General features: G+C 42.8%; 1 protein-coding gene across 1 annotated transcript; it reads left to right on the top strand.

Moving 5' to 3' along the window:
- The first annotated feature begins 26,937 nt into the window (after positions 1–26,937).
- grifin (galectin-related inter-fiber protein) lies at positions 26,938–55,206 on the top strand. Its single transcript, XM_020532896.2, has 4 exons — positions 26,938–27,194; positions 35,173–35,252; positions 47,300–47,462; positions 54,783–55,206. The coding sequence occupies exons 1-4, from the start codon at positions 27,183–27,185 to the stop codon at positions 54,945–54,947; spliced, it is 420 nt and encodes a 139-aa protein (XP_020388485.1). The 5' UTR covers positions 26,938–27,182; the 3' UTR covers positions 54,948–55,206.
- The last annotated feature ends 16,883 nt before the right edge of the window (positions 55,207–72,089 follow it).

Here is a 72,089-nt window from a genome sequence, read left to right on the forward strand (position 1 = left end):
TGTCTGAGACACTCACTAAGTTGTCTCAAATCATCAGTGAGTCCAACGTTACCTGAGCTATGCTGGCTCTGGCTTACCATCCATCTGGATGTCTCCACAGACTTGACCACCATGGAGAGCTAGGCCCAGCACTCTCAGTGTCTGGGGGAATATATGCACAATCCTGCACTCCATCACTCTGCTTGGCATCAATGGCAAAGTGACGTTTGTGGAGGGATACAAGACAGTCCAACATAGTGCCCCTTCCTCTCAGGGAGACAGCATCCACAGACAGGGAACAGGAGCCACACACAGAACTCCCAGAACCTTCTCAGGAGTCTGTAGAGATGCCTGACTCCCCCATCTCTCCCAGCCTGTGATCAGCAGGCCTACAGAAATTCAAAACAGGGACAGTGAGCCTGTGTCTGGGCACCACACTGTCTGTAGGTCCAAGCGTCACAACTGGGGGCATTTTCACAAGTCTTCCAGGCTAACTAGAGCCTATTGTACTGGCTCCCTACATCCCAGCTACAGAAACTGGGACTGTAGTTAGATGTACTGAGAGGCACATGAAGAAAAAAAAACTTACTCAGGTACATAAGGCTGACACATGACTGTAATGAAGCTTTCAGTTTTATAAATATATGTTCACCAGTTCTATGTGCTCTCTTGTAATCTTTGCTGTCAGGCCTGGTTAATTCCTACCCATGTGAGTAGCCTCTTTAGATATTTGATGAATGAAAGAGGCTGTAATAGCGAAGCATAGCTCATCTGGTTGCTTGACTGTAGACTGAGCTGCCTGTAATCACTGGGCTAGTTACATTTAACTTTCAGAACTGACTGACCACATGGCAAATATCCCTAGACTCTTGTAGGACCATGCTCTTGACTGACCACGGTCAACCTCTTGTACTGTAATCGGGCAAGCCCCTTGGCTGACAGTCCCTGGATGACTGTAGTTTGACTTGACCCCACTACAGGGGAGGTAATGACCTGGTAGTATTATCACTGGACTGTCAATCCAGAGACCCAGAAAATGTTCTGGGGACCCGGATTCAAATCCCACCACAGAGAAGATGGAATTTGAATTCAATAAATATCTGTAATTAAGAGTCCAGTGATGACTGTGAATCCATTGTCGATTGATGGGAAAAACCCCTCTGGTTCACTAATGTCCTTAAGAGAAGGAAACTGCCATCCTTACCTGGTCTGGCCTACATGTGACTCTAGACCCACAGCAATATGGTTTACTCTCAATTGCCCTCTGGGCAATAAAGGCTACCTAGCTGACAACAACCTTGACCGATGAATGAATAAAAAAAACTAAGCACTGGTCTCATTTGACTTTCAGGCATGGTCAGTTGCTTGACACACATGCAGTAAGTTTTCCATAGAAGCTGCTGACTCACACCATATGAGGCTGGATGAAAACAGCAGGCCAGGCAGCATCAGAGGAGCAGGAAAGCTGATGTTTTGCGTCGGGACTCTTCTTCAGAAATGGGGGAGGGGGAAGGGGGCTCTGAAATAAAGGGGGGGTGTGGTCGGGCTGGGGAAGTAGGTGGGATGGTGATAGGTGAGTGCAGGTAGGCAGTGCCGGGGATTGGTCAGTGAGGTGGGAGGAGCGGATAGGTGGAAGAGAAGACAGACAGGTCAAGGAGGCGGGGATGAGAGGGAGGATTGGTCATGGGATGAGGCCAGGGGTGGGGAGATTTTGAAGCTAGTAAAGTCCACAGCCAGGGCTGTAGGGTTTGGAGAACCCAGGCCTGCTAGGAATGCCCTTCCCAGATACAGGCTCATCGTCCTCCACTTGGACGTCTGCAGCCTTTGGCATCACGGGTAGGGGGCATGTGGAGTCCGGGCATCTCTGGAATGTCCTAAGACGAAGTTGCTGGGTTCCTATGTGTGGTTCTTCCTCCCTTTGAATGCCTGCTAGCGCCATTCTGTGTCCTTGAAAGGAAGGGTGATCTAGAGTCAGGGCGAGGTCCCTTGTCCTCTTGTTCCCTTGTTATTGATATTCTGAACTCATGGCTAGAGTGAAGGACTGCAGGTATTCCCTGTCATTTTGGATGTTGGACCTAGGTCTCTTTGGCAGCTGCCATACTGTCCATGGAGACATCCAGGTGTGTGTACTTCAGAGCCAGCCGGGAACTACCAATGTTGATATGAACATCCCATCATTGATTCAGCCTCTACCAAGCCTGCCTGCTGTTCCTGATCCTCTCTGTGCATTTCAACCAAGTTATTAATGGCTACATAGGAGCGTCGCCTGCCTAGATCTCTGACAGTGCTAACTCCCCAGGGCATTTCATCCTCTGCCAGCCGCAGAGAAGTGATAGCGATATGGTCGCCAAATTCTGTTCCCGAGTCTAATCTGGGAAAACAACCCATTGAAGTGAAAGGCTCTGAGGTGGTGGAAACAGAACTGTCCCACTGTCAACCCCCAACCACCAGAACCTCCAGGTCCCTGTCAGTGAACTGAGAGGTTAGTTTGCTTTTCTGTGCAATATCTTCAGTGATCACAGTCAAACAGCAAACTGAGAAGCAGTTCCTGGCCTGCAACACTTGAAAAGCTGTAGGACTGAGGTTTGAAAATGGCACTAAGTGGCATGAGGTGCCACAAGGTCCCAGCAGCAGGCGCACATTTTCCTCTCCTCTCCTGTGACATGATTCTTTAAGCCGGGCAAAAAAGAACTTGGTTCCATAATTACAAGCAGACAACTGTGTGATAAAAGTCAACATGACCCATGGTTGATCACTTGCCATGATCTCACTGATCAAACAAAAAACCCCAACACTCAGTGCTCCCTGTATAATCTCAAATATTTCACCATTGTTCAAGCCACACCAGAAAGGATATTTCTCTCATATTATTATCCACATGGAATGTGAATGTCACTAGTAGGGCCAGCATTTGGTGCCCATCCCTAACTGCCCTTGGAACGAATGTCTTGTTAGGCTATCTCAGTGGACATTTAAAAGTCAGCCACAGCACTGTGGATCTTTCTTTGTCTTCACTGGGCATCGCTGGCTGGGCCAGCATTTACTGCCCAATCCTAATTGTCTTTTTGAGAAAGTGGTTGTGAGCTGCCTTCTTGAACTGCTGGAGTCCATGTGCTATAGGTAGACCCACAATGTCCGTTAGGGAGGGAATTCCAGGATTTTGATTGAGCGAAAATGAAGGAACAGTGATATATTTCCATGCCTGAATGGTGAGTGGCTTGGAGGGGGACTTGCAAGTGGTGTTATCTGCTGCCTTTTTCCTTTTAGATGGAATTGGGTTTGGAAGGTGCTATCTAAGGATATCTGGTGAATTTCTGCAGTGCACCTTGTAGATTGTACACATTGTTGCTACTGAGTATTGGTGCTGGGGGGAGTGGCTGCTTATAGATGTAGTGCCAATCAATCGGTCTGCTTTGTCCTGGATGGTCTCAAGCTTCTTGAGTGTTGTTAGGGTGCATTATTCCAGGCAAATGGTAAGTATTCTATCATATTCCTGTCTTGTGCCTTGTAGATGGTGGACAGGCTTTGGGGAGTTAGGAGGTGAGCTACTCGCTGCAGTATTCCTAACCTCTGATTTGCTCTTATAGTCACATGTAGTAATATGGCTAGTCCAGTTCTGTTTCAGGTCAATAATAACTGGAGTCACATATGGATTGGACCAGGTAAGGACAGCAGATTTCCTTCCTTGAAGAACATGAGTTAGCCAGATGGGTTTTTACAACAATTGCTGATTGTCCTGTGGTCACCATCACTGAGACTAATTTTGTCTGCCAGATTTATTCATTAATATCAACCCTACAGATGCTGCCTTGGGTTTGATCCCAGATCCCTCAGGTCATGAAGGCAGACCACTGGTTTCCAAGCCCAGTAACATTACCGTGACACCACCATCTGTTCCAACTGTACTGCCTGTTGACAAAGAGACTTTGATTTGTTCTGAGTTCTCTCAGCACGCTCTGGTGTCAGCATTGTTTAATGCACCACATACACAAAGTAAGAAGTTTCTCATTTGAATCAGTCACTGGAACTGAAGCAAATCTTAGTGACTTAACTTACTCAGCCATTTGAAATCATGCTCCAAAAATCTACGGTAACAGTTCTGGCTGCTGTAAATTTCTATGGGATTTGTTCATTGCCAAGAGCTCAGCAGAAACTTGGTTTATACATCATTACTGCTTTCCAGACATAGAGCAATGGGGTTTTACATTTTTATATAAAAACAATTTTCTAAGGAGTAGAGTCTGTATCAAGCCAACACAAAACTGTGCCCTTGAATGGCTATTGTACTCAGAATGTAATACTTTAAAAGATAGATTATCTATTTACCAGTTCAACTTGAACATATTCAAACTATTGGAGTATAATAATTTTCTAGTGATTTAATTTTGTGATGAAACCGTTAGATGGGATGGAAATCAATTCTGAAGAAGATACATTGTTAACTGTTTCTGCCTCCGCAGGTGTGGCCAGACCTACTGAGTTTTTCCAGCACTTTCTGTTTCTACTTCATCAGAAATTTGCTGCCATTGTTTTTGTATAAAAATGTAAAACTCCATGGGTGAATGTGTTTTTTCTTTAAAAAAAGCCTAAAGGTGCAGTAACATTAAGACCTGTATTACAGTTATCAAGGCTGTCAACAAAAAGGTCATGGATTGAAATCCCGATTGTCATTCAGCCTTGTTCACTTTCATTAGAAGTGTTGGCCAGCTAAGGTGACAGTTGAAACACTGCATTGCAGCAAAACATTCTATCTTGGGAAGGTCAGAAAGAGCGAGTATGAATGGGAAACAGCCCCAGCCCACATGAAAAAAATCCAGCTCTTGAGAAATCCGTGTCATATTTCCAAGCAGAAACCCAGGCGCTAAGAATTACCATTTAAGAAGGCAAAAGCAATAAATGTGCAGAAATAATACACATTTCAATATCAATTTCTCTTTATTTCCAAAGCAATTTGCATGACATGGAAAGTACACCTAAGTAGGGAATTTGAACATGTGCTGTGAGGAGAAGGGAGATGGGAGAACATGGGGATGTGTGAGGCTAGGTGGGAGCAGGAGTCATATCTGGGAGCTCTCTAGTATGTGGGGTACCTGAAATTGTCCCCATGCTGGGGTGACTAACGTGTGTACCATCTGTCTAATAATACCCCTGCCTGGAAGACAAGCTGACTGGCAGTGGAGTGAGGTGTAGTCTGCAAGAGGCCACAGGGTCAGGTTTGTCTGTTCCCTGATCCTGGAGATAGGTGTGGAGGATCTAAGCCTGAGCGAATCATACTGTGGAAACATACGGTGTGGTGTGATCCTAGGATGGCTGAGTGATCTGATGGTCAAAGAGCTTACTGAACCTAGAGAAAATGTTCATACTCCTTTCAGTCCAGGAGATGTGTTGTGAAGCTATGTACCATCCTGCTGAGGCTGTCCTTGCCTCCCTTTTGTTGTTGGGTTTCAGAGGACCAGGCAGCCATGTTTAACCTGCAAAGTAGCTTCAATCCAAAGCTTCCAGCTTTTTAACCTGTACTTTGTATATCAAACCATCCTCCAAGAGCTGACTGACGGCATCAGTACTTCTACACCTGAGTAAAACCCAAAGGTCAGCAGGGTTTCCTGACACCCTTTCATCTTTTTGCCCATGAAACCATCAACCATAATCACTCACAGCCATGCATCCCTTTTAAAATTCCCTGTGGGTGAACACACCTTTCCTGTCAAATGGATTGCAAGTCAGAAGGAATGTGCCATACCCGCAGCACTCCCACTTGTGTCATTTTCCCAGATGATCACTGCTGTTATTCCAATTGACAGGGATGGCAAACACAGTGTCACTGGGTCAAAGGTATTTGAGGACTTTCATTGCCACAAATCCTCCTTTGTCTTGGGCCCATGTAATGATTAATAATAGAGGATACGCCACTATAGAGTATCCATAGAAGAGTCACTGTTCTTAGGTAATAAGAAGGTTTATTGTTGAGTACAACTATATTTGATCAGGGATAATGACCAGAGCAGGAGGGAGCTGGTGGAAATCTACCTGCTCCTTCTGAAAACTAAAAGAGATCACTTTCTTTCTACCCATACATCTGTGTATAACATTGATTGAATGCAGGGGAGCCAACATAATATGAACGTTAACCCCTTCTGATCCTTATACCCTAAGCAACATTGCCCTTTCACTCTGCAATGAGCTTTCTCCCATCTTTAACCCATTTTACAGTCATGTATATAATTTGATTTATCTGACCACTATTCCTGACATCAAAAGAAATATTTCACATTTTTCTCAGAAGGCTCTATCTTCAGACTGGGAAGGATGGTAGGTCTTTTACTTGAGAATAGTTGACCCTGGTTGTGATCTGTGGATGATTTCTCCATTGGGAGATTTTTAACATTTTGGATATCTTTTGTGGAGGAGACATTGTTGTTGTTTCCTTACCTTATCTGGAGGACATTTAATTTCCTGAATGTTCTTCCTGTAGAACAATCGATCTGTGAAATAAGGACTTTGTTCCTTGTTGTATCTTGGATTGCTGAACTGAGCAATTGCTTTCTATTTGAAAGAGGTCGTCTCTTTTCTGTCATATCCTGGATGGTTACAGCAGGCAGTTCCTTCTTCTTGATCATATCTGGAATCTGTGGACATTGGCCAATTCCCCATGGAGTCATTCCCTCCAGCTCTTGATCAGCCTGTTGAATTTCAGATGCCCATTCTGCTTGTTTGATGGTGAAGGAAACTTTTTCAGACTCTCGGTCGTGTTATTCAAAGATCACTGCTCACTCAGCACCGTCTCTGGCATTGACTGTTCTGTTTTAGAAAACTGAAGATTGAACATATCCACCATCCTGTGGAGTCTGTGACCTCCTCTTTGTTGACAATGTTAAACGGATCTGTCAATGTGCAATCAGTGATTGCACTGGATCCTCTCTCATTACAACACCACAGATCCCATTGGATTCTTTCTCATTGCAACATCAGTGATCTCACTGAATTTTCTCATTGCCTCATGAGTGATCTCACTGAATTGTTTTTCAGTTGGGTTCCATTAGGAGTCTGGCAAGTGCAATGAAATTCGTCCATTGATTTCCTCTTGACTGATTGGTCAATAATGGCTTTATCAAGCACCAGTTGTTCTCTTGGTCAGTGTGAGACTCCCCCGACATCTTCAGAGGGTTGATGCAGGTTGGATCAAACTGAAGAGTATTGATTGTGTATTTTCAGCTCTCTTATGTTTCTTGTGTTGCATTGTAACTTGTGCCATTACTTTGCTCTTGACCAATGTTCCCTCTAAGTTGTGTGGCCAGACAGTTGCTGGAAGGTTTGGCTCATATCGATGGGCATTGCCTTCTACCTGTGGAAGCTACTATTGATGTTTATCCCACCTACACTACTCAGTCTTATCTCTGTAGACTGTCGCTTCAGCTTCTAAGTCATGGTAACTGATCTGGTAGATTAGTAACCTCAGCACTAGGATCCAGCCTAAACTTAACAGGATGCACATTGATGTAAACGACATCTGTGAGTCCTGACAAAGGGTTTTGGCCTGAAATGTTGACCTTCCTGCTCCTTGGGTGCTGTCTCACTGCCTGTGCTTTTCCAGCTCCACATTTATTGACTCTGTGAGTCCTACAATCTTTGCTATCATTATATTTCCCTGTAAATGCCTTGGTTATCTTTTCTAAAGGAAACTGTTATACCATATCAAAGTCATAAGGATTCCACACTATTTCCATAACTTCTTATGCGATCAAAAAATGATCTACTTCCACCTCAAATATACACAAAGACTGAAATTCCACAGCCCTCTCTTTGATTTAATTCCATGCTGTATCTTAGGACTTGTAGCCCCTATGAATTCTAAACTTGTAATCCATCTCCAACCTTAAATCTGCCAATGAAATGTGAACATTAACGCTTCAAGACCATTACCTTATTCCCTACTTGAGTCAAACTCTCAAATTAGTATCTAATTACACACTAAGACACCCACATTCACAACTAAAGCTATCATCTTGTTGCTAATTCATTGCAATTTGTTTCATTCTCTGGACTACTGATTTGTATCCCTAATAAGCTAGGAAGAAACTATTAGGCTCATATTACTTGGCAACCTTAAATGCAGTAAAAATAATTTTACCCCACCAGAATGATTGGACTTGAGTTCATATTTCAAATATGGATGGAATGTATAATTGTACCATTCAGCAGAATGGAAATTTTCAAGCTGCTTCTATTCATTTCTCCTCATTGCACTGCCTCGTAGTATTGCATCATTGTATTCCAAAATGGCGGCAGAGTAGGACTCCTAAGCTGGAGCTTGTCTTCTCCATCTGTTTTTTTTTCTTTTTTCTCTCTCTCTTTTCACATTTTTTCTTTCCTGTTTTACCTACCATCCGCGGGTGGTATTGTCAGCGATGTCCGGGCTGAAAGCTAACGCAGACTCCCGGCCTCAGCCTGGATTCGGACTCCCAGGCTCACCATGGACTTTGACTCTTGGCCTCAGCATTGTCTCAAACTCCTAGCCTCAGCGTGGATTCAAACTCCTAGCCTCAGTGTGGACTTGACTCCCAGCCTCAGCATGGACCTGAACTTCTGGCCTCAGCATGGATTTGAACTGCCATCCTTGGCATGGATGCAAACTCCTGGCCTCAGTGTGGACTCGGACTCCCAGCCTCAAGGTAAAGTCTGGCACGGGTCAGGGTTGGAAGAACTGTTATTCTAAACTCTTATTTCTCTATTTTCCTAATTTATTGCCGGACATTTTTTTTACTTTTCTAATTTTTTTCCCCTAAAAATTTGTACTTAAGAATCTGTACCTATGTACTTTGATACCTAAGATGGCACTGTAAGTGGCGACTTGTGAGGTTTTCACTCTCTGCTGGTGAGTACATGTGACAATAAAGCTAATTCAATTAACAAGATCAGGAGTAGCTTTGAACAAGCAATTCTTTATCAACCATGGATTCTGTGACACATGGAACATAGAACATAGAACAGTACAGCACAGTACAGGCCCTTCGGCTCACGATGTTGTGCTGAACTTGTGCATGAAGTGTTTCTAAATCCATAGATTATATTCCTGGAAATGAAGAAATTGCTTGGCTGAAAGAAACAGAGGAGTGGGAGTAAAGTAGAAAGAGAAAGTGTGGGAGAAACTCATCGTGTCTGGCAGCACCCTTGGAACCAGGAACAGAGTTAATGTTTGGGGTCTAGTTTGACTCTTCTTTGGAACAAAAATGAACTGGAAATTGTTGGTTTTTATGGTATTGATAGAAAAGGAGGAGAAGCAAGTGAAACAAATGTTAAGGGTGCCCAGAGCAAAGGACAAAGGAATGAAGGACAATGTGGTAAAGGATGGAGATGTAAATTGGGAGGAAATGATAGGTATGAGAAAAGGAAAATGTGTCCTCACTTGTGTACACATCTTTCATTTACATTAATTTTCACTTACTCCTCATCTGTCAACAGCATAAGAAAACATTATTTTCAGCCTCATTCACTTCCAAAAAAGAGCCATATTGGACTCAAAATATTAACTCTGTTCCTCTTTCCTTGATGCTGCCAGATCTGCTGAGTTTCTCTATCACTTTTTTTTTAGATTTCAGCATCTTCTATATTTTGCTTTTATATGAGAAAGGAAGAGACTACTTGGATAACTCTGACAATTGGCATGGGTATAACAGATCAAATGGCCATCTTCTGTAAGATTCCATGATTCTAGGTCAGATGAGGATACAGTGTGCAGCTTTCATCTTCCATGTTGGCCCAGCACAATTTCAGTTACACCACTTAAAAGGCAGAAACTGCATCCAAGCTGCTGTCACCACAATAACGAGGAATTTCACAGGATATCTCTGAAAGATATTTAATACTTTGATCCAATGTGACAGTTCTGGGCTGCTGTTTATATAAATAGACTTTTAAGGGGTATCAGCATGCTCTGACACTGCAACATTTTGACAAAACATCTTGTGAGAATGAAATCAATCAGCAGAAAATACTATTGAGCCAAGGAATTTGTAGTTGTCAACTGTTAAAAATTTTAAGCGTCAATAAGAATTTGACTTTCAAAGCAATGGCATTATAGTAATCCACTTGTGTGTGGCACTCAGCAAAGCCAAATCTACAGAGTGGAAAATGTGAATAGACATTAGGACAATAAAATATCTCTGAGGGACAAGCTTGACAGCGACGTGTCAGGCAAAAACAGCTCACACAGCATGTTTGCAGCTTTGATTAAATTCAGACACACAGTGTTATTAAAGGATACACACCTATTCTGTGCTCAGAGCACAGCATCACTGACCAATCAATCATTGTTAATGCATACAGGAAGACATTAGTTTAAAAAGATGACAAGCCTCCACTCATGGTTCAATTGACGAAGTACTATCTACAGCCAAATTGTATTCTGCAAACCACATAGCTCTTGGCTTTATTTCCCTTATCCATGCTGAGTGAGCTGATCTCAGTGCTGGGGAGTGTGGTAGATAAGACAGCCTCTAGGCTGCAGGATCATGTTCCTGACCACTATTTGAATGAATGTCACAAATATCTGTCTATGATGGGATATTCAGCATTCACTGGCTCAATATTTATCTGCTGAAAGCAGTAGACTTACATTTATATAGCCTCTTTCATAATTTCAGGACATCCCAAAAAGTGCTTTCCAGTCAATGAGGTCCTTTTGTAATGTCATCATTGCTGTAGTCAATTTGCGCACAGCAATGTTCCAGAACTCAACAATTAATGAGCAGAATTTAATGATTTCTTTTATGTATGCTTTAGGATGCCAAGTGTTACCAGCTTGTGATTAGGGTAATTTGCTGCCACCAAGTAAGTCATAATAAGAAGAGGCTCTTGTCTTAAACAAGATGCAGTTTATTGCATGATAGCATTATGCACAAGTTACATCAGTAAGATGGATATTATTAAGGCTATGAGGATCCCCATGATATGGGTCTTCACTCTATGAGATCCTAAATTGTTCTGTTTTTCCCTTATCCAAGTCTGTTGGCATCATTTGATTGGGTGGAGCCAAATGCAGTCTCCAATGTTACGCTTTTACGACAACTTTCTTGTACAACGTCTCCCCCCATGCCTTCTTTCCATGATTAATGTGTAAGCATTCATGCGTACAATTACATTTATATTACACTGACTTCCTCAAAATCTCTGCCTTTACAAAGTCAAACAATCTGGAGGTTCCATGATACTTATAGAATATGTTTTTTTCAGTCTTGGAAGATTGGTTGGTATTTGGCTTAAAGACTGTTGATCTTGATCATGTCAAGTATTTTGACACTGGGTGACCTTTAACCTCTTGGATCTCCTCTGCTGAGTATATCACTCCTGCTAAACTGGAATTTGGTCCATGAACTTCCCTGAAAGATCCTTAATCTCCTGAAATGTCCTTTGCAGTGTAACTGCTGTCTGTTGACTTGAATAATTGCTCACGCAACTGTGGGATTTTTAATCTCAAGTAACTGCTTCATGGAAGACAGTTTGCAAAATCCCAGATTTTGCAGTATCCCAGATTTCAGAATCAGCCAGTCTTTTCTTAAAAATATCCTCACTCTGCGGAAGTTGATCATTCCACTTCAGTATTGGCTCCCATGGAGTTGTATGCAGCCCATCTTCAATCTGTGTAAGCAATACCTTATTCTCAATCTGCTGTTGAATCATGGGAACTGTTGACTTCAACTTCCAGATTTAATTGAAAATCTTCACTTACTCTCTATGGTTGTCATGATGGTGAACGAAGCGTCCTCAGTCATACAACCTGAGGATTGCTGCTTCAGGATAGCTCCATCATTGGTCCTGGCCATTCATCCTTGGAAGACAAAGAGTTGAAATAATCCTCTTAAACTTGTGCCATGTCATCACCTAACATCAAACTCGAATCTGCACATTGTTCTCCAGGCTGCATCGGGGCCTGAACAATCTCAGTTAAAGATTCAACAATGGGCTCAAGTGACTTGCAATGCCCATTCTTTTTAACCTGTTAAGTATTGTTTTTACTTTTCATGGTTTGTCTGAAAGCTGTTTGATTGTTCAGTTCCTGATACTGACAACTCTCTGTATGAATAGTTCTTAAAACTGCAGAGACTTTCAAGCCATAAGTCTTCAATATTGCTCTTGGATCCACAGGAGTGCTTTGCTTTTGGGACCACTGGAATTTTCACTAGTACTACTTTGTGATATGAAGCGATAATGCCCACTGCTGCTATCATGATAACACACACTACCAGCTTGTAGCTGGGGTAGTTTGCTGCCACCAAGTGGGTCTTAACAAGAAGGGAATCCTAATCCAAAACAAAACATGATTTATTACATGATAACAAGCAGGTACAAGCTCAATCAATAAAATGCTGGGCTAGATTTTCCATTGGCCAGATAATCAGTATTCCAGTAGAGATGGGAATTGTGCACAGAATCCCCACTGGAGCAGATGCTGAAGGAATTATCAGGGAAATTGAGGATTCCGCTGGGCAATTTGTCTACTCCTGGAACTCTCTGAAAGTCTACATTTAAATCAGAGACTTAAATCAGAAGTTTCCACTGCAGTTAAGTAAATAACTACTCAGGAAAAGTTTGACAATTAAAAACTTAGTATGTCTCCCAAGGAAACATTCAACTCACTTCACACACCCTCCCAACAACACCCAGAACCTGAATATCCCACCTCAACCATTGTGATGTGGCACGTCCCTTAACACTGGAACTGACTCTTGCACTAACCCACCAGCAGACCCGATATCCACATCCCCGTGCCTAGAACGTGACACACCCAGGGACCTGATCCCTTATCCTGACACCAGATCCAACTCTTTCAACCAACATTAAACCTAACCCCTGCTGTCCTGCCTCAGACAGAACAATCCCCCTATCGCCACCTTGGCTTCAGGCCTGATACCTCCTTCTACTGCCTGCCACAAGGAAAAAGACTCTTATATTATCATTTTCTGTTTCCTGTGTGTCAACTAATTCTCAATCCATGCCAATATATTACATCCAACATATGTTCATTAACTTTGCCTACTAAAAAAAGACTCTGATAACCCAAATAGATTACATCCACTGGCTCTCCCTTACCTATTCTACCGGTTACATACTCAAAAAGTCTAGCCATTTTGTTAAACACAATATTCCTTTCATAAGCCGGTGCTGGTTTTGTCTAATCTTGTTAATGTTTTGCAAATGTTCTGTTATCTCATCACAAGCATTTTCCCCACTACTGATGTTAGACTGACTGGAATGTAACTTCTTTTTTCTCTTCCTCTTTTTTTTTAAACAGTGGGGTTACATTTGCCACCCTTCAATCAGTAGGACCTGCTCCATAGAATGTTTAGAAAAGAATAGCCTGTAGAATTTTAGAAAGTGACTACCAACATATCCAATATTTTGAGTGCCACTTAATTTAGTACTCTGGGATTTCTGGGCCCTGGTAATTTGATGGCCTTTAATCTCATTAATTGCCCCAGCAATATTTTATTAATACTGATTTCCTTCAATTCCACCTTCTCATTAGACCCTTGGTTCCCAAGCATTTCCATAAGGTCATTTGTAACCTCTTTTGTGCTGACATAACCAAAGTATGTCTTCTGTTCTTCTGCCATTTCTTGCTTCCCCATTGTGATTTCCACCTCCCACCCCAACTTTCTTACTGTAAAGGTTTTCCTATCTTTACTAAGCTTTTTCTCTTCACATTTCTGTAGCAACTTTTACAGTCAATTTCTATATTCTGTGCAGCTTTACTCTCATACTCTATTTTCCTCCTCTTGATCAATCTATTTGCCTTTTTTGTTGAATTCTGAAATTCTCCCAATCTTTAGGCTTTTTCTGACAATTTATATATGTCTCCTCTTTGGAAGTAATATGATCCCTAATTTCGTTTGTAGGCTATAATTGAGCTAAATTTCCCCTTTTGGTTTTGTGCCAGGCAGCAACAGATGAATTGTTGCACTCTTTAAATATGAACCATTGTCAATTCACCATCAACCCTTTCACATGATTCCCACTAGTGCCTTCTGGTAAATATTTGACTTTAGTGCTCACTTTTGAGAGTTTTTGTTTGGGACAAATGTCCTCATACTGACCATCAGAACTGATCTGTTCATTAGAACACAACCTGTCAAATGCAATAGTTTGATTATCATAAAATCCTACAGTGTTGATGCAAGCCATTTGGCCCATTACATCTGCACTGACCTTCTGAAGAGCACCCCACCCAGATGCCGCCCCCCCAACCAATCCCTGTAAACCTGCATTACCCATGGCTAATCCACCTACCCTGCATATCCTTGCACTGTGGGAGAAAACCAGAGCACCCAGAGGAAACCCACGCAGACACAGGATGAACACGCAAACTCCACACAGCGCAAGGCTGGAATTGAACCTAGGTCCCGTGCGCTGTGAGGCAGCAGTACTACCCACTGAGTCACCGTGTTACCCATAACTGTGTGTAACATGTGAGTCCAAAAAAAAGTTGGCTCCTCATTAATTCCCGTAACTCCTTCAGAATTTGCAAATTTGTAATCCACTCCTAGCATATCTGAAGAGGATTGCTGAACAATTATTTTTCTGTCTTTACCAATAACCTTCCACAGGCCTCTCATTTTAAACCCCTTACTCTTATAATAAACCATGTCTCCCAGCTTGAAACCAGTTTCCGATGGTCTAACCTTATATCTTAAAGCTCACCTACTTCTTTCTCGGATGTGGGCTTTAATTAAAGCCTTTCTGTCTGCATGTTCAAGTGCTCCAGAAAACTAAAACTAATTGTAGCCCCTTCCCAAGCTGGGGCTAATTATTTATTACTGATGGAACTTTAGGATTTCTACTAAAAACAATTGATATGGACCATACCCCCAAAAACCTACAACGAATTTTTAGCATGTACAGCCCACACTAGTACAGACAATAATCTACAGTTTGGCTGATCTGCTGCTTTCATGAACTATTTTGTCTATTACTGCATAGTTCTTTTCAAATATGCCATTGCTAAAAGGATTTTCTGTCGCTGTATTCATAATTATTCACACCATATCTCTAGATTTGTCATTACCCAAACTTGTGATTCCCATATGGTCCCTCTCCGCAATCATTTTCTTGGCAATAATGTACTATACATATATTAGAATTTGTCTATACTATATTAGAATTTGTCTCTTCTAAATACATATTGTTTATTACTTATTTATCCCTATTACTCCATTCTTCCCTAAAGTGTTTAACTTTTGAAGGATTAATAGGCAATTAACACAATCATGTTTTGTCTTCTAATTTTCTACCCTTGATGTCAATAACACTTCTTTAATGTCTTTAGTGGCGAGGTTATGCTTCCTTACAGGAATACAATAGTGTCCTCAAAAAATAATTTTCCTCAAATCCCCTCTAAACCTCCTGACTTTCATTTTAAAGGTTTGTCCCCTTGTTACTTACCCTTCAACTAAGAGAAACAGCTGCTTTGTATTCATCCTGTCCATGCCCCTCATAATCTCATACCCCTGTAACAGGTGCCCCCTCAACCTTCCCTGCTCCAAAGAAAACAACCTGGGCTTATCCAGCCTCTCTTCATAGCTAAAGTGCTCCATCGCAGGCAACATCCTGGTGAATCTCCTCTGTATGCCCTAAGGTGCAATAGCATCCTTCCTGTAGTATAGCAACCAGAACTGCACACAGTGCGCCAGCTGTGCGCCCTTGCCAATGCTGCCTGAAAGAATAAACAGGAGTAGAGACATAACCCCAGCATCCTGGTCAACATTTATCTGTCATCAACATCACAAAAAACACACTTGGGGGAATTAAATGCCCTCACCCTGTGGGATGTTTAAGAGATGGAGGGGCATTTAATTAAATGGGAAGTAAATATGTGGGTACCTCATCAGCCTTTATTAACTGATGGCAATGCTCACAATGACATTTCCCACTCCATAGCAATTAAAGACTGCTGAGTTTGCCTTTCCTAATCATGTTTAAGAATGGGGACTTCTTGTTTGAAGGCATTCAATGCCTGGTTTAGGGACCAGGCATTGAGAGGGGGGTACCTGCAGCCACCTACCGCACCCCCCCAAAACCCTTGCTCACTGCATTCTCCTCCCTGCAATTCTTCTCTTGCTATCACTCACCCGTGACTGGTTTTTTGGTCCGTTGAGTGGACACAGTATTGACACCAGCCATCGGCTCCCGATGGCACAGCTGAGCAGTGAAAACTGCTAGTCTCTGTTGCTGGGTGGGTCTTTGAAAGTCTGACCCCCATCCCAGCATTCATCTAATTTCGGCCGAAGGGATGTGTGAGATTTAATGGGCCGAGGGAACAGTTGACGGATATATTAATTAAGGATTAATTGTATGAGAATTGGATGCATAAATATGCGAACTAATGAGGTGAGAGTTTTATGGAGTGTGGTTAACTGAAATTAAGCTCAAATAAAATTATGGACCTCACTTCTATTTAAATACCGTTATAACATTGGTAGCAGAGGCTGGTTGAAATGTAAAGTTTTGGGATATGATTGTCACCCCCAATCTCCCCTCATAACTGAGGATATTCCATTCCAGGCAACATTCTGGTGAATCTCCTCTGCACCCTCTTCAATGCAATCAGATCCTTCCAATAGAGTTGCGACCAGAACTGCAGATAGTATACCATCTATGGCCTAACCAATATTTTATAAAGTTGCAACAAGATTTCCTTGCTCCCGCACTCGATATCCCAGCTAATACAAACATAGAAACATGGAAGATAGGAGCAGGAGGAGGCCATTCGATCCTTTGAGCCTGCTCCACCATTCGTCACGATCATGGCTGATTGTCCAACTCAATAGGCTAATCCTGCTTTCTCCCCATAACCTTCGATCCCATTTGCCACAAGTGCTATATCGAGTCGCCTCTTGAATGCATTCAATGTTTTGGAATCAACTACTTCCTGTGGTAATGAATTCCACAAGCTCACCACTCTTTGGTTGAAGAAATGTCTCCTCATCTCTATCCTAAATCGTCTATCCTGAATCCTCAGACTGTGACCCCTGGTTCTGGACACACCCATCATCAGGAACATCCTCCCTGCATCTACCCTGCCTAACCCTGTCAGGATTTCATAAGTCTCTATGAGATCCACCTCATTCATCTGAACTCCAGCAAAAACAATCCCAACCTAGTCAATCCCTCCTCAAACATCAAACCTGACATCCCTGAAATCAGCCGGGTAAACCTTCACTGCACTCCCTTGAGAGCAAGAGCATCCTTCCCCAGAAAAGGAGAGCAAATCTGCACACAATATTCCAGGTGTGGTCTCACCAAGGCCCTGTATAACTGCAACTACACATCCCTGCTCCTGTACTCAAAACGTCTCGCAATGAAGGCCAACATACCATTTGCCTTCTTTACTGCCTGCTGCACCTGCATGCTTACCTTCAGCAACTGGTGCATAAGGACACCCAGGTTCCATAGCACACTCCCCTCTCCCAATTTACAGTCATTCAGGTAGCAATCCACCTTCCTGTTTTTGCTTCTAAAGTGAATAACCTTGTATTTATGTAAATTATATTGCATTTGCCATTGATTTGCCCTCTCACCCAACCTGTCCAGATCATGCTGAAGGATCTCTGCATCCTCGTCACAGTTCATCCTCCCACCCAACTTGGTATCATCTGCAAACTTTGAGATTTTACATTTTGTTCCCTCATCCAAATCATTAATACAAATTGTGAATAGCTGGGGTCCCAGCACAGGTCCATGTGGCACCCTACTAGTTACTGCCTGCCAATTTGAAAAGGACCCATTAATTCCTACTCTTTGTTTCCTCTCTGCCAACCAGTTTTCTATCCATCTCAAAACACTTCCCCCAATTCCATGCTTTAATCTTGCACAATAATCTCTTACGTGGGATTTTGTCAAACGCTTTCTGAAGGTTCAAATATACCACATCCACTGGCTCCCCATTGTCATCTCTACTAGTTACATCTTCATAGAATTCCAACAGATTTGTCAAGCATGATTTCCCTTTCATAAATCAATGCTGACTCTGTCTGATCCTGCCACTGTTTTCTAAATGTTCTGCTATAAATTCCTTGATAATGGATTTGAGAATTTTCCCCACTATTGATGTTTTCTCTCTACTTCTCTTTTTGAATATTGGAGTGACATTCGCCACCGTCAAATCTGCAGGGGCTGTTCTGGAGTCTATGTAATCCTGGAAGATGACCACCAATGCATCCAATATTTCCAGAGCCACTTCATAGAACATAGAACATAGAACAGTACAGCACAGTACAGGCCCTTCGGCCCACGATGTTCTGCCATAATTTTACCCTAAACCTAAGGTCTATCTAACCTCCACCGCTACCTTATACTATCAACCATATGCCTATCTATAGCTGCTTAAATGCCCCTAATGAGGCCGATTCCTCTACCCTCTCTGGCAATGCATTCCACACCCCTACCACTCTCTGAGTAAAGAACCTACCTCTGACGTCTCCCCAATATCTACCTCCTTTCACTTTAAAACTATGTCCCCTCGTAAAAGCTACCTCCACCCTAGGAAAAAGTCTCTGGCTGTCTACCCTATCTATACCTCTGATCATTTTGTACACCTCTATCAAGTCACCTCTCATCCTTCGTCGTTCTAAAGAGAAAAGCCCTAGGTCTCTCAACCTTTCCTCGTAAGACCTTCCCTCCATTCCAGGAAACATCCTGGTAAATCTCCTCTGCACCTTTTCTAATGCTTCCACATCTTTCCTGTAATGAGGTGACCAGAACTGGACACAATGCTCCAGATGTGGCCGAACCAGGCTTTTGTATAGCTGGAGCATAACTTCACGGCTCTTGAACTCAATCCCTCTATTAATGAAAACTAACACACCATACGCCTCCTTAACAACTCTATCTACCTGTGTGGCAGCTCTCAGGGAACTGTGAACGTGAAACCCAAGATCCCTCTGCTCCTCCACACTGCCAAGAATCTTTCCGTTAATCCAGTATTCTGCTTTCAAGTTTATCCTTCCAAAATGAATCACCTCACACTTTTCAGGGTTAAACTCCTTACTTAAGTAATCTGGGATGTAGATTATCAGGCCCTGGGGATTTATCCACCTTCAATTCCATCAATTTTCCCAGCACCATTTCTCTAATATTGATCTCCCTCAATTCTTCCCTCTCACTAAATCTTGCATTCTCCAACAATTCTGGTATCTGATTTGTGTCCTCTTTTGTGAAGACAGAACCAAAGTATGTATTCAGTTGCTCAGCTACTTCCTTGTCCCTTATTATACATTCCTCCATTTCTGTCTGTAGGGGAGAGACATTTGTCTTCACCAATGAAGTTAAGCACCATGTATGCCTTCTTCACCACCTTTTCTATCTGTGCTGACAACTCCAATGGCTTGTACAACAAGGTTCCTTTGTTCCTCAGTACTCCCTAGGGACATTCCATTCATTGTGTAAATCTTACCCTCATTAGACGTCCCAAAATGCATTGCCTTGCACAGATCAAGGTTAAACTCCATCTGCCTTGCTCTGCCCAATTTACCAGCTGATCAATGTCAGACTGCAGTCTGAGATCATCGTCATCACTATCAACAACACCTACAATTTCTGTGTCATGTGCAAATTTACTGATTATACCTTCTACATTCAAATTCAAGTCATTAATATACAAATACAAATAGCAAAGATTCCAGCACCATCCCTGTCCTTCTGGTCACAGGCTTCCAATCACAAAACAACCCTCCACCATTACCCTTTGCCTCCTATTTCCAAGCCAATTTAGATCCAGTTTGTCAACTTGCCTTGGATCGCATGGGCTCTTAAATTTTGGACAAGCCTTCCATGTGGAACCATTTCAGAGGCCTCAGTAAAGTCCATCTAGACATATCAACTGCACTACCCTCAACAATATTTCAGACACCTTTTCAAAAAACTCAATTAGTCAGACATAATCTTCACATAAGAAATCCATGCTGACTATCCCTGATTAATCTCTGTTTTTCCAAGTGTGGAATAATCCTCTCTCTCAGAACTTTTTCCAATAATTTCCCCACCACTGATGTCAGACGAAGTGTTCCGTAATGACCTGGACTTTCCCTGCTGCCCTTCTTGAACAAAAGTACCACATTAGGTATCCTCCAATCATCTGGCACTTCACTGGTGTTCAGTGAAATATTAATATCTCTGCCAGGACCCCATCAATCTCCTTCCATACCTCTCATAACAGTCTGGGATACATCTCATCAGTCTGTGAGGATTTATGCACCTTTACACTTGCTAAAGCATCCTCCTTATTAATCTTAACATGCTGTAGAACCTTACCAATCCAAGTGAAATCCTTAGCTTCAATGTGTGTCTCCTTTGTGAATACAGATGAGAAATATTCAAGTAAGACCTCACCCTCATCCTCTTGCTCCACTCACAGATTGCCTCATTGGTAGTCTAATAGGTCCCAGTCTTTCCCTGGTAATGCTCTTGCCCTTAATATACAAATGCCTTAATATAAAATGCCTTGGTGTTTTCCTTGATACTATTTGCTAAATGCATTTCATGATTGCTCTTTGCCCTCCCAATTTCTTTTCTAAGCAACCCCTACACTCGCTATGCACCTGAAGAACCTCCCTTGTTTTGGACCTAATAAATGCTTCCTCCTCTTTCTTTATCAAACTCTCAACATCCCTTGACATCCAGGGTTCCCTGGACTAGCTGCCCTTGCCCTTTACTCTTAGAAGAACATGCTGGCCCTGAGCTCTCACTGTACCACTTCTAAAATAATCCCTTTTCTAAATGTAGTCTTACCTGCAAGTAGCTGTTCCCAATCTCTGTTTACCAGATCCTGTGTAGTGATATCAAAATTGGCCTTCTCCCAATTTAGGCACTTAAATTTCTGCACTATCTTTATTCTTTCCATAATGACTTTGAAACTTGCTGAGTTACAGTCACTGTCTTCAAAATGTTCATCCAGGGAAACTTCATCCATTTGACTGGCTTCATTCCCTACGATTGGGTCTAGCTCTGCCCCACTTCTAGTCAGACTATCTATGTACTGGCACAAAAAAAACTCTCCTAGATGCACTTTAAAAATTCCACCCCATCTAATCCTTTCACACAAAGGCAACCCCAGTTAATGTTAGGAAAGTTGAAATCCCCTACAGCTATAACTTTATTCCACTCACACCTCTCTCTGATTTGCCTACATATCTGCTCCTCTATCTCCTTCTGACTGTTGGGAGGCCTGTGCTATAGTCTCAGCAAAGTAATTTCCCTTTTTAAAATTTCTAAACACTGCCCAGATGGCCTGATTTGAAGATCCTTCTGAAACATCCTCCCCCATTACTGCAGTGATGGTCTCCTTTATCAATAATGCAATGCTCCCACCTCTCTTACATTGCAGCAGCCCTTCATGGCCCATCACATCTGAAACTTCTGTACCTGGAATGTTGAGCTGCCAGTCCTTCCCTTCCTTCAACCACGTCTCAGTGAGTGCAGCGATATCATATTCCCATGTGCTGATCAATACGTATAAGTTCATTTACCTCACCAGTCATTTTCCTTGCATTAAAATAGAAACAGTTTAGCTTTCCAGTCCTCCCATGTGCCTTATCTTGCCCATGTCCTCTCCACCTGCTGGACTGTTCTTGTATTTCTTCTATATCTGGCTTAACCTTGCTCCTGACTTTACATCAACTCATGTACCCCAACCCCCTGCCAGAATCTACTGTAAAGGATGGAATAAACAGACAGCTGGTTGATAGTTGTCTGACTGAGGATAGTTAGCGTGGAGTTGTGAACGGGAAATCATGTTTGACAAACTTGTTGGAGTTTTTTGAAGATGTTACTAACAAAATTGATAAAGGAGAGCCAATGGATGTAGTATAGTTAGATTTTCAGAAGCATTTTGATAAAGTCCCCCGCATGAGGCAGGTTAGAGAGATTAAAGCACATGGGTGAGTAGGTAACATATTGGTGTGGATTAATAATTGGCTAACAGACAGAAAGCAGAGAGGAGGAATAAATGGGTCATTCTTATGATGGCAGGCTGTGACTATTGGGATACCACATGAATCAATACTTGTGTCCCAGCTGTTTATAATACATATCAATGATTTGGAGGTGGGGGCCAAATGTAATATTTCCAAAACTGTGGATGATACAAAGGTAAGTGGAACTGTGTGTTGGGAGGAAGCTGTCAAATGGGTTCAGGAGGAATTGGACAAGATTAATGAATGGGAAAGAATACAACAGATGGAACATTATATGGAAAAATCCCACTTTTCTGGGAGGAATCAATTTTCGAATGAGGCAGCATCATTGAATATAGAACATAGAACTGCACAGTACAGGAATAGGCCCTTCAGCCCATGATACTGTGCCAAACATGATGCCAAATTAAACTAATCCTTTCTGCTATTCCTGGGTCCATATCCCTCCACTCCTGGCATATTCATGTGTTTATCTAAAAGTCTCTTAAATGCCCCTATCATATTTGCCTTCACCACTACCTCTGGCAGCGCGTTCTAGACTCCTACCTCTCTCTGTGTTAAAAACTTGCCCCTCACATTTCATTTGAAATTTCCTCCCTCATCTTAAATACCTCCTAGTTTTATAGATTTCAACTTTGGGTAAAAGATTCTGATCGTCAACCCAATCTATGCATCTCATAATTTTATAAACTTCTATCAAGTCTCCCCTCGGCGTCCACTGCTCAAGAGAAATCAATATGAGTTTTTCTAGCCTCTCGGTATTGTTCATACCCTATAATCCATGCAGCATCCTGATAAACCTCTACTGCACCCTCTCCAAAGCCTCCATATCCTTGCTGTAATGTGTCAACCAGAATTGAATGCAATACTCCAAGTGTGGCCTAACCAAAGTCTTATAAAGCTGCAACATGACATCCTGTTTCTTGTACTCAATTCCCCGACCAATAAAGGCAAGCATATCATACACCTTCTTTACCACCCTATCTACTTGCATGGCCATTTTCAGGAAGCTATGGACGTGAACCCCAAGATCCCTCTGTACATCAATGCTGTTCTGCCATTAACTGTATGCTTTTCCTTAACATTTGATCTCCAAACTGCAGCACCTCACACTTGCCCGGATTAAACTCCATGTGTCATTTCTCCGCCCATATCTGCAACTGATCTATATCCCGCTGTATTCTTTAACAACGTTCTGCACTGTCCACAACTCCACCAATCTTTGTATCATCTGCAAACTTATTAACCCACTAATCTACATTTTCATTTATACACATGTGTATATCACAAACAGCAGAGGTCCCAGTACAGATCCCTGCGGAACACCACTAGTCATGGACCTCTAGCCTGAAAAACACCCTTCCACTACTACCTCTGCCTTCTATGTGCAAACCAAATCTGGATTCACATGACCAAGTCACCATGAATCCCATGCGTCTTAATCTTCTGGATAAGCCCACCATGAGGGACCTTCTTGAAAGCCTTACTAAAATCCATGTAGATAACATCCATTGCTCTACCCTCATCGATCACCTTTGTCACCTCCTCCAAAAATTCAATCAAGTTAATAAGATATGATCTGGTCCGCACAAAGCCATGCTCACTGTCTCCAATTAGGCCATATTTTTCCAAATGCGTGTAAATCCTATCCCTAAGAATTTTCCCCAAAAGCTTCCCAACTACTGATACGAGACTCACCGTTCCTGGATTCTTCAGGTTCCTGGATTATTCCTATTTCCCTTCTTGAACAGAGGAATAACATTAGCTACTCACCAGTCCTCCAGGACCTCTCGCATGGCTAGCGAGGATACAAAGATCTTGGTCAAGGCCCCAGCAATCTCCTGTCTTGCCCCTCTCAATAACCTGGGGTGGATAGGATTGGGCTCTGGGGACCTATTCACCTCTTCAAGAGACCCAACACCACTTCTTTTTTGATCTCAAACTGCCGTAGCATATTGGTGTGTTCCACATAAATCTCATTATCCTCTGTATCCTTCTCCTGGGTAAATACTGATGCAAAGTACTCATTTAGGATCTCACCTACATCCCCTGCCTCCAAGCACAAGGTCCCCCCTTTATCTTTCAGTGGTCCTACCTTCTCCCTTGTTATCCTTTTGTTTTTAATGTATGTACAGAATACCTTGGGATTTTCTTTAACCCTACTTGCCAACGTCATTTCATGGTCCCTTCTTGCTGTCCTAACTCCCTGTTTGAATTCTTTCCTGCTTTCTTTATATTCCTCATGAGACCTGTCTGATTTTAGCTTCCTAAACTTTACATTTGCTTCCTTTTTCCTTTTGACTAAATTTACAACCTCCTCCATTATCCTAGGGTCCCTTACCTTGCCAACCTTGTTCTTCCTCATTAATGGAGCATGCCAGTCTTCAACTCTCATCAGCAGGTATTTAAACAACTCCCACATTTCATTGCCTGATAACAGTTCCTCCCAACTAATACTATCTAGCTCCTGTCTAATACTGACATAATTTCCCTTCTCCCAATTTAGTACCTTGCCACTTACCCTTACTCATAGCTATCTTAAAACTTTAGGAGTTGTGTTCACTGTTTCCAAAATGTTCTCCCACTGAAAGATCAGTCACCTGGCCAGGCTCATTAGCCAGTACAAGGTCCAGTATGGCCCCTTCTCTAGTTGGACTATCCACATACTGTTTCAAGAAACCCTCTTGGATGCACCCAACAAATTCTGCCCTGTCTAAGGCACTTGCTCTAAGGGAGTCCCAGTCAACCCTGGGGAAGTTAAAAGTCACCTGCTATGACAACTCTTTTTGTTGCATCTTTCCATAATCTACCTACATATTTGTTCCTCAATGTCTTGGTGGCTACTGGGGGGGCCTACAGTATAATCCTATCAGCATGACTGCACCAATGTTATTTTTAAGCTCGACCCATATTGCCTCAATGGATGAGTCCTCCAGCATGTCCTCTCTGATTGCAGATGTAACATTCTGCCTGATTAGTAATTTAACTCTTCCACCTCTTTTAGCTTCCTCTCTATCTCATCTAAAACAATGAAACCCTGGGACATTGAGCAGCCAGTCCTGTCCCTCTCTCAACCAAGTCTCTGTCATGGCTACAACATCATAGTCCCAGGTCCTAAAGATCTAAGCTTATCTGCCTTATCGATAGTACTTCTTGCATTGAAATAAACACATTTCAGCCCATTCGTACCTGTATGGTAGGAATATCTTTCCTGAGATAAGGAGGCCAAAACAAAACCCAATACTTGCAGCAAGACTACACTGCTCCTGCGATAAAGGCTGACATTTCCTTAGCCTTCATTATAGCCTGCTGCACTTACTTCTTAGCTTTCATGTTCAGACCATTAATACCTGTCTCTGCCTATCCTTCCTTTCTGATTTACTGGTCCTAACATCTACCTTCCCCTCAATCCCTTCACTTGCTGACCTGCTGCTCTGATTCGCAGCCCCATCACTGTAGTTTATACCCTCCCGAGTAGCACTAGCAAACCTTCCTGGGAGGATATTGGTTCCCCTGCAGTTTATGTGCAACCCATCCCTTTTATACATGTCACCCCTACCCCAGAAGAAGTCCCAATGATCCAAGCACCTGAAACCCTGTCCCCTGTACCAGCTCCTTAGCCATGCATTCATCTGTCCTATCTTTCTGTCCTTATCTCACATGGCACTAGTAGTAATCCAGAGATTATTACCCTAATCATCTAAAAAATCGGATCAAACCACTCAGGAGAGATGTTAGTAAGCATTTCAACACACAAAGGTTGGTAGAGGTTTGGAACTGTCTTTGGAACTGGATCAGTTGTTAAGTTTAAAACTGAGATAGAAGTATTTTTATTAAACAGTATTAAGGGATATAGGTCAAAGACAGGTATCTTGAGTTAGGTCACAGATCAGCCGAAGAGCTGGGAGAGCAGCAGCAGGCTCTGAGGAGGAAGATGAAGGCATTGACCAGGAGAAACATCACCTTCAGCGAGAGAGAGTGGAGCAGCATCACGCACAAATCAGACTGGACTTCACTGACACCCAGTTCCAGTTAGATCTGAGCTGAGTGCAGTGATAATTGTCATGAACAATAAATTTGTTATGACACAAAAGGCAAGTGGTCTCTGTTCCCAGAAGCAAAGGCAGTGGTTTCCTTTTCTTTGCTTTTGCTGTTGCTTATTAAAAATTACTGTTTTCAACAAATTGAATAAAGGCTTTCCAGTATGTGATGTTCCCACAGTGAACAATAAGAAAATGTTATGCTGAGCTGATGGAAGAGTAGACAGTGTTCTAGCATAGTATGGAGCAAAGGACAGGTAGCTTTGCATCTTGATCAAAAACAAAGTTGCTGGATAAGCTCAGTAGGTCTGGCAGCATCTGTGAAGGGGTGACCCGAAACGTTAACTCTGTTTCCTCCTTCACAGATGCTGCCAGACCTGCTGGGCTTTTCCAGCGACTTTGTTTTTGTTCCTGATTTACAGCATCCGCAGCTCTTTCGGTTTTTATTGTATATCTTGATTCTTGTAGTTGCAGTTCAGAAGACAGTCAAACAGACGGATGATGTAAAACAGCCAAACATTTACGAAACTTAAGCTTGCGCTTGCAATGAAGAGTCACCCATGTGCCTTCAGCAGCTTTTGTTTTTTCATTTCCCTCCCATCATGTACACTGTGAAGGGTAGAACCGGGCCAGCAATGCTTGTTCTGGTGGAGATCTGTGATTTCAATACGGTGCTGGAAATCCCGAGGGGTCCCGGTAGCGACGGGTATGTTTGCTGTTGGCAAACACCCGATATTTAGCAGGGCATCGTCAGGCACAGTGCGTACACATTAAGGCAAGCAATGGAAAATTCTGTCTCACTGACAGATACCGTCCGCTGAAACTCCCCAAAATTGACACTTAGTGTATTTTTGGCAAATTTCAGCTCTTTGTCATGAATCATCTATCAGACAGCAGGGAGTTCAGGTCCACGGACCACCCGCGGGGGCCACTCGACAGATCTGGGGGTGGGCAGGGTTGAAGCACTGTTTTCCAACATAGTAATTCCAATCTCTTCTCCTCTCATCAGACGATTTTATGTCTGATTCACAGTCACAGACTAAACACAGCTTTCCTGTGTTTGGCACACAGCTCCCTGCATCTGCTTTGTCAAGTCGATAATCCTGTCTCACGTGGTCCCAATTCTTCTTTATATTTGTTTCCCAGCTGGAACCGATGTGAAGCCAGATTCTCAGTGCACAGCTGGATCAGAACAGATAAAATGGCTTTAAAGGTGAGTGTCGAGTTTCTAACATTTCCAGCTGCACAGTTGAACGACTTATTGACTGCACCGTGTCCCTCAACCCTTGTTTGTTCAGGCAGTTGTTAGATAGGCAATGTGAGATGCATTCCGTATGAAACTCCTTCTTCCACTCACTGTACCAAAGTGCAGTTTCATTTACTGCTAAAAACAGAATGTGGAAGTAATTGTTTCAAAATAAAACCGAAATTTAATCAAAAGAACCAAGAAAGGCGAATAAGTATCTGAAAATGGAAATATTTGTCAAAGTTAACCAGCTGACTTAATAGTTTAATTGTTATATTGCTTAGTGAGAGCTTTCAACTTTAAAATACAATAGGATTTACAGTTGAGTATTTTTTAAAAATATTTATGGGTGGAGGGTGTCCCTGGCTAGGTTGGCAGTTATTGCCCATCCCTAACTGCCCAGAGGATGGTTAAGAGTTAATCACATTGCTGTGGGTCTGGAGTCACATGTAGGCCAGACCAAGTAAAGATGGAAGATTTCCTTCCCTGGTGGACATTATAATGCTCAGGTTATAGCTTTAAATAAAATTATCATGTAGATGGCATTTAATCTTTTTAAAACAAATTCTTTCATATTGATGTGGTAAGGTCAGCATTTGTTGTCCTGCAGAAGATGGCCAAGATCAGCAATGAAACAGCAATATATTTCCAAGTCTTGATGGAAACTGGCTTGGAGGGGCACTGGGATGGTGTTCCCATGCATCTTCTATCTTTCTCTTTCTAGGTGGTAGAGATCACAAGTTAACAAGCTGTCACCTAGGGAACCTTGGTGAGTCATTGTGGTGGAACTTGTGGATGGTGTAGACAGTTGTCACTATGTATCGGTGATGGAGGGAGTGGATATTTGTGGATGTGGTGCCAATCAATTGGGATGTTTTGACCTGAATGGTGTCAATATTCTTGAATGTTGAAGCTGTACTCATCAGGGCAAGAGGGGATTATTCCATCACACTCCTGACTTGTGCCTTGTAGATGGTGGACAGAGTGTGGAGCGTCAGGAGGTGAGTTACTCACTGCAGTATTCCAAGTCTCTTACCTGCAGCTGCAGGATATTAAAGAGAATTATGCTAGATTCAAAGTGATACCATAAGTCACTATTTTTCATCCAGAGCCCTATCCCGATCTCTCTGCTGTGGTATATATAGTTCTGCATCACCTGTGGAAGTATTTTGATGTTCCTATCTAGAAAAAGGTAGTACGTTAGAGCAGATGACATAAACAGTGGAGGTATCGTGATCTGAGAGGAGATAGTGAGAGACTTCAAGAGGACATAGGCTGGTGGAATAAGCAGAGACATAGCAGACCAAGTTTAATGTAGAGAAGTGTGAATTGAAACATTTTGGTGAGGAAGAACAAGACTAGAGAGGGTGTAGGAGCAAAGAGCCCGGAGGGGTAAAGCCCATCCTGGGCATTGGCAAGGCTGGGTCATAAAGTGGTAAAGACGATGAATAGGACCTTTCTAAATAGTAGCATGGAGCTGTAAACATCTACAGCACAGAAAAAAAAGGCCATCAAGTCCACACTGGTCAAAAGCAGCCAATTAACTTGTGTGTAGCATGAAAATAAGGGGAATCTTACAAAGTGTTGTTTTGGACTGAGCTGGAGAATTATGTCCATCTCTGCCTCCCACTTAAGGAAGGGTGGGATGTTAGAGAAGGTGCAGAAAAGATTCACAAGAAAGGTTCAGGGGATCAGAGATTTCAGATGGTGAAGCTCAGGATGTTCTCTTAGAGCTCAGATGGAAGAGAGATTTGATTTGTGTACTCAACTTCCCCAGGGGCTTGAACAGAGTAGATGAGGAGAAACTGTTCTGATTGACTTGACAAGTAGGGGACACTGAATTAAAGCAATTGGCAAAAGAACCAAAGGCAGCATCAAGAACATTTACACAGTGGGTGTTTCTGCTCTGCTATGCACTGCCTGAGAGTGAGGTGGAGGCAGATTTGATCATCATTTTCAAAACAGAATTAGATAATTATGTGAAGAGAAAATATTTATGGAGCTGCAGGGAAAGAACAGGGGAGTAGGACTATATTGAATTCTTCTTGCAGGGGGCCCGTATAAACATGATGGATCAAATCACACCTTCCTGTGCAGTAATCCTTCCATAATGCTATGATCTGACGACTGGTCAAGCCTGGAAAATGCCAAAATGTGCACGCATCTGACTATGGAAACAAAGGTTTGAGTAATCGATATAAAGAAAAAAAGAGTATATTTATACTTGAGCTTTGATGAATTTTTCAGTCAATGAAGTACTTCACCTGAAATACAGTCACTGTTGTCATGTAGGAAATATGGCTGACATTTTGTGCCCAGAAAATTCTCTCAGATATCAATTCAATGACCAGGTGACCTCTTTTATTAGTGACATTGCTTGAGTGACAAATATTAGGCAGGAAACTGGGAAGACTCCCCTATTCTTCTTCTTGGAATCTGAGGAAGTTCAGTAGGTTTAACTGTATCTGTATCTGTGGAGACAGAAATACAGAGTAAACGTTTCCAATCCGATATGACTTTTCTTCAGAAGCATGAGCAGTAAAGTAGTCAAATGAGACTGACAAGATCTGAGACATGTCAGAGAGTCACTGGGGGCTACAGTGCACAAAAAGGCCCTTCAGCCCATCAAGTCTGCAGCAGTCAAAAACAAGCATCTAGCTACTTTAATCCCATTTTCCAGCACTTGACCCAAAGCCTTGTATGACTTGGCATCACAAGTACACATCTAAATACATCCTAAATGGACATCAGTTTATTCTGTTTATTAAAGAGTTCAAAGTTCATGATAATTTACAAGAATGGTTCTATGAATGAGCAACTTCAGTTATGAGGATTGATTGTACTTCTTCGAAAGAAGAAGGCTAAATGTTATAAGGGTTTCTGCCTCCATCACTCTAACAGGCAGTGAGTTCCAGAATCCCATCACCTTCAGGTGAAAAAGCATTTCTCACAAACCCAAAACCTCCTGCCCCTTACCTTAAATCTATGCCCCCGGTCATTGATCACTCCAATAAGAGGAACAGTTTCTTCCTGTCTATCCTATCTATGTACCTCATATTTTTAACATCTCAATCATGATCAAACTGAATCTCAAACAGGATCAACTGAAGGTGTGGGACAACATATCCAAATTTTGAGACAATTAGGGAAGGTTGGTCACCCTGTGAATACAGAGGCATGGTTTAATAACAACACAACCAACTCTCCCTCACTCTAGCACTGGGTTGGTCAGCCTAGATTTCATGTTCAAGTCTGCAGCTGGCCAAACTCACAGCCTTTCCAGTCAGAAGGGAGACAACAAACCACTGACTACAGCTGACAATAACCTATAACATTTCAAGACTTAATTTATTATCAACATATATCAGGCTCAATCCAACAGACAACATTGATTTCGACTAGATCCAATTTGCGTTTACATTGCATCATGCAGTAACAGTAACCATGACTGTCCTTTAACCTCACCTATAATTCAGCCTGAGGTTTCTGATGAAAGATTATTCCTAAACTAGAGGCTAGCTACAAGACTGGGAGTGGTTTTGAGAGAACATTGTGGCTTATGGTTGAATACCAATTTGACGAATTCCGGGTTTGGATTTCTTAAGGAATACTTTCACCACATTGCAGAGAACTTTTCAGAGTGGAAACAGGACATGGGTATGGGAGAATGCCTGTCTGTTTATCTTTTTCATGTTAGGACATCTTCTATTATCTTTCATTTTAGTAGGCGTGCTTGAATTCTACGTGCTTCTAGTTCAGGAAAAGGGCATTCACTTTCACAAGGGAGCCATTTTAGATGGAGTTCAGTCTATTTACGAGTTCAAAATTCATGAAAGAATGGTTCTAGGAATGAGAAACTTCAACTATAAGGATTGATTATTCTTCTTGGAGAAAAGGTTGAGAGGAGATTTGATACAGGTTTTCAAAATCATGGATAGGCTGAAGAGAGTGGATAGGGAGAAGCTGTTCTTGCTCAATAAAAGCAACAAGAACATTTCTGAAGAAGGGTCCAGACCCAAAGCATCAGCTTTCCTGCTCCTCTGATGCTGCTTGGCCTGCTGTATTCATCCTGCTCTACACCTTGTTATCTCAGATTCACCAGCATCGGCAGTTCCTACTATCTGTCCTCAAGAACAAGAGCACATAGATTTAAAGTGATGTGCAAACAAAGCAAGGGTGATGTGAGAACACACTTTCATAGAGTGAGTGGGTGCACTGCCTGGAAATGTGGTGGGGCAGGTTCGATTGAGGCATTCAAGAGAGCATTTGTATAGAGCAAGGAGGTCTTGGCACACAGTGGTAATGTTACTACCTGTCAGAGCTAGGAGGCCTGGGTTCAAGTCCCACTTGCTCCACAGGCGTGTAGTAACAGCTTGATCAGAAAATAGTATGCAAGACTATGGGGAGAAAGCAGGAGACTAGCTCTAGTTAATGGAGCCAGTGCAGGCACATTCAGCTGAATGGAGTCCTTTTGCCCGATAGCAATGCACCTGTCAAATCCACTGCTAATCTTCCTAAGCCTTTTTAATTACAACTATTTTTTGTAATGAACAGTTTTGTTGTTTGCTGTTTATAGTTTGCTCAGATGAATAGAAATTCACGTTTATTTATATCAATCTTTGTCAAAATCTCCCCTCACCTCTCATTTCCACTGAAGGCAGACTCTTGAACATAAACATTTAAAATATGCATTGATAGGCTATTCAATCAAGGGGACATCACAGCCAAGCCAAAGACTGTCCACAGTCAATAACCACACATGCACTCTTCTATATATACAACTATTATATATATAATTCCAGGGCAATTTCTGCATAAGAATCATTTCATCCTGTAACACAGTGTGAACTTTAGTGCTGATTTATGACTGCTTAAATGCCACGTTGTTGAACAACTTCATTTGGCTTCTGGAAGGTAACAAATTATTGAAGCATGCATTGCTGTGAGGCAGAAGCTAAATCCCTGAATGGGATAATCAATGTAGAATTCTGTAGCCATGTCTGCTCAGCTGAGAATGACACCAAGGTTCCCCTGAGGGTTCAGTGTAAGGTTAGAGTCAGTATCAGTAGTTTTACATCAATGAAGCTGAAACCTGCTGAGGATGTGAATATATTCAAATATTATCTCAGACATTGATCTGACTACTCACAATTATAGTGCTCATCAATACTTCCCAAGATTTTCTTGAACATTTCTCATTCAATGCAGATTTGAAAATATTTAGCCTGAGGCAAATTAGAACTTAATATATTCATTGCCATCAAGCATATATTCACTTACGTTAATACACAGCATAAAAAACTAAACTGAATAGCTATAAATATTGCAAATATCTTTAAGTAACAAGGTAGCAGACTCAGCAATATTAATTCAATTGATTGACTTTCAACAAATGTTAATAACAAAATATAATCAATCCAATTTTCATATTCAACCTGTGGTTATAGACTCTTCCATATATTAAATTGCTTCCAGATTGTAACCTTACACATTGTAAAATATTATACATGCTACAAATTACACATTTTACACTATTAGATATTATACAGATTACACAATACACTTGTGTGTAAATTACCACAACCTGCCTTTTAAGTTGGCTACTTATTACAACATCTCAGGCAATCAATTACTGAAACAATTATTTAAACCTTATTGCATATATCAACCCAAATAAGGTCCCTCAAGTAAGCAATTTAAGCTTCACAACTCAATTATTTATTCGTTGATGAAGGGTGGAATTTAGCTATGATTGCAACAAACAGCATCGGTCTTTGGGTATTCCCAATTTTTGGTTCTTGTACAATGTAGTTCTCTGGAGTTCTGCTGTCAAAGAATCCCAAAGTTGAATTCTTACAGGATTTTATGTCTTGTTAAGTTAGTGGTGTGTCATTATTTATGAAACTTCCGAAGTCACCAAGTCTGTAGCTTGCTTTTTTTTAAAAATAGGAGTAGCTTCTCTGTTCCTTGGTACATTCAGTGTTACTTGTTAACTGTCTGTTCCATTATAGACATTAACTCCTTAAATTCTTCTGCAGGGAAATCATTTATCCTTGTAAAAGAAGACAGCCATTTATCAAACAGTTGTTAAAATGATATGTTATGTAGCTTCGACCCATTTTTGTTGCGAAGGGGTAAATAATTGAGACATTGAGATATTTTAATTTGTTATCCTCTATCTTAGGAAACAGTTAATTCCAGAAAGAGATATTGCTTAAATCTCTCAATCCATGAACGGTTTCTAAAGTTCTGACGTTTACATTGTCACAATACATATTATACATTGAGAGTGCAGTTCTATGGTCCAGTAGAACCAAGGTGACTTTTACATTGTACAATATTACACATCGGTACAGGCCTGTTAAGGGGGCCATTAAAGCCTGCTGTCAGCCTTTTGTAACGCCCACCTCAACCAGCCTCCTAGTGGAAGCCTGGGTGGAGTTAGGACTAATCAGGGGAAGGCAGTGCTATGTGTAAAGAACACACCTTCCAGGACTCCAGTTATATTCCTGGTGCATACTCGGCCCTTTTATAATTACAAATGATATTTTGCTGTTGACTGGCTGTGGGCCCAGGTAGCTAGCACCACTCCTTTTAGTGAGCCAGCAAACCTCCATGTGGAAATGAGGGATTCCTCTGGGTCTGCCCTGCCCTGAACTTCCTCCAAGCCCTGATTATGAGTTACCCTCCAACCCCACCCTCCTCCTTCCCCTGCTCACAGGTTGTGCTCTCCTGCTGCTGAATTCCCACCTCTGCCAGTTGAACTGCCCCAACCATGTACACCTGGCACAGTGAGGAACCTTAGGACAAGGAGGCTTGGAGCTTCATCTTTCCAGAATTACCAGGACTATCGTACACACCCCAGTGTTCACACACACTGTCCCTGCCTTTGCCTGTTAAAATCTGCCATGATAGAGGGCATCCTGGTGCTCTGAAATTGTTGAACTCAGGGCTGAGAGCTGAAGGCTGTGTGGTGCCTAAGCAGAAAATGAGGAGATGTTCCTCCAGCTTACGTTGGTCTTTGCTGGGAGACTACATCAAGCTTGCAACAGAAATGTTAGCAGGAGAGAAAGATGATGCTTTGAAATAGAAAGTGACTGAAAGGTAGGAGTCAATTCTGGAGACAGAGCAGAGCAGTCACACGGTGTGTATTTGGTCTTGGCAATGTGGAGAAGCCCTCTACTTTCATCACTCCCCATCTCCACCAGTATCTTGTTCCATGAGTTTGTTCTCCAGAGAATTGAGCTATTTTCTGCTATTAAGATCTATCAGTAACACCTATACTTTATCCACTCCCTTTGTCTTGAGCTAGCATGGTGGTTCAGTGGTTAGCACTGCTAACTCACAGCACCAGGGACCTGGGTTCAATTCCTGCTCTCGGGCTCAGTCTGTATGGAGTTTGTGTACCTTCCCCCCATGTCTGTGTAGGTTTCCTCTGGGTAGTGTAGTTTCCTCCCATAGTTCAAAATGTGCAGGTTAGGTGGATTGGCCATGCTAAATTGCCCATAGTGTCCAAGGGCTTGCAGGCAATATGGGTTACCCAAGGGAAATGCAGGGATAGGGTGGATGGGATGCTGTTTGGAGGGTCAGTGTGGACTTGATGGGCAAATGGCCTGCTTCCACACTGGAGGGATTCTATTTTCTAGAATGCCTTCTCCATTTGCTCCCCTCCCTCCCCTTTCTCCTCCTACATAAACTCATCACTTTTCCAGCACTGTTCAATTCAGAAAGAGAGAGTCGTATTGGCCTTGAAATGTTAATTCTGTCTCTCCTGTTCACAGATGCTGCCTAAAGTGCTGCGTTTCTTTTCAACACTTTCTGTTTTTAGTCCAGATCTTCAGCATCCACAGTATTTCACTTTAGGAAATGATGTGTGTATATTTGCGTATTTAAACTGAAATGGATTTTTTGATTATATGTTGTTAACCTTTCTGTTTGTGGGCAGTTTGAAGCCGTGTGTCCTGAGGGCCTGTGTCCTGGTTGGAATGTGACACTAAAAGGTGAACCAAGCCTAGAAGCAAAAAGGTAATATGGGAAAACGTGAAGTCGTTAATTTTGGAATGGAGAACAAAATAACAGTGCATTATCTGATGGAGAAAAACCGAAGAAGGTTGCTACACAAAAGGATGTGGGGTTACTAGTGCACGATTATAGAAAGCTAGCACACAGGGGCAGCAGGGAATCAGGAAGGATAATGGAAGGGCCAACAGGTCCTTATAATATAAAAGTAGGGAAGTGTTCCTGCAACTGTACAATGTCATGGTGAGGCCACATCTGGAGCACTGCGAATAGTTTTGATTCCTTTATTTAAGGGAAGATATCATTTCATTGGAGGCAGTAGAGAGAAAGTTCACTCGGTTAATTCCTGGTGGGGAGGGATTGTCTTATGAGCAAAGGTTAAACGGCTTAGAACTCTACTCACTGGAGTTAGAACACTGAGAGGTGAACTCATCAAAATATATAGGATTCTTAAGGATTCTGATGAAGGGTCTAGGCCCAAAACGTCAGCCTCTCTGCTCCTATGATGCTGCTTGGCCTGCTGTGTTCATCCAGCCCTGCACCTTTGTCTAGGATTCTTAAGGGCCTTGACAGGGTAAATGCTGAGAGGATGTTTCCCCTCATGGGCAAGTCTAGGACGATTGGGCATGGTCTCAGAATAAAGGGGTGACAGTTTAAGACTGAGATGAGGAGGAATTTCTTCCCTCAGCAGGTTGAGTGTCTTTGGAAGTCCTTGTCACAGAGAGCTGGGGGAGCATATTCACCTTGTACATTTAAAACTGAGATAGATAGATTCTTGATCGGTCGGGGAATCAAGGGTTATGGGGAAAACACAGAAGAGTGGAAGCAAAGTGTGTTGAATCAGCCATGATCCTCTTGAATGCTGAGCAGGCTCAAGGGGCCGAATGGCCTACTCCTATTCCTGTTTCTTATGGTCTTGAGAGTGCTATCTGCTACAATCACCATAGATTATGATAGCTGGCATTGACCTATGTTGCGTCGAAGTGAAGGGAACCCAATCTATACCATGACAGAGAACCTTGTTCACACATCAGCAGGAATTCAAAGTCATTCTGTAGATGAGCTGAGCTTTCCCCTCCTGAGCTTGATTCTGAAGTGTGCATGTGTAGATCCAAGCAGACCAAGTTCAGCTCCTCCTTGCCCCTCTGAACTTGCTCTCTGTAGCCCATTGTTGAGTTGCACACATCTGAAGAGGGTGAAAGATTGAGGATATGCAGGAATGTAACATTGAGGTTAAAATAAGGTGGGATGTGATCTTACTGAATGGTACAGCAGATTCAAAGGGCCAAGTGGCCTACTCTTGCTTCTTGTCCATATGTGTTCATATCCCTATTTTGACCTCCTTGTCTTTTCATCTCTGTGCTATCATGAAATTTATGCCAATACTGACATCAGTAGAAGAGAGGACAACAGTCGAGAATGAGCATGTGAGGAGAGAGGTCTCAGACCCTGCATGAGGGAGTTGTATTTGAGAACCTACAACATACAGGTGTAAATAAAGAAATGTTACTATAGATAAGGAGATGAAGCACCTTATTTAATGATAAGAATACCCTCACAGACAGCGGAGGTACAGATACCCACAGCTCGAGATACTCTAGACTGGAATCTCAATGTATAGGCAGCAGGCTTGCACAAGATAAAACCATCTTTATATTTTGTCATTCCCTGTTCCAATTGAGAGCAGGAAGGAGCGGGGACCCAAAGGTGACCTTCCAGCCACTTTAATATCCATAGAGATTGAGGTACTGAATATCAGCCTAATTTTCAGAGATAGGATGAAGGGGGAAGTGTTCTTTCAAGTAGTGGGTACAGAACTAAATATCACACAGATACAATGTACAAAACAGAGTTTTATACAACCAGGTGGCCACTCCACACTCTGGTGAGTGATCAGGAACATAAGTATCTCGAAGGGATAGAGGGTGGTAACATTTTATAGAATTCTACTCACTCAAACTCCAGATGCATGTGTGGTCTGGAGTTACTATGGCATGGCTGTGTATGCACATGCTCAGCAGATATTCATGGAGCAAAGATATAGTTAACCCTTTGCTCCACAGTGCATTTAAGTCCTTCTTACCTTGACCATTCTAATTCATGACGTTAATCACTCACGGGACTTCCAGTGCAAGGTGGTGCAACAAGATGAGAAGAGTTCCCCTGAGGAGCTAGAATCCTCCAGTTTTGTGTCGGGAGGTGGATGGCAGTTTTTGTCGTTGGCTGTTTAGTGGGCAAACTGGTGGAATTGGAGTGAATGTCACAACATGGAGAGGAACCACATGGAGAGGGACCAGGCACCAATATTGCCCACTGCTGATGCCTTGGCCCCATATCATGTACTACCTCCTTGGAATGGTCTGTCAGAGGGAATATCAAGTTGGTGGCACCGGCAAGGTAGGCGGTGGCCAGGCTCCTGGGCCTGTCCACTCCAGACTGGCCACTTCCTTCCTTCCTTCCTTCTTACCATTTTTGTCTTCTTTCCTTTCCTTTTCTTCTCTTCATTTTCTTCCTGTTGGCTGCAGTGGAGAAGGTGACATCGAGGAGGAGAGTAGCAGAAGCAGGAGCAGGATTTTTGGGGAGGTGGCAGCCTGGTCTGGCATCAGAGCCAGGGACCTGGTTATGGTACGTCACAGCAGAGACTCCAGGCATTAGCATGGCCGAGGCTGCAGCACAGCTAGGGTCTCCTGGTCGCAGTAGGCCCAGAGCTGGGGTCTCCTGGTTATTGCCAAGGTGGCAGTAGCAGAGGAGCTGAAAGCTCCTGGTTGCAGTGCGGGTGTAGATGCAACATGGGACCTGACATTGGCAGCCTATCAGTGAGGTGCACTCAGCAATGGCACCTGCAGAGTGGCAACTCTAATGTTGATGGGTCCGATGCAGGTGGCAGAGGGATGGCGTCGCATGTGTTGTTGGTGCACTGGCTCAGGACACATGGCGGAGGCAGAACAAAGATGGGCTCTGAAGTAACTCCACAGAGGCCAGTATCCCATGCCCAAGTCCCCCTTTACCTACACGTGCAAAGTACTTGACACTGGTTTGGCTTCCTCAGAACTGGCTCCTAGAGTGAACAGGGCCTCTGACACTCTTGATGATATCTGTCAGCCAGGGCTCCCTGATTGGACCAGGTTAACAGCCTCAATCAGGATCTCATTACAATCACTACAGACTCTCTTTCAGTTCTATCTTTTTATTCGTTTTATTCTTAAACTATTGAAAATGATGCCAGTTTGTGGCAACAGTTGAAGCTTTTCACTGTATTTTACAGTGTTGCTCTTTGCAGAGTACAAGTGGTAATAAATCATCCTTCATCATCATTCAAAGCCAGTAAAAATGACTGAAAATGAAAGTACTGGTCATTCTGGAGCTCAGTTTTGAAATATTCAATAAGAGTCTGACCACTGTGTCATTTGTCAATTTTACTTTTTTTTTTACCTTTTCTGAATAGGATCAGTGTTCTCTGCCTTTATTTTCCTGTAGACATCAAACCAGCTGCAGAGCACTGCAAGGCAATACCATTCTGAAGAATGGCAGGTTCTTACTGAAGGGCCCCTGTAGATCAGTCTAAGAATCTGAAGCACTTCTGCAGTACAGCAATGGCATGCTCAAGACACATCTGATTGTCATGTAGATCATTCCTAGGCCTGACATTTAGATCTCAGGCTCCAGCTGTATTTTTGCATGATGTCCCTTTTCCTCAAAGCCACCTGTCAGATGTCTGACGCAAGGTGTGGAGGGATCATGAGCCAAGGGCTGCTGGAATGAGCTATTATTAAGAACCTTGCTCCCAGCAGTATCAGTATCTTGTACTGCAGGGGAGGTGGTGACCTGCTGGGCTAATATCACTGGGCTAGTAATCTAGAGACACAGACTGATGATCTGAGGACATCCGAGAACCAACGGAAGTTAAATTCAGAGCTGGTCATGAAACGACTCTCGACAGTTGCGATTCTTGACGACCATATTCACATGAGTGCAGTCCATGGGAAACAAGCTGACTCCTGTCAAACTCTGTGAGGAGTGGCTGACAATGAGATCCTGCTATGGTCTTTCACTGAGCCTGGAGGTGCCAGTAACATTGCTGGCAATGTTGACGGGCTGGTGCCAACAGTGAATGGCACAGATCACATCACTATGAGCTTCGTGAGGTGTGAGTATTCTAATGCATTGAGGAGGCTGAATCTCTGCTTCTAGATCCTGGGTCTCCTCTTGTAAGCAGCATCTAATCAGAGCCATAACTGCACAGGAGGTGGGCATTGGGACCAATCTCCGCGGAGTACTCCAGTCAGTCTCATTCCTCCACTCTGTCACCTATCGCTATCACCTATTGAGGTTAATTCCCCTCAAGTACCCATCCAACCACCCTAAATCATTGACTCTCCTTGCTCCCACCATCCTCATAGCCTCTAAATTCCAAAGATTATTGTTCACTGCATATAGCAACATCTTCCTCACATCACCCCGACTGTGAATCTGCTTTCCCTAGTCCTTATATATCATCAGCTAATGGGAATAACCTTGTAGGAATACTTTTCCCTGACCTCCGCTGTCAGTGTGTTCTTCCCTCACTTTCACTGGCCAGTTCTGTGGGCATCACAGTTAAACTGTCCCTGGCCCTTAGCCTGGTTAATATCACCGTAAAAGAGCAATCACCATGCTGAAATTGACAAGCCACCAAGCCTGAGGGGGGGTCAGTGCTGCGGTGCCTTTGGTGCTTCAGTTAAAGACGAATGTTTGCGAGATGAATCCTGACACATGATTGACTTTGATGCATTAATACACACATCTAGTCTCAAACTGTTTCATTTCTGCAAGCTACAATTCAGCCCATTTTGCCCATGTGTCAAACTCTCAATTCTATCTCTGTCATGGAGGCTGATCTAGACTGTTTTTAATCATGGCTGTCCATGGCTCTGTGATGGATAACCTTTCTCATATCCAGTCTATCATCCAAGTCAGCTATCTCCATCTCCATAACTTCATCCAGGTCCTCCTTGACTCAGCTGATCTACTATTGACACTTTAATCCTAGCCTTTGTTACCATTGACCACTCTGATACCCCTCCTGATGGCTTCCCAATTTGCCCTCTCTGAAAACTTGAGGTTGCCCAAAACTTAACTCATGCCAACCTTGTTCAGCTGTCGCACCTCTGCTTACTAACCTACAGTGGGTCTCAGTCCTAGCAATAGCACCATTTGAAAATTCTCATCCTTGCTTTCACACTGCTTTCTGGTTTCACTTCCTCCCTATCTCTGTACCTTCCTCCTGTCCTCAACTGCTCTAAGAAATCTGCTTTCTTCCAAGCCTGGCCTCTTTCACATTCCCAAGTTTAATGTTCCAACTTTTGCAATTGCACCTTTCATCATTGCTCTTGAGTTCTGGAATTCTCTCCCTAAATATTTCTCAACCTCCATCTCTACCTTTTCCTTTGGGGAGCTCGCTAAAACCCATATTTGCTTTGTTCTAATGAGGTGATGGAGTACCAGCTTTGAGAATTGCTCATCTTAAATATCTGGAATGTTTTTCTCTGGGAAAGGTATTTTAAAAATAACAAGATCTGCAGGAAATCTTGGTACCAGTATTTTAATAACACATGGCTATTCCAGCTACCAGCGGAGGCAAGGTTCAGGCAGTGTATTATTGAAGTGCAAGAGCACTATCTATCTCATTGCCTCCCTATTAATATTATCCCTTTCTCTCTGTTTTATCCCACTTTCTTTATCATCCTCTATTATTAACTTATTCCCTTCCAGGCTTTCCATTTGCTTGTCTTACTCCATTAAACAGAGTAAATTACATACTTTTGCTCAAAGTGTTGTTGTTAAATGAGAATGGTCAACACTCCAATCAATTACCTTTACATTTTGACAAATTTATTGAATTTGAATCGACAGGGAATGTTGCAAACAGAAATGTAACATTCAGTGTGAATGTAGGGAAGGGAGTCAAACTTAAAGACACAGATGGTGGCTCCATGAAAGACAGAGGTCACCTGTTGACACTACATCTAAAAGCTGACAGCATTTCCTGTTCTTCAATATCTGTAGAAAGGCTTGTTTATCGCCTTATGCAAAGACACAGGATGTTGTTTGGGAAGTGCTGTTATTTAAGAGACTTGCCGAGAGTGCCCAACCTAACAGCAGCAGTGGATCGAAGTTGAAGCATTCAGGAAATGAGAGCAAATGCTGGAACCCTCAGCAGGTCAGGCAGTGCCTGTGGAGAAAGAGGGAGTGTTAATGTCTCTGATCGATGACCTTTTATCTGGAGCAGAAGTTGAAACCAATATGCAGGGTCAAGCTCAGCATCATCCAACACAATAACTTCACCACCAGGAGACTAAGTGCCTCATTTATAAATGTTACAGCTATCGATTTACTGAATGCCTGCACTCTCTTATCCTGTATATATTTTTGAATTCACTGATGCTCTGTACAGGAATTGATGGCATTCTGAGTGTAAACATTTCCTTGAAAAACATGTTACTAACTCATTCCAACACTTAGTGTAAGAATTTCCCAATAAACAGTAGCGATGTGGCTCTGATGAAAGGATATTAACTTGGAGGCGAGTAGGGGATGGGTTGCAGTGTTTGCTGTGCAGCTTTGAGATTGGGGAACCCAGAGAGTGAGGTTACTGCCTCTGTGTCACATTAACGCTGCTGTCTGGTTACCATGCCTGGGAGAACCCTCTTCATTAGAGAAGTGGCAGGGAAGATGGCAGGAGGAGGCGTGAGGATCAATCAGGATGGTATCAGGTACTTTCCTTCCACAACAGGATCTAATTTCTGAGTAGGAAGCTTGCCTGTACAGACTGCCACTTGTTAATGCCTTGTAAATTAACACAATCTTTATCCTAACCCTAACCATAATCCTAAATCTAACCCTTATCCTAACCGTAACCCAGCTCTAATCCTAACTCTAACCTTGACCTTAACCCTAAGGCTAACCTTAAACCTGACCGTAACCATAAACCTGACTCTAAGCCTAACCCTAACCCTAAATCTAAACCCAACCCTAACCTTTACCCTAGCCCTAGCCCTAAACCTGAACCTAACCCTAAACCTGACCCTAATGCTCTTCACCCCATTGCCCCAATTAACCCCAACCCACAGGCAAGAAAGTGGCAGCCCCTGTTGGGGGAAAATGTCCTTGATCTGCTCCATAGAACATAGAAAATAGAACATTACAGCGCAGTACAGGCCCTTCAGCCCTCGATGTTGTGCCGACCTGTGAAACCAATCTGAAGCCCATCTAACCTACACTATTCCATTATCATCCATATGTTTATCCAATGACCATTTAAATGCCCTTAAAGTTGGCGAGTGTACTACTGTTGCAGGCAGGGCATTCCATGCCCTTACTACCCCCAGTCAAAGAACAAAGAACAATACAGTACAGGAACAAGCCATGCAGTCCTCTAAGCCTGTGTCGACATATTTTGCCCTTTCATAGTAAAACTGACTTCACTTACAGGATCCGTATCCCTCTATTCCCTTTCTATTCATGTACTTGTCCAGGTGCTTCTTGAATGCTGCTATTGTGGTTGCTTCCAGCACCTCCTCTGTCAACACATTCCAGGCACACTCTACCTTTTGTGTGAAAAACTTGCCTCACATATCTTTTTTAAACTTCTCATCTCATACCTTGAATCCCTGTCCCCTAGTAATTGACCTCTCCACCTTGGAAAAAAGCCTCATACTTTCCACTCTATCCATGTAATTCACAATCTTATAAACTTCTATCAGGTCCCCCCTCAACCTCCTGCATTCCAGTGAAAACAAACCCAGTCTATCCAAACTTTCTTCATAGCTAAAATCACCCATACCAGGCAACATCCTGATGAACCTTTCTCTGTACCCTCTCCAAAGCATCCACATCCTTCTGCTAGTGTGGTGACCAGAACTGTATGCAATATTACAAGTGTGAAGTTCTGTAAAGCTGAAGCATAACTTGCCTATCCTTATACTCAATGCCCCTTCCAATGAGAGAAGCATTCCATAAGTCTTTTTTACTATCTCAACTAGCAGCGCTGCTATCTTCAGTGATCTGTGGACCTGCACACCCAGATCCTTCTGCATATCAGTACTCCTAAGGGTTCTGCCATTCACTGTATAGTTTCCACCTACATTTGACCTTTCAAAATGCACCACCTCACATTTGTCCGAATTAAACTCCATCTTCCATTTTTCTGCCCATGCCTTCAACTAATCTGTATCCTGCTGTATCCTCTGACAATCCTCCTCACTATCTGCAACTTCACCAATCTGTATATCATCTGCAGACTTACTAATTAGACCAGCCACATTTTCCTCCAAATCATTCATGTAGCTCATGAACAGCAGAGGTCCCAGCACTGATCCCTGTGGAACACCAAAAGTCACAGCCCCCATTCCAAAAAGCATCCTTCCACAGCTACCCTCTGTCTCCTATGACTAAGCCAGTTCTGTATCCACCTTGCCAGCTCACCCCTGATACCATGTGACTTCACCTTTTGTACCAGTCTGCCATGAGGGACTTTGTCAAAGGTTCAATGAAGTCCATGTAGACAACATCAACCACTTTTCCCTCATCAATCATCTTCATCACGTCCTCAAAAAACTTAATCAAGTTAGTGAGGCACAACGTCCCCTGCACAAACCATGCTGTCTATTGCTACTAAGTCATTTGCTTCTAAATGGATATTGATCTTGTCCCCAAGAATCTTTTCCAATAATTTAATTACCATCAAAGTGACACTCTCAGGCTTGTAATTTCCAGGATTATCCCTGCTACCTTTCTTAAACAATGGGACAACATTGGCTATTCTCCAATGCTCTGGGACCTCACCTGTGGCCAAAGAGGGTACAGTCATGGGTGATCTGGTGCATGGTGGGGTAGAGTGAGGTATGTGACAGTGGAGCTGACCACTAAGGCCACAACATTGCATTGTCGCTAAACTCCCGTTCCCACAATTTGCTCCCGAAGGTCACCCACCTTATCTGCTTCCCCAGGACTGTGGCAATGCCATGTCATCAACTGGGGCTAAGTCTCTGAGGTGGTACCACTTTCCACAATGGATGCCAGTCTCTGTTTGACCAGCAGCTTAGGGTGGAACAGCATATCACTGCCCCAGGAAGTGAGGCAAGGTAAAGCCCACAGGTGACCACGCAAGTGCCTGATTGGCACAAGGTCAAGTAGGCATTTCCTTCTTGTTGTTAGTGTGAAGTATGCCCATAGGCCCAGGAGAAGTACCAGGCCCAGGACAGAAACAAGTCCAGAACAGAAACAGCCTAGGAACAGAAAGAGCCCAGGAATTGCTCCCTCGCAGCACCTGGGACCCGGGTTTGATTCCACCCTTGGGAGACTGTGTGGAATTTGCATGTTCTCCCTCTGTTTGCATGGGTTTCCTCTGGGTGCTCCTCCCACGGTCCAAAGATGTGCAGGTTAGGTGGATTGGCCATGCTAAATTACCCATAGTGTCCAGGGACATACAGGTTAGGTAGATCAGCCATGGGAAATGTAGGGTTACAGGGATAGAGTAGTGCACTAGGTCTGGGTCAAATACTCTTTGGAGGGTTGGTGCATACTTCATGGGCTGAATGTAGAGGTTCTATGATTCCAAAATAATGGAACAGAAAGAAGCCAAGGTGCGGCAGCAGGGCACTGAGGAGGAGGAGCACTGACCTGTGGGGGGAGGCCAAATCCACTGGGCTCCCCCAGGATGGGTCGATGCCATGGGAGGACCACAGTCTTCCAGTCCCTAATTTGCATAGGAACATAGCCATTTGAGTCTGTTCCACCAATGAAGTCATGGCTGATCTGTGACCTAACTCTATATATCTGCCTTTGACTCATATCCCTTCATACCTTTGCTTACCAAAAATGTATCTGTCTTCGAATTAAAATTAACGTTTGATCCAGCATCCACTGCTGTTTGTGGAATACAGTTCCAAACTTCCAATCTATTTAACTTCATGCTAAATACCCTTTTTAGGTCCAAAATGGATAACCTCGCACATGCATACATTGAACTCCATTGCCACAGCTGTGCCCATTCATCTAGCCATTGCAGTGAATGTTATGCTACTGATGACATTGCTGGTTGAAAAGTCAATTTCAAGATTTATTGCTTCATGGTTTATTGAAATTCTTTTGCCTGAATTCCTTTCAGTAGTTGCTGACTGGCAGCATTCAGAGTGGGAGACATTGATTTTTTCATTAACCTGCAGTGCAGGGGTATTTAAATTGTCTTTCTCAGAGCTGTGACCCTCACAACACAGGACTTCAAGCAATAGGATGTCAGACCATTAATACAGGCCAAGGTTATTGCTAATTTTTAACCACAATTCCTGTGAAATCTTGAAAGGGGAAAATGAAAATATGTCCTGTCTGCACTGCTGTCTTTTTTTAAGCCATTATGTTCACACTACATGATACTCATAGGAGATTATACATTCACTTTATGTAGTATGAAAATCTCTACAGTTCAGAAAGAGGTCATTTGGCCCATCAAGTCTGCACCAACCTTCCACCCAGACCCATCCCCCTACCCTATAACCCTGTATTTCCCAAGGCTAAACCACTAACCTGCACATCTTTGGAAACCCACACAGACACAGGGAGAATGTGCAAATTCCACACAGACAGTCGCCTCAGAGTGAAGTTGAACCCAGGTCCCTGGCGCTGTGAGGCAGCAGTGCTAACTACTGAGCCAATATGCCATATATACCTACCCGCTTTGAAGCTTCTTTCACACGTTATCAGGTTTGACTGAGCCCAGAGTCCCTCTCTCTCCAGGCAGTCACTGAACTTACATTTGCTGTCAACCTTTGACTGGGTGACCATTTAAAATAAAAACATGCATGTTGTAATGAATATTGGGTCTGTTCATAGGAGCTGTGGGCATGACAATTGTTACAGAAACTTTGAGATGGATCAGATGTCTGATCTCATTCATAAAGGTATAGAGTTATCAGCATGGAAACAGACCCTTTGGTCCAACCAGTCTATGCCAAACATAATCCCAAATTAAACTGGTCCCACCTGCCTGTGCTTGGCCCATATCCTTCCAAACCTTTCTTATAAATGTATGTATCCAAATGTCTTTTAAATGTTGAAACTGTACCCGCATCCACCACATCTTCACGCACTCTGTGTAAAAAAAAACTTGACCCTCATGTCGTTTTAAATCTTTCTCCTCTCACCTTAAAAATATACCCCTAGTCTTGAAATCCTCCACCCTAGGGAAAAGACACCTGCCATTCACCTTATCCATGCCATTCATGATTTTATAAACCTCTTAAAAGTCACTCCTCAACTTCCTACACTCCAGTGGAGAAAGGTCCCAGCCTGTCCAGCCTCTCCTTATAACTCAAACTCTCCATTCCTGGCAACATCCAGGTTAATTTTTTTCTGAACCCTCTTCAGTTTAATAATGTCCTTCCTGTACCAGGGCGACGAGAACTGCACACAGTGCTCCAAAACAGGCCTCCCCAGTGTCCTGTACAACCTCGACATGACGTCCTGACTCCTTCACTCAAAGGTCTGAACAATGAAGGCAAGCGTGCTAAACACCTTCTGAGCTGTTCTGCTCACAATCCATGACATCTTCTAAGTGGGTAGTGCTCAAATGGACACTTTCAGAGCCATATACAACAGCTTGCTGCATTTATCCAGTGAGCAACTGACCCATTCAGACTGTCAATCCCAGGGTCAATCCCTTCTTCTCAGTGTGAGGTATTGATGGGAAGATTTCCTTCCTTTGTGTCCCTGAGTTGTGAACGGGAATATGAGTCACAGCTGTCCATCCAACTTTAGTAGCTATGGGGGCCGGATCTGAAGGGACTGCCCAACCAAGTTGAATAGCTTATGAACTTTCACAGGCAAAAGTTTCCAATGTATTATAACGATCAGTGCCCATGGAAACATGCATTAACAGGAAAGTCATGACAAAGGAAGAACAAGAGCAGAATGAAAATTGACGAGGAAAAGAAGAATGATACGATTTGTCCTTAATGAATGAGGTGGTCAATCAAAGTGAAAATTGAATTTAATACAGGTGTTTTCTCTACTGATAGGTTTGAAATCAATTTTGTGTGTGACAGTACTGAAGAAATAGCATTCCATTTTAACCCACGCTTTACTGAGTCATCACTGGTGTGTAATTCCTACCTGGCCAACAAGTGGGGTGAGGAGGAACGAGTCACATCATGTCCACTTGAAGTTGAGGAACCATTCCAGGTAAATCATCGCACGTTTCATGCATTATCGATTTTGAAAAGAAGATGTCACTTTTGCAGCTTCAGTTTTGCAGTGGCTTATTCTAGGGAAGGCCGTTTTTATAGAAGTTAGAGGCAAAACACCCTCTATGTTATATTTGAAAGACTGAACTGATCCTGTTCAATTCTCTCAGGCCAAAGATTACAGCGCATTCACCTCTGCTGATAATATGGTGGGGCCCAGCTATGAATTTTGTTATTGTCGTGGTTAGGAAGGGTCAGGTATACCCTTCATCACTTTAGAGAGATTGCTGAAGCACTGATGTCTTTTAACAAGACTTTTCATTCAACTTTAAGATTAAGCTGAAAGTCTAAACAGTAGCACATGTATACAGCATCTCATGTGATCTTATTCATCACTTCAGAAGTGGTTTAATATTAACGTATTTGAGTATTAATTTTTTATGCTACATGAATGTGAGTGGATCTCAACTATGATCCTCATGCCGTGTTGAATCAATTGGACTATTCATAGAGTTGACTGAAATTATAAGAAGAAAATGGGCCATTCCATCCAATCAGGCCACACTGACTTTATGCAGCAATGTCCTATTTTCCTGAACCTGCTCCCTTCCCATCATGCCTGTCCTTCAACCAACCTTCCAACTTATTCTTAAATATTGGCATCAGCAGTTAATTTCCTCAAAGTCAACACTATTCAATTATCATCTTTGTTCAAAGGTGGTGGAAGCAGAGTTTATGAATAATTTTCGGCATTCTTGATGATCAAGGGTTGTTTAAAGGTAGTGAGATTGGGTAGGTGGGAATATTGTGGAGTAATCACATCAGCCAGAATCTTATTGAATGGGAGAGCAATCTCGAGAGGCTGAATGGCCTACACCTGCTCCTAAATCAGGTGTTTTAATCAGAGGGATTAGAGAAAAGAAATTTTTGCATTTATGTGGCATATTTCAGGATCTCAAGGTATCTTAACTCCCTCTGCAGCCAATAACATACATTGAAATATAGTAACTTTTTGAACATAGGAAATACACCAGCCAATCTCAACACATCTCCAACAAACAGCAGTCTGGTAGTGAGATCAGGAACAAAAACAGACATTTCTGGAAAAGCTCAGCAGGCCTAGCAGCATCTGTGAAGAAAAATCAGAGTTAACGTTTCGGGTTCGGTGACCTTTCCTCAGAACCAGACTGGAAATGTTAACTCTGACTTTTCTTCACACATGCTGCCAGAGCTGCTGGGCTTTTCCAGCAATTTCTGTTTTTGTTCCTGATTTACAGCATCCGCAGTTCTTTCGGTTTTTATTTGGTAGTGAGATCATCTGCTTTGCAAGTTCATTGAGGGATGAAATCCATCGTCACAGCCCCACTCCTATTCTTCTTCAAAAAACCTCCCTGGGTTCTTCAAGCTCCTTGTGAGAAAATAGCTTGATCCGAGTTGCATGCAAGTTTCCTGGTTCCATTAAATCCGGTAGGGATCAGCGCGGATTCTAACATAATCCTATTTTAAATGAACAGCAGACTACCTCTGTGGCAACAAGCTTCAGTGCAGATGTGGTGCAGTGATGTTGGACTGTCTTTTGCAAGTGAACATTAGATGAGAGCAATGAGAGGCTGGAGAGAATGCTGTTCTGACAGCTCCCGATTTTATCCCTTAAGGGAATTTCCTGATTTCTTCACGAATTCCTCTTAACAGACCATGTACTGTCACAGAACAGCTCTGTAAGAGGGCAGCATCTCACCACAGTGAAGATCTGTAAACCCAACAGAAACAGAACAGGAGGGACAAATGTTCAGGGCATTTTACATGTGCTGCCAAAAAATAAATGCGGTAATCACTTTTATATTGACAGAGTGATTCTAGCATGAGAGCAGGGCTCACAATCTTCACTAAGAGGCATACACCAACAGCCTTGGACAATCACACTCTTTAAACACTGAGCTCCTCTCAATGGTTCTTGAAGCAGCTGAACTGCCTGCAAATACAAGTAGACTATGAGCAGACTGAGTATATATTCTATGCCATGTGGCCATACTTTTGTAGCGTCTGTGTGCTACTGTTCCTTTTCCTCATCCACAGGATAGAGAAGTACTCCTGCAGGGAATGTCTATAACTGGAAATGTCATGATGAATATGGTATTTTCCCAGACAGCTGGGACCTTGTAGTAATTGCCACCTCTACTAGGATGTGCTCCTGTTTGAGGTAGTTCAGTGCTACCAATCCTCCTTTGTCTTTGGCCCATCTAGTGACTCACAGTGGAAGATACATCATAGAATCATAGAATCCTTGCAGTGTGTAAGCAGGCCATTCAGCCCATTGTGTCCACACTGACCCTCTGAAGAGCATCCCACCCACACAGACACAGGGAGAATGTACAAACTCCACACAGGTGCCCAAGATTGAAGTGGAACCCGGGTCCCTAGTGTTGTGAGGCAGCAGTGCTAACCACTGAGCCACCGTACTGCCCACTGTAGCAGATACAGAGGAGTGGGATTCTGACATAACAAAAAGGTTGTATTGAAGACATGAATTAAATTCAATTAATAAACCTGGAATTAAAGCTTGTCTCCGTAACTATGGTCATTTGGCATACAATACCATTTGTTTCACTCATGTCCTTTAGGGAAGGAAATCTGTTCTCCCTACCCGCTCCATAAGATTGTAAGAATGGGAGTAGGCCATTTTGGTCTTTGAGCCTGCCCACCATTCTAGGTCTGGCCGACATGCGACTCCAGAACCATGTGGAGTGGGTGACTCTTACCCTTGCAATAGCCTAGCTAGCCATTCAGTTTGAGGGCAAATAGGGAAAAGAGACAAATGTTGGCCTTTCCAGTCATATCTGTATCCAAAGAAAGAATAAATTAAAAGTTGTTACAAAGGGGATGTTAAATGAAATGAACTCCTGATAGTCACTCTACAATTAACGAGTAACAATTTATTTATCTAATTCTAATAGTTAACAAATTAACAGAACAACTAACAAACTGAACAATTCCCCCTTAACTACTAACTATTCCCAAATAAAAGAAAATTCTAATGGTATGCTATTAAAATAGATCTACGTCCCACTTATATAAACCAAATTAATTTAAAAAAACTTAATCTCTCGAAATTACAGCCAGGATAAGTCTTCTGGAATGTTCTTTGCATTCTCCACTGTCATCCAGTCAGGAACGCCTTCCTCTGTCAAATTCTTCTGTCAGGAATATTAGCTATTATTGTATTAGCTAAGTGCTGTAAATCCTTTATTTGGATGGTGCTTACTCTGAGAGCTTAGAGATTTCTGTGAGAGCAGTGATTCTTTCTTTTATAGCTCAGAGCCTTTCTCTTGACAGATAAGTTGATTCTTTCCAATTTTCAAATGCCCTTGATGACCTATTAATTTCTTAAAGTAGGATTGCTCCAAGATTGTCAAAACCATCAGACTTAAATGTAACTGGGCTTTGGTATCTAGGGCTAAATTCAAAAATATGTTGTCCTGCTAAAAATGCTACACTAGCTGCTAACATTATAGCCTTTTCATACAATGTTTCAATTTCAAGAACACTCTGTGCATCTGCTGCTGCTTGCAGACATTTATTTTAAACCTCCAAACCTAGAAAACACATCATCTTTTAAAGGGACCACACACTCTTCCCTGCGACCATTTTACAAACATCAAATTCTTACATCCTGCCTTGCAATCCACAAATACTCCACCCAACCTCACAACAAAATAAACTTTGTATTCTAGCCAAGCAAATCATCACAGTATCTGAAAAGATTGAGAAAATTCTCATTCAGTTGATAAATGGAACACGTCCGTGTTCATTTCAATGATCCTTTCTATGAAATATGTACTAATGACAAACAGAAAATTCAGACCGGGCATTATAAATCTTTTTTAACCATTACTCTGCTAGTGTTTCCCACAGCCTCGCAAGTAACTGGGCAGGAATGTTTCCCTGCTTTCTGTCAAAAAACCCTTTCCATATCTGAATCCTGACCATAATTTCTGATGTCCACCCATCTGTACAATCCTCCCAGAGGCAGCTGCATTGGCATGCTGCCACTGGGAACCTCATACTATGCATCAAGAATCCACCCCAGTGCCTCAAAGTGACCACGCATTCACTGTGTCCCATAAAGTCACAGCAACAGTGTTTATTGACTTCAGGCCTTCCATGAGCAGTGAGGCGTAAACAGACCAGAGAATGTCAACACCCTGCAAAACGATCATTCGGTATGAAATTGTGAGTTTCCTTTTTGCTTCGAATTTCGTCACAGTGCCCCTTAGGTGGTCTGCCCTAATTTTTTTTCTCGATTTATTTAAATAGGAGATGAAACTCATAGCCCTGTGACTCAGCAATAAGCCTGATGACAACTGAGAAACTCATGACTGTCTTCAGATGTTTCAAGATTGTCACAATGTGATCATTAAAGATGACCATTATCATCTGTATGATCATTGATATGGATTAGTGTCTTCTGCCTATTCTATATCCACCACACTGTGGATATACATGGAAAGACTGCCACTTTGCTACAGATGAAAGCCATTCACACCAAGCATTCATAACAATAAATTAAAGCCAGCCATGGAGGCTGTGATTTTAAGCACCAACAATTGTCCTGGAATAAGCTTATCCTTCCTCCTTCATCTTCAGTTCTCTGCCCAGTGGCAGGTCTGACCCATGGCCTCAGAGACCCACACTGCAGGTAGTGGAACCAGAACAGGGATCGGATCCCCTGGTGTTGGGACCCAATCTAATCCACATTGGCCATTCAGCCAACTGAGCTAACCGGTCTACCCCGGAAGAGTTGGAGTTGCTGTGGCAACATACACAACATCACAGTGGCTCAGTGGCTAATACTGCTGCCTCACAGCGCCAGAGACCCAGGTTTGATTCCACCCTTGGGCATCTGTCTGTGTGGAGTTTACACATTCTCTCTGTCTGAATGAGTTTCTGCCGCGTACTCTGGTTTCCTCCCACTCCAAAGATGTGCAGGTAGGGTGGATTGGCAATGCTAAATTGTGCATAGTGTCCGGGGAATTGGATTAATCATGGAATATGCAGCGTTAGGTGGGTTGGTCTTATTGGGATGCTCTTCAGAGGGTCGGTGTGAGTTTGATGGGCTGAACGGCCTGCTTCTGCACTGAATGGATTCTATGATCACTGGAAGCTGTACATACAAGAGGGTCCACATGTCCTTCCATCATTTGGTTGACCATGAACCTGTCCCTTACTGCCTGCCGTTGGCCATTATTGGAAGGATTAAAGGCTGATCCTTAACCTGTTTGGTCAGATTCTGAATTTGATGTCCTTGTCCATTGAGTCCTGAAGTGGGACTTGAACATGGAGGTTCTGGTTTAGAGGCAGAGACATGACTTATTGCCCCACAAGACCCGATCCATCAGTTTATAAATAGCTTCATTTACTTCAATTTGCTCATTGCGGACAGTTGGGTTGAAGAAACAGGCAAGGTGCTACACTAAATATCACAACCATGCTGTCAATGACCTGTGACCATCACAATGAGTGATCTAACAGTTACTGAAATGAGGCCTTCAATGGTGACAGGGTGTTTTCTGTCAATCACTGCCACAGCTTATCAAACAATAAAAGGCCACATTTCAACTATGTTGAATGCATTGCAAAATTCCCTGTGTTACCCATAACAACACCTCATTGAAAAAGAAACATTTATTATTTCCCACAAACAGAAAGGCTACAAACACCTATCAAGTCCATTAGCATCTTGAAGAGCCTAGGACCAGACGGCATACTTTCAGAATAAAGGGGTGCCAAATTAAGACTGAGATGAGGAGGAATTTCTTCTCACAGAGGGTTGTGAGCCTTTGGAACTCCTTGTTACAGAGATCTGTAGGGGTAGAGTCATTTTATATTTTTAAAGCTGAGTTAGATAGATTCTTATCAGTAGAAGAATCAAGCATTATGGAGGAAAGACAGGAAAATAGACATGAGGAATATCAGATCAGCTGTGATCGCATTGAATGGTAAAGCATGCTCAAGAGGCTGAATGGCCTACCCCTGTTGCTATTTATTAGAGTTTTATATGTTCCTGTAGACATTCAAAAGCGAAAGTTCAAGGTGAGATTGGTCATGAGGATTAGCAAGTTCAGGTGGAATTGTTGCTAGAAAGAACTGAACCACATAATATGGACTGGGCCATTACGTGAGGTGATGGGGGAAGTGGGCATGATTGATTAATTAACAGAAGTCAGTAGCTCAGATATATTTCAATTTTCCAGCAGCCCCTTTCTATCATTACATATACAGAATTACAAAGAAAGACCATTGGGCCCATCCCATCCATGCCTGTCTACTTCAGGCCTGATTTTAACGCCAACAGATGGAAATCCTCCACGGTGAGCTAACTGTGAAGGCCCCGAGCTTCAGTCCCAGTAGCCATTAGTATCTAGTGGATCTGTGCCCCACTGAAAAGCAGGGGCTGGAAGGGGGATGCCAACTCATGGGAATTCCAAAGACTCCACACAGTACCTGACAGATCATTCCTGCTCCACACCTATCCTCAGAAAAGTTGGATACCTTGGCCTAGCTGTTTTAGGCACTCTGGGAATTCCCATTAGTTCTGGCCATCAGGGTTTCATTATCTTGGACTTTCCCAAATTCTGAGCTAAAGATTTGCCATAGCATCTTTGACATCAAATGTCTGAATGTAAAGTCTGTTCTCTATCTGCCTTATTTTGGGGGCTAAACAGTGTCTCAGGGCTTATCACTGCTGCCTCACAGCACCAGGGACCCAGGTTCAATTCTACGCATGGGCAATTGTCTGTATGGAGTTTGCAAATTCTCCCCATGTCTGTGTGAGTTTCTCCCTGATGCTTCGGTTGGGTCCCACAGTCCAAAGATGTGCAGGTTAGGTGGATTGGCCATGGTAAATTGTCCATAGGGTCCAGGGATATGTAGAGTAGGTGGATTAGCCATGTGAGATGCAGGGTTACGGGGATAGGGTAATGGGATGGTTCTGGAAGGGATGCTGTTCAGAGGGTTGGTGTAGACTCAATGGGCTGAATGGCCTGTTTCCACACTGTAGGGATTCTATCTCATACATACTTTGAGATTAGTAATTATGGAGGCACTGGCATGGAGACATTGGGAAGGCAGTACAGTCTGTTGGAACTGCTATTTTAATGATTCATATTTACACAGAGAAGACTGGGTTAAAATCAAGCCTTTTGACTTTGTCCAATAAATTCAGTGAACATTATTACATTTCAAGCTCCAATCTTAATTAATTCGAGCTAATATTCCTAGCTTTGAGATGTTCACCTATTTTGTTCTGTTTATATGCCAGGTTGATATTTATTCTGATGAGGAATATTTTCACGTGTTGCTTGATGGGACTGCTGTTTGTCAGTTCAAACATCGTATTGAGGAACTCAATTCCATCACCAAGGTGCAGGTGCTGCATGATGTCAATGTTTCCTCAGTAGAATTTACCAAAAAAGCCTTTTGGTAATTGTTATGGAAAAGCCAGCAATGAAGAGATGCTGACATCAAACTAAACAGAGATGTGGAAAGCCGGACTTTGGTCACCACGTTGTTCATAAAAAAGAAAAACCTGATTATGAACTGTCAAGTCTTAATGAAAAATTGTGTCGAAACAAGATTCAATTATGTTGATCCATATGACAACAGTGACCTACTTCAAAAGATCAAAAAACTCCAATGGCTTGGTTGCATTGTTGACTGAAACCTTACACTTAAATTTACGACTTGCACCAGCATAACTAAAATATTCATTCAACAAGCTGGGATGGAGAGAAAATAGCTCCCTTTTAGAGGTACAGAAAATGAAAAACAACAAGTTGTTAGTAAAATAATTAATGGAGTTTATGAATTTGATTACACATTGATCATTACACATGTTGTTACAGGATTTTCTTTCACATATAAGGGGTTAGAAACAGTTTCCTATCATTATCTTAAATACGATTCTTCACAGTATTTTGTGTATATGAATCAACATGTATCTCAATAATATAAGGGAACATTATTGATTTAATTTTAACCCATGTAGAGATTAAATTCATTCTTGAATGTGGATCTCACTCACACGGGCAGTGTTTTTTTTTATCTTAGAGAAGTGACAGACGTGGTCTGTTCTTGAAGCCTTGAGGAGACAATGTGGTGATAGTATTCCAGCTGCATGCAAAATGGAAATAGAGATTGAATTATTAAATATTGTAGGTGCAGGTGTGTTCTTTGAAGAAACAGTGGCTGTTCTATTTACCAAACAACCCCCAGTCAACAATGGCATGGATTATATGCCAGGTGAATGAATACAAGATGCTTTCATACCAACAACCTGCTTTACAAGAAACACTCCATGCAATGGTTTCATCTTTCCATTAAAATAATATCTGGGATCTTATTGAAGCTGCTAATAGGAAAAGCCCTTTTTGGTGCACTCTCATCCACTTAGGACTGAGGAGATGCTGGCCAACTTCGGGAGCTTTGCATTTGGCAAATTCAATTTTTTCTGTATTTGAAACTAGGTTCAGGTTGTGGCTGGATAGTTCTTGTCTGTGAAACTGAAACTGAAACTTCACAAGGGCTGTACACCAGTGCAAGTTTCTAACATCACCACATCACCATCCCACATACACTAGAGTCATACCTTCATACAGCAGTTCAGCACGGAAACAGATCCTTCGGTCCAACTCCTCCAGTGCTAACCAGGTTTCCTAAATTAATGCAGTCCCATTTGACAGAATTTAGTCAATATCCCTCTAAATCCTTCCTATTCATACAACTATCCAGATGTCTTCTAAATGTTGTAATTGTACCCTCCTCCACCTCTTGCTCTGTTAGCTCATTCCAAACACACACCACCCTCTGAGTGAAAAAGTTGCCCCTTCAGTCCCTTTTAATATATTTCCCCGCTTACCTTATATCTATGCCCTCTAGTTTTGAACTCCCATACCCTGGGAAAAAGACTTTGGATATTTACCCTATCCATGCCCCTCATGATTTTCTAAACCTCTATAACATCACCCCTCAAGCTGCAATGCTCCAGGGGAAAAAAGTCCCAGCCTATTCTGCCTCTGTCTATAACTTAAACCCTCCATCCCTGGTAACATCCTTGTAAATCTTTACTGCACCCTTTCAAGTTTAACAACATATTTGCTATGGCAGGCAGACCAGAATTGAATGCAGTTTTCCGGAAGTCGTCCAACCAATGTCCTGAACAGCCACAACATGATGTCCCAACTCCAATACTCAATGCACTGATCAATAAAGGCAAGCACACCAAACGCCTTCTTCACTATCCGGTCTGCCTGCAACTCCACTTTCAAGAAACTATGAACCTGTCCCCCAAGGTCTTTTTGTTTGGCAACATTCCACAGGATTCTTCCTTTAATTGAATTATCAAAAGCCTCGGTGGAACACTTAACATTTCAGAAAACCTCATGGATTGTTCACAACCAAAATTTAACGTGAATTAGATAACACTTTTCAGATTAATTTGCTTTGTAAACAGGGTCTTTGTCGGCTTTACATATACTGATACACCAGTTCATAGAATCCCTACATTGTGCAAGCAGGCCCTTTGGCCCAACAAGTCCACACTGACCCTCAGACATCACATGCAGACCCATCCCCCTATAACCCAACTAATCTATGCATCCCTGAACATGGCCAATCCACTTAATCTGCACATCTTTGGACTGTGGGAGGAAACTGGAGCAAACCCACACAGACATGGGGAGAATGTGCAAACTCCACACAGACAGTTGCCCAAGGTTGGAATTGAACCCGGGTTCCTGGTACTGCCTCACAGCAGTGCTAACCACTGAGCCACCATGCCACTCTGAATAGTTTAACAGATGTTTCAACTATTTGAGGTTGAGACAATTTACATTAAAACAAATTACCTTCAAATTCATCACTTGAGTTTGTTCATCCATGTAGTCTTTAATTGATTTCAATATAATCAGCTTACATAATTCAGCCTTCAGGCAACCCTTATCGACTAATAGCAATCAACTAATTCCACAAATTCAGGTAGGCTGATTTATTTTGCTCAAGAAATAAAAGGCCCAAAATTAATGATACTCCATTACTGCAGTCAGCTGTGAAATTAGTTGAAATAGCAAAGAAAGGACAAGTTTCTGCATTGACTTAGTTACAAGGAATTAATGTGGTCACACAGGCTGCTGTAAACAAATTCACTCATCTAGATCCCTGGATTGTGTGGCTTCTTTACCCATTCCATCGACTGAAACTCTCATGCTGACACAGTTGTTGTAGTTACAAAAGCCTTGGATTTGGTAAATATCCTGCTTGGCTTTTACAGCCTGTGAAAATATTCTTTAAGATATCCTGGTTTTACCCTCTGATGCTCCTCTTCAGACTGTGTGTTCAAGTTGCAGATTACCAATATTTATTGCTTATTTATTTCTTTATTTAATTGTCAAATGTTGCCTTGTTAAATTGTTCCCCAGAATTATTTTATATATTTAGCACTTGCAAGCAATGCTTCCCCACTAATTAAGAACTTCTGAACTAAGTTATAGAAGGTCACATTTCAAAACAATATTCCACACTGTTTCTCTGTACTGGAATCCTTCTCTACTGGAATCACTGAATAATAGTGTTTAGCAATGTTAGCACACAAGCTTAGTTTCACTTAGAGATTAATGTAAAATAATTTGTTTTACAAATGACTCTTGATCTTTCTTTATTAATGAAGACCCTTTGTTTCAATGTTTCACTGTTATACTGTGCAATGCAATCACATGGAGCAACAGAATCAGTGTTCTCAAACAGACAGAAGCACAGACAGATAGAATTAACCGAAGGGGCAGGATCCGGTGGAATGGCATGCACACTGTTAAGGTCATAGGGAGGGAACCACATGAAAGCCAATCACACACTAGTCTTTACAAATTGGGAAATCTCCCCAGTGAATAGGTGAATTCTAAAAACAATTTTAACAAGAATGAGTGCATCATCTATAAATCAGAGATTATAGGCTATTTCTTACCTGTCCTTATGTTTCTGTTACTTTCTCTTGACCTCATGTTCCGATGCATGTTCTTTAAGAATTGATACAAGGTCAGGGCAGATTTCTTTAGAACTGTGAATCTTGTTGCATTGTACATGATGATAAGGCCACAGAGCAACATGTGCAGTGAAATAAGTCCACAGATACCAGTATTCCATCGCCAAGTCTCTCTCTATGTACACCTGAACAGTCCTTGACTTTAGTACTGCCTCATTCAGTGTCAGGTACCAGAGTGTCAGTACTGTCGGTTCTGATATAACGCGATAGTTCTGTTCTTGTGCAATCTCGCATTATAAGAAAATGCTGCGCCATTTAAACTAATGGGACTGGAATCACATTGTAGCTAATACATATAAGGAAAGGTTGCGTTCTACAAATAGTGGTTTAAATTCTTCAATCACATTAAAGCCAATTCACATTGAAGAAACATGTTTATAGCAGAACCAACTGTATCTCTGACTCTCACCCTTTTTATCTGTCAGCCAGGACTCCCTGACTGGACCAATCAGGGGACGCATATTCTATGAAGTCCAGCTGGCTGACCTCATTACAATCACCACATATAGGGTCCAAAGTTTTTGTGGATCAATAATGTATGACCCCTGAGGTCAGAGTGACATCACTGTTTAGCTCAGAGGGACATGTATAGAATCATCAAAGCCTAATTTTACTCCTTTCTGACTCCTTTCATGAGACTCTGTCTCTCTTGTTTCTTCTGTTCATCTATTTTCCCCTATCATTTATTTTTCATTCTCCAACTTGCTCTTACTTTCTTATTTTCCTTTAGGCGTGGAATTGTGTGATACTCACAGAACAAAAGAGGTCACCAAAAATGTACAGTGGCATGCTTCAAGCGGTGAACATTTAATGACTCCCACAGACTGTGCACAAAGGCACTTACAGGATACGCAGAGGTTTCATGACTATAGCAAACCAGCTTGTATACTAAATACAATTACAATTCTGTAAATCTCCCCCTTTTCACAAAACAAACAAAAAGATGGCATGAACTATTATTTGCTAATACAAATTACCCAGCAAAAATGATCACAACAAAAATGATCACTCATTAACAAGACCATGTGTTAACTCTAGTAGGCTGCCCTTCCATCAATCTCTTGCATGCATTGTCTGTGAATTGTACAGGTCTCCCAAATAGTTCATACACACATTGCAATTGGCTCTTTATCTGGTTTCTGGTCACTGCTAGGCTGTTGCTTCTCTGGAAAATATCATTCCCATGGCAAGTGATGTTGCCATTGTAAATGTTGTTACTGATCTATTTCTATTGCTGGGGAATGGTCTGGAACTGATGAGATGATGTACTCTGTGCCAGTGATGAGACCACATCTATCTACTGCAGTGAAGGAGAGCCATCTTTAGCTGTACATAGATGTCTGCAGTTTGCAACGATATATCTTGTCATTCATGTTCACCACGTACAATTGAGGTGACAACTGCTCAACACAGGTGTTGTGATATGGGATAACCTTCATTGAGAGATTAAATGTTTGCACTCTAACTGTCTTTGCAATCTGGCAATGACTCAGCACTTTAATAAACGTGAAATTTAGCCTTCTGTCATTTCACCTTGATTTAGCTTCAGTTGTTTTTTACTATTGGAAGAAAGTTTGGACGCAGCATGACATTAGTCTTTGCACGGAGCTGCTTTCTGAGTCTTCAGTGGCTGTATTTCTACACTGAAGGATTGCCTTATATAAGTCCTTGCCAGATTTGCTTGATTTCTTTATGATCCCTTTAGCAATTTTCACTGCTGCCACAGTCGTTCTGTTGATGTTAGGGAGTGTGGAGATGATGTGTGGTATTGAATTTCCCAATCCTTTATGAAATGGCTGAATTCTTCACTTGGGAACTGTGGGCTATTGTCACTCATCACAATGACTAAAGTGTACGTTCAGGTATTCTGCAATCTTGTCCACAGTCATTGCTGTGCTAGTCTAATTGCCAGTAGACGGAACAGAATTCAGCAGTAACTGCAGCGATGATAACAAGGTCAGCCAGCTTGATCTTATAGAATATGAGTTCCCTGATTGGGCTGTTAATCTGGTCCAGTCAGGGAGACCTGGCAGACATAAAGAGATAAATGTCAGGGATATTGAGCCCCTGGAATGCCTGACTCGGCACTTCTATCTGAAGATTGCTGTGAATGTTTCAGCCTTATCATTTGCACTAATGTCTTGGAGCTCTACCATGGATGGGGATATTCGTGGAGACTTCTCCTCCAGTGAGTTGTTTAATTGTCCATCACCATTCACAACTGGATGTGGCAGAACTGCAGAGCTTAGATTTGATCTGTTTGTTACGGAATCACTTAGCTCTGTCTATCACTTGTTGCTTTTGCTGTTTGGCATGCAAGTAGTCCTGTTTAGTGGCTTCACCAGGCTGACATCTCATTTTAAGGTATGCATGATGCTGCTCTGACATGCTTTCCTGCACTGTCCATCGAACCTTGCTTGATGGCATTAGTTGAATGGGGGAATATGCCAGGCCATGAGGTTGTACCCTGTCCTCCGGCCTCAGTCTTTCTGCTGGCTGTTTTGCAGACATTGCTTCCTTTTCCAAGCCTGGAATATCTCTCAACATAATGCAAAGCTTTGTCTGTTCTCTTATTAACACACCTTAGCTAATGATTGGTAATCTTAATATTTATGAACAAATTGAAAGCTTTCTTCAGCGTATGTTTCTCCTCTTTCAGCAGCTATACTCTCATTTCAGGATCCATTATGCCTAAGACAATGATAATTGATAAGGTGATCTTTCAGTTGACCATACTCACTGCCAAATGGATCAGTCTGGTCTCACACTGGTAAATAGTCTCCCTTTCTCCTTATGGTCTGATGTTGAACAAATTCTGTTCATATATAGCATGATAATGGATTTAAAGTATGTCTTCAAAGCCTGCAATATCTGTTTCAATTAGATGCAGTTTGTAACATTCTTTCTCCAGTACTGATAGCAGAGCTAAAACCTCTTATACTCTCCAGACTTTGTAAAAATTAGATTCATGACTATTTTACAGTTTTGCCACAAAGAGTGGAATATTTCAAATCTATCACGTTTTCTCCATTTTCAGAGCAGCAGGGAGTGGAAAATGCATTGCTATTTTGACACGCCTAACAATTCAAACTTGAAAACTCTATTTTTTGCCTTCTTCCATATTGTTCCTATTAGTCTCTATCTCACTTACAGCTCTGAAAACCCATATTGTTTTGCTGTACCCCTCTGACTACCATGTTACGAGTGATGCTACGGTTTTTACACAATGCACACAAAAGCACTTCCAGCAGCAGTAGATAGCACATAACGACAGTAAGCCAACCAGTAATCTAAATACAATTGTATTTTTCCAAATTTCCAGCAGGAATTGAAGGGAAAAAATATGCGTTTCAAAGTCATCAAAGGCTTCCTTTCCACATTCCCATGACTTGTCAGAGTAGTGTGTGATGTATATCGGGCAGGATGATAACATTTGATAGTCGCATAAATAAGACGCAGGTCGGCCATTTCAGTTCAATGGACTGAGTATCTGGGAGGGGTTAGTCTGCCTTAAAAAAAAAGGGCAGCACGGTGGCTCAGTGGTCAGCACTGCTGCGTCACAGTGTTAGGGACCTGGGTTCGATTCCAGCCTTGGGCGTCTGTCTGCGTGGAGTTTGCACATTCTCCCCGTGTCTGCATGGGTTTCCTCCGGGTGCTCCGGTTTCCTCCCACAGTCCAAAGATGTTCAGGCTAGGTGAATTGCCCATAGGCATGTGTAGATTAGGTGGGTTATAGGGGGATGAGTCTGAGTGGGATGCTTTGAGGGTTGGTATGGACTTATTGGACCGAAGGGCCTGTTTCCACAGCATAGGGATTCTATGATAATGATAATTCTATGACTTAGACTTCCTCTATTACCTTGGACTCAAAATGTGAACTTCCCACGTCTGTCTCCCTGTCGCTCTCATCATGATATCTCCTCATTACAATTGTTATGCTATCTCCTTGTCTCTGAGCTTTAGTCAACTCCTGGCTGTGATTGTAGAATCCCTACAGTGCAGAAAGAGGTCATACATCAGCAGCATCCTAGCAATAGATTGACTTCCTACTGGACCTGGTGGCCAAACATTACCAATAGCTGACAAAGTCATCATTGCCCCTATTAACATTTGAGCCTCCAGATCTTCCTAGGGTTGTGCACAGGCATATCTTAGAACATAGGACCAGGAGTAGACCCCTCAACCCATCAAGCCTGCCCCACCATCAGCCTCGTCAATGAACGTTGGCATCTGACATTTGACACCCCTCACAAACATCATGGCACTTCTTCAACACACTGGCAGGTCACAGTCAGTCCTGTGTCTCCATTGTGGCCTGTCTGAGGGGGTGTAGGGTTAACATGGTCAGGGAGAGGTGCAGCCATCAGTCAGGGGTCTGGGGAATTCTCATCCTGATAGGTTACTCAAGGGGGCGTGCCATGGTTAATCCATCTCGCCAGCCACAGAAGCTAAGGGGTTGGGGAGGGGTGGGGGAGGAATATGGTGAGAAGTCTCACCAGGCAACATCGTGAGAATTCTCTAAAAAACTCAACAGAACTCACATTTAGTTAAAAAAAATGTAATATTCAGCCCAAGTTCTGTTATGTTGATGTCTTAGAATCCCTACAGTGTGGAAACAGGCCATTTGGACCAATACGTCCACACCAATGCTTCAAAGAGCATCCCATCCAGACCCATCCTCCTACCCTACCCCCGTACCCGCACACTTCCCAAGGATAATACATCTAACTTACACACCCCCTGTAACGGGTAATTTATGGGTAACTTAGCATGGTCAATCCACCTAACTTGCCCATCTTTGGACCGTGGAAGGAAGCCAGATCACCCGGAGAAACCCACACAGATATGGGGGGAATGTCCAAACTCCACCCCAAGGGTGAAATTGAACCCAAATCCCTAGCACTGTGAGGCAGCAGTGCTGACCACTGAGCCATCATGCCACCCTCCAACTGTGATACCAGCTCTTTGCTTGATGAACTCAGTTCCATTCTCTTGTCCTTTTTCCACAGGTATTATTTTTTCTTACCTGATTTCCTTTGTAAAGACATGAATGATCTTCATTCCAGCACTCTCTCAGTAGCTCATCCCAGCCACTCACTGCTTCAAAGATTTTCCTCATTTTGTCATTGGTTACTTTTCCAATCACCTTGCAGTTGGGTCCAATGTTTTTTTGATCTTAGAGTTATAGAGCCAGACAGATCTCCAGCACAGAAAAATGCCCTTCAACCCATCACATCCATGCTGATACAAAACAACCACCTAACTTATCTAATCCTCCTTCCTAATATCTAGGGGTTAGTGCCAAAACTGGGAGAGCTGTCTCACAGACCGGTCAAGCAACAGCCTGACATAGTCATTCTGATGTAATCGTACCTTACAGAAAATGTCCCAGACGCAACCATGACCATCCCTGATATGTCCTGCCCCACCAGCAGGACAGACCCAGCAGAGGTGGTAGTACAATGGTATACAGTCAGGAGGAAATTAAGTCTGGGCCCCATGAAGTCTCATGGTATCAGGTCAAGCATGGGCAAGGAAACTTCTTGCTGATTACCATGTACTGTCCTTCCTTGGCTGATAGATCAGTACTCCTCCATGTTGAACAACACTTGGAGGAAGCACTGAGGATGGCAAGGGTGCAAAATATATTCCGGATGGGGGATTTCAAAGTCCACCACCAAGAGTGGCTCATCAGCTGTACTACTGATTGAGCTAGTCGGGTGCTAAAGGATATAACTGCTAGACTGGGTCCACAGTAAGTTGTGAGAGAACCATCAAGTGGGAAAGACATACCTGACCTGATCCTTACCAATCTGCCAGCTGCAGATGCATCTGTCCATGACAGTATTGGTAAGAGTGACCACCGCACAGTCCTTGTGGAGATGAAGTCCCATCTTCATATTGAGAATAACCTCCATCATGTTGTGTGGCACTATCACTGTGCTAAATGAGACAGACTTTGAAAAGATCTAGCAACTCAAGACTGGGCATCATGAGGCACTGCGGACAATCAATAGTAGCAGAATTGTACTCCAGCACAATCTACAACCTCATGGCCTGGTATATTCCCCCATTCAACTAATGCCATCAAGCAAGGTTCGATGGACAGTACAGGAAAGCATGTCAGAGCAGCATCATGCATACCTTAAAATGAGATGTCAACCTGGTGAAGCCACCAAACAGGACTACTTGCATGCCAAACAGCAAAAGCAGCAAGTGATAGACAGAACTAAGTGATTCCATAACAAACAGATCAAATCTAAGCTCTGCAGTTCTGCCACATCCAGTTGTGAATGGTGATGGACAATTAAACAACTCACTGGAGGAGAAGTCTTCACGAATATCCCCATTCTGAATATCCCCATTCATGGTAGAGCTCCAACACATTAGTGCAAATGATAAGGCTGAAACATTCGCAGCAATCTTCTGACGGAAGTGCCGAGTGGATGATTCATCTTGGCCTCTTCCAGTGTTCCCCAGGATCTCAGATATCATTCTTGAGCCAATTCGATTTACTCCTTGTGATATTAAGAAACGGTTGGAGACACTAGATACTGCAAAGGCAATGGGCTCTGACAACATTCTGGCAAGAGTACTGAAGACGTGCTCCAGAACTTGCCACTGCCCGAACTAAGCTGTTCCAGTACAGTTACAATACTGACATCTACCTGGCAATGTGGAAAATTGCCCAGCTATGTCCTGTGCACATAAAACAGGACAAATCCAACCTGGCCAGTTACTGCCCCATCAGTCTACTCTCAATCATCAGTAAAGTGATGGAAAGTGTCATCAACAGTGCTATCAAGCAGCACTTGCTCAGCAATAACCTGCTTAGTGACACCCAGTTTGGGTTCTGCCAGGGCCACTCAGCTCCTGACCTCATTACAGCCTTGGTTCAAATGTGGACAAAAGAGCTGAATTCCAGAGGTGAGGTGAGAGTGATGCCCTTTGTTATCAAGGCCGCATTTGACCGAGTTGTGGCATCAAGGAGCCCTAGCAAAACTGGAATCAGTGGAAATCGGGGGAAAACAGTCTGCTGGTTAGAGTCATACCTGGCACATACTGAGATGGTTATGGTTATTAGAGGTCAGTCATCTCAACTCCAGGACATCTCTGCAGAGTTCCTCAGGGTAGTGTCCTCGGCACAACTGATCTTCAGCTGCTTCATCAATGACCTTCCAGCCATCATGAGATCAGAAATGGAGATGTTCACCGATGATTGACATGTATTCAGTACCATTCACAACACCCCAGATACTGAAGCACTCCATGTTCAAATGCAACAAGATCTGGACAATATCCAGGCTTGGACTGACAACTGGCAAGTGACATTCATGCCACACAATAACCAGGCAATGACCATCACCAATTAGAGACAATCTAATTACGACCCATGGCATCCAATAGTGTTACCATCACTGAATCCCCCATCATCAACATCCTGGGGCTTACCATTGACCAGAAACTCAACTAGACTTGTCACATAAACTCAGTGGCTACAAGAGCACATCAGAGGCTAGGAATACTGCAGCAAGTAACTCACCTCCTGACTCTCTGTCCAATTCTACAAGGCAAAAATCAGGAGTGTGATGGAATACTCCCCACTTGCCTGAATGGGTACAAGTCCAACAACAGTCAAGAAATCACAATCCACGTCAAAGCAGTCCACTTGTTTGGCTTCACTTCCACAAGCATCCCTCACCATTAATACTCAGTAGGACCAGTGTGTACCATCTACAAGATGCACTGTAGAAATTCACCAAGGAATCTTAAATAGAATCTTCCAAATCCACATCCACTTCCATTTAGAAGGACAAGGGCAGCACATACATGGAACGCCATCCCCTGCAAGTTCCCTTCCAAGTCGCTTACCATTCTGACTTGGAAACATATCAGTGTCACCGGGTCAAAATCTTGAACTCTGTTCCTAACAATATTTTGGATCAACCTACAGTACGTGGACTGCAGCAGTTCCATCAGGCAGCTCACCACCACCTTCTCCAGGGCAACTAGGGATGGGCAACAAATGCTGGCTACCTGAGTGAATTAAAAAGAAATACACTTTCCAGCTCTAGGCCCATAGCTCTGTATGCCTTGGAATCGCAAGTGCACATCCATATACTTCTTAAATGTATGAGGGTTTCTGTTTCCACCACCCTTACCAACAGTGAGTTCCAGATTTGCACCACACTCTGGGTGAAAAAGATTTTCCTCACATCACACTTAAACTCCTGCACCTTCCCTTTAATCTATGCTGCAAGATGGCAGCGGTGACGGAGTAGCAGCGCAGTACATGGACTCCTCTACCCGGGAACCCGTAGCTCATCTATTCCATTCGCTTTTCCAATTCTTTCTTTTGCTTTCTCCATTCTTAATGTTTCCACTTAGTACAGTTAATATTAAAATAGCACAATTCATCTTACCTTCATTTAACAGCTTGTCCAGAGATGGGGTGGCTCCCAGCAGTCCGGAGTGCTGGTCTTTTCCTGGTGTGGTGGTCTCGGCCCTGCGGAGTGGTCTCCTGGCGGTTTTGTCCCAATGTTGAGGTCTCATTGGCAGTCCGGCTTAATCTCCAGTGAACACTTCCAGCCCAGTGTTCCGGTGGCCCAGCGTGGCGTCTTCGTCCAGGGTGGTGGTCTTATCCCAGCGTTGGTTTTCTCCAGCAGAGGTTTTCAGCCCAGTTTTTCCAGTGGCCTGGTGTATCAGTTTTGTCACCGCGTGGCATTCTCCTCATGGATTGATGGTCTCATTCCAGCTCTGAGTTTCATCTTTTGATCGGCTTCTTCTGAAACCAGGAGCCGTTAAATGGACTGTAATGAACTTTTGTCTTAAATTTACTTTTTATTCTTACTTACGAATTTACTTATGACTTCTGTCATTAATACAGGCACCATGGTAAAGCGACTTGTAACATTTCCATTGTATTTTTCTTATAAAAGTACACATGACAATAAATTCTAAAATTCATGTGCTGCCTTGGTCATTGATCCCTCTATTGAGGGGAAAGGTTTCTTCCTGCTTACCTGATCAACACCCCTCATAATTTTGCACATCTCAATCACATCCCCTCTCAATCTCCTCTGTTCAAAAGAAAACAACTCCAATCTGTCCAAGATAACATGGTGTAGAGCTGGATGAACACAGCAGGTCAAGCAGCATCAGAGGAGCAGGAAGGCTGACATTTCGGGCCTAGACCCTTCTTCAGAAATGGGGGAGGGGAAGGGGGCTCTGAAATAAATAGGGAGAGAGGGGGAGGCGGATAGAAGATGGATAGAGGAGAAGATAGGTGGAGAGGAGACAGACAGGTCAAAGAGGCGGGGATGGAGCCAGTAAAGGTGAGTGTAGGTGGGGAGTTAGGGAGGAGATAGGTCAGTCCAGGGACAGGTCAAGGGGGCAGGATGAGGTTAGTAGGTAGGAGATGGGGCTGGGGCTTGAGGTGGGAGGAAGGATAGGTTAGGGAGGCAGGGACGAGCTGGGCTGGTTTTGGGATGCGGTAGGGGAAGGGGAGATTTTGAAGCTTGTGAAGTCCACATTGATACCATTGGGCTGCAGGGTTCCCAAGCGGAATATGAGTTGCTGTTCCTGCAACCTTCACGTGGCATCGTTGTGGCACTGCAGGACGCCCAGGATGGACATGTCGTCTGAGGAATGGGAGGGGGAGTTGAAATGGTTCATGACTGGGGGGTGCAGTTGTTTAGTGCGAACCGAGCGTAGGTGTTCTGCAAAGCGGTCCCCAAGCCTCCGCTTGGTTTCCCCGATGTGGAGGAGGCCACAACGGGAACAGCGGATGCAGTATACCACATTAGGAGATGTGCAGGTGAACATCTGCTTGATGTGGAAAGTCTTCTTGGGGCCTGGGACGGGGGTGAAGGGGGAGGTGTAGGGGCAGGTGTAGCACTCCCTGTGGTTGCAGGGAAAAGTGCCGGGTGTGGTGGGGCTGGAAGGGAGTGTGGAGCGTACAAGGGAGTCATGGAGAGAGTGGTCCCTCCGGAAAACAGATAAGGGTAAGGAGGGAAAAATGTCTTTGGTGGTGGGGTCGGATTGCAGATGGCGGAAGTGACGGAGGATGATCCATTGGATTCGGAGATTGGTGGGGTGGTACGTGAGGATGAGGGGGATTCTGTTTTGGTTGTTATTGCGGGGAGGGGGTGTGAGGGATGAGTTGCGGGAAATGCGGGAGACACGGTCGAGGGCGTTCTCGACCACTGAGGGGCGGGGGCGAATTTGCGGTCCTTGAAAAACGATGACATCTGAGATGTACGGGAGTGGAATGCCTCATCCTGGGAGCAGATGCGGCGGAGGCGAAGGAATTGGGAATAGGGGATGGCATTTTTGCAGGAAGGTGGGTGGGAGGAGGTGTATTCTAGTTTTTTGTACCTGGTTTGCTTCAGGACGTGGTCGAGCAGTTTCAAGGCCGAAGAGATTACAAGAGAGTTGCAGTGGGAGAGAGATCCACTGAGGTTGTTCCGGAGGGAAGAGGGTAACTTCTTCGGGGTAGGCATCCTTAGAAGAGGCTTCGCAGTGGGGTTAAAATTGTTTCAGATTGTTCCAATCTGTCCAAACTCTCTTTATAACTGAAGCTCTCCAGCCTAGGCAACATCTTGGTAAATCTCCTCTGGACAATGTGTAAATGAGGTTGATTGATTGATTGATTGATTGATTCTTGTCACATGTGCCAAGATATAGTGAAAGCTATTGTTTTGTGTGCTTCACAGGCAGATCGTACCATACAAAGTGCATCAGGGTAGCAGAACAAAGTGCAGAATATGGTGTTAGGGCCACAGAGAAGGTACAGAGAGAAAGATCAACATTAACATTTAGGATCAACCAATAATTGGTGAGTCAATGTCTGATTAGGAATAGTCAGCATGGATTTGTGCGAGGGAAGTCTTGTTTGACAAATCTTTTGGAGTTCTTGGAAAAGTTAACCAAGAGGATAGATGAAGGTAGGGCAGTGGATGTTGTCTGCATGGATATTAGTAAGGCCTTTGAACAGGTCCTGCATGGCAGGCTAGACATAAGGGTTAAGTCGCATGGGATCCAGGGAGAGCTAACTAATTGGATTCAAACTGTCTTGATGGTAGGAAGCAGAAGCTGATGGTTGAAGTTTGCTTCTCGGACTGGAGGCCTGTGACTAGTGGTGTGCCACAGGGTTGGTGCTAAGAACTTTCTAATTTGTTATTTACGTAAATGATCTGGATTTGAATGTACAAGGCATGATTAGGAGGTATAGTTGATAGTTGAAGAAGATTATCCATAATTAAAGAGGGATCTTGATCAGATGGGGAAGTGGGCTGAGGATTGGCAAATGCAATTCAACACAGGTAAGTATGAGGTGTTGCATTTTGGAAAGTCAAATCAAGGTTGCACTTATACAATAAATGGTAAGGTCCTGAGGAGTGTTGTGGAACAGAGGGACCTAGGAGTACAAGTACATTGTTCGTTGAAAGCGGCGTCACAGGCAGACAGGTGGTGAAGAAGGCTTTTAGCATGCTGGCCTTCATCAGTTGAGGCATTGAGTATAGAAGTTGGAATGTTATGTTGTAGTTGTACACGTCGTTGGTGAGGCTGCAGTTGAAGTGCAGTTTTGGTCACCCTGTTATAGGAAAGACTTAGTTAAACTGGAAAGTGTGCAAAGAAAATTTACAAGTCTGTTGCCAGGACTAGTCGGCCTGGCTTATAGGGTGAGGTTGGGCAGGATAGGACTTTATTCCTTGGAACGTAGGAGAATTGGGGGTGACCTTATTGAGGTGTATAAAATCATGAAGGGCATAGATACGATGAATGCATATGGCCTTTTTCCCAGGAATGGGGAATTGAAAACTAGAGGGGCATAGATTTAAGGTGAGAGGAGAAAGATTTAAGAAGGACCTGAGGGGAAACTTCTTCACACAGAGAGTGGTGGTATATGGAAAGGGCTGCCAGAGAAAGTGGTTGAGGCAGGTACAATAACAACATTTAAAAAAACATTTGGATAGGTACATGGATGGGAAGGGTTTAGAGGGATATGGACCAAATGCAGGCAATTGGAACTAGCTGAGTGGGCACCATGGTCAGAATGTTTCCATGCTGTATTACTTTATGACTCTATAACATTTGAGAGGTCTGTTAAAACATCTGAAGATAGCAGGAAAGAAGCTGTTCTTCTATTCGGACATACATATCTGATGCCCAATGGAAGAGACTGGAAGAGATTAAAACCCGGGTGGGCTTTCCCGAGGCAGCAGGAAGTATAGGCAGAGTCAATAAGTGAAAGGTTGGTTTACATGATGGAACGAGCTTGTTTAAAATTCCCTGTAATTTCTTGTGTTCTTGGGAATAGCAGTTGACATATCAAGCTGTGATGCATCTGGATGCATCCAAATTACAAAGAATCAAAGTTGGGATCTTGGGAGGCTGGAGTTGATTTTGGCCATGACTAACAACTTGAAGCACTTCATAATTATGCAGGCTGCATGTGTTTTCTTTGGCACCGGGATGATGGTGGTCTTCTTGAAGCATGTAGAGATTTCAGATCGTAGCAAGGAGAGGTTAAAGATATCAGTGAATACTCCTGCCAGCTGGTCCGCACAGGATTTTAGTGTACGCTGGGGACTCCATCCAGGCCAGTCTCTTTCCATGGCGTCATTCTTAAGAAGGCTGATCGAACACCTACGGCGCTGACCGTGGGTACAGGTGCAGCCAAGGCTGTTGGGATAGGCAACATTGTTTCACTGACCTTCTGTTCAAAGTGAGCATAGGATGCATTGATCTTGTTGGGTAGGGATGTTACTGTTGCTCACAATTCTGTCGACTTTGTTTTGTAGCCCGTTATAACATAAAAGCCTTGCCACAAACAATAGGTTGCATGGTTGGCTTGGGTCTCAATCTTGGTTTGATATTGCCTCTTGATGTCTCTGAAGGCCTTAGGAAGGTCATACCTGGATTTCCTGTATCAGTCAGTGTTGCCCAACTTGAACGCCTCAGATCTGGACTTCAGTAGGGTGTGGATCTCCCAGTTCATCCATGGTTTCCAGTTGGGGAACATTCAGATTAACTTCTTCAGCATGAGCTCATCTACACACTTACTGATGAAATATATAACGGTAGTGGCATGCTTGTTTATGTTGGCCGCTGAGTTCTTAAATGTGCACCAGTCTGCCTACTCTAAGCAGTCCTGTAGAAGCCCTTCATTGCCTCAGACCAACACTGCACTACTGTTGATGTTGTGGAGTTGTGTGATACTTACCCATTCCCATTGGGTGAGATAGACTTTTTGTATCTGTGATAAAACACCTCTTTTGAAGTTGCTGAATGTACCATGTTATTGAAGAAAGCTATAACGTGACTTTTAATCTGATGGTTACAAATTTACAGACCTAAAAATGTGAAGATAAAGACATGAACTTTAATAATGTTTTTCAGTATCACTGAACTCAAAGTACTTCAAGTTTACAAACCATTTTGAAGTCTAGTCTCTGTTGTAACATGTGGAACACAGCGCCCAATTTATACACAGCAAGTTCTCACAGACAGTAATGTGATAAAGACTATT

The sequence above is a fragment of the Rhincodon typus genome, chromosome 21, assembly GCF_021869965.1.
Source record: "Rhincodon typus isolate 14 chromosome 21, sRhiTyp1.1, whole genome shotgun sequence".
Classification (NCBI taxonomy): Eukaryota; Metazoa; Chordata; class Chondrichthyes; order Orectolobiformes; family Rhincodontidae; genus Rhincodon; species Rhincodon typus.

Excerpts from the sequence above, each read along its gene's own strand:
- grifin (XM_020532896.2), top strand. Across the intron at positions 35,253-47,299 it reads CCAAGCCTAGAAGCAAAAAG|GTTTGAAATCAATTTTGTGT; the intron begins GTAATATGGGAA and ends CTCTACTGATAG. Across the intron at positions 47,463-54,782 it reads AAGTTGAGGAACCATTCCAG|GTTGATATTTATTCTGATGA; the intron begins GTAAATCATCGC and ends TTTATATGCCAG.